Here is a 69059-nt window from a genome sequence, read left to right on the forward strand (position 1 = left end):
GATAATGCATCCCGTCGGAGGAGGAGGAGATCTGCAGGCCGGACAAGTTGTCGCTGCTCTCATCCTCGAAGACCATGGCGCGGCGGCGGTGGCGGACGTGGCGGTCTGCGCGGCGAGCGGCGGCGGCGGCGGCTGGAGAGACGAGGGCGATGAGGCGAGGAGAGGGACAGAGTGCGGCTGGCTCCGGTTGGGTTCGACCGGACCCGGCTACATGGAGCGACCGAGACGGGGGCGATAGTTACCGAGCGGGTGCGCGCGGGTAGGCCACCGTGGCACCTGACAAGTGGGCCCGGTCGGTCAAATACGTGGTCAATACGAGCTTATACGGCTGTCAGACCGTTTTGCAACACTTAGGCTTAGAGTTGGCACTGCATGGCAAAAAAAATGACTACTGGTACTGATTCGTCACAACGTGCCGAAGTGTGGTAGTGCCTTGCAATTAACTCTTTCGTCGGTGCCGATTTTCCTGTTCTTTCTAGAGTCGTCCTGCGTGTTATCAGGCTATAAATAGGCTGCTTCTTCTCTTGTGGTGTTGTCCGTGGTCTCATTGCTATCTTAGTACTTGATGGTTGCTCCTTCATCCAGTCGTGAACTCGTGATGGTCTGCGTCGTCCTGGCCGGCCTCGTGGCTCGCGTGGTCTTGCGGTTGGTCGTCGCGGTGGTTCTGGGCGTCGTGCTGCTTCTGGTGATTCGCCGGACAGGCCTACGTTTCCTCATCGATCGTCGCCCGTTTTGTCGGCTTGGTCGTCCCGCGCGTGGTTCGCCTTCTTGGCGTGCTTGCTCCGTGCCGTCTCCTGTTTCGGTGGATATTGCGATGCAATCTGGTTTGTCTCTTTTTTTTTCGTTCGATTGGTTTTTGCTGTTTTTGTGGATTAATTGTTGTGATTTGTTGTTGCAAGCAGGTATAGTCATGCTTCTGTTGCGTCTCGCAGGGAGGAGATTCGTTTGGGCAAGCGCCCTGTTGATTCTGCTCTTGGTTTGTGTTTTTGGCTCGATGAAATTTTATTTTTGGCTGTTGTTTGTTGCTACTTAATTATGTGGTTTATTTTGTATTTACAGATGTATCTTTCTGCGGGTCGGAGGCGTCTGGACGTGATATTGTTGCTGCTGCTGCCTCTTTGCCTTTTGTAGACTATGGTATTCTCTCGCTTTTCTTAAGTGCGGCTGGAGTTATCCTTTTATTGGGTTGGGATCCGTGCGTGGTTTGCCGATGCGGTTGGTTGCATGGGACATGCATGTTAGCCGAGTGTGTCCTCGTGGTATTGCGTGTGTGGCGCATGTACGAGTGGTGCTGCTATGTGTACTCCATAATGTACACGGGTGGATACGTGCATGGGCCATGCACGTGTGTGTGTTTGCGTTAGTTGTACTTCGTCGTGTAGAAAGTTACAAAAGAAATGCTGTTTGTGTTAGTTGCACCTCGTCGTGTAGAAAGTTAAAAGAATGCCCAACCACCGATGCTAGGCCCATAGTAGCTTACAGAACGTACCCAAATCAAACCCAAAGGGGACTCGGGCGGCTGATCGAGCCCACTAACGGGCCCAGCAACGGGGTCCAACGGGGCACTAGGGAGTAGTAACAGAGGAGTTCAAAATGGGGGGCAGAGGCAGCTATTTAAGTCGCTCCTTGCGCCCCCCCCCCCCCCCCCACACACACACACTTCCGAGGTGGGACTAAACGGTGATGCTGCCCCGCGCGGGCGAGGGGAGGGGGCGTGGGCCGGGGGAAGGGGACGAGTGGCGGCCTGCCTCTATTGGGCCGAACTGGGCCGACCGGTGACATCACTGAATACGGTCTGTTGAGCCCTGCCGAGGCTGGTGCACCCTGTGGCGTACCCTCGTGTTTGCGTGTATGGCGCATGCATGTGCGCCTGGTGCTGTTAGGTGCACCCCGTGGCGTACCCGCGCGTTTGCGTGCATGGCGCATGCATGTGTGTGCGCTGTCGTCGATGGTGTGTTTTCGATACGCGGGGGTTAATTGGACTGTGTTTTTTGATTTTGGTTGTGGCAAATTTTTGTATTTGCAGATAATTTTGTTCCCAGTGCTGAGGAGGCTACTGCTGCGTGTGGTGCTTTCTATTTTTCTGATTGGTTGCGTGGTCCTTCGGTGGTTACTCATCCACGTGTTGTTCCGCTTCGATGTGCGGGGCCTTCTTCTCGATCCGTTCCGTTAGGTTGGTTGCTACGTACGTGTGATTATGTGACAAAATATAATATTTTACTGACTTTTATGTTCTTTTTTTTTTAAGTTTTGCCCACACCGGTCGTCCATGTTGTCGATAGTGATCGTGCGCGACACAAGAGGAAAGTTGTGTCCAGTTGTAGGAAAACATATATGTAGAAAATTCTAGAGTACGATTTAGTCATATGTGAGGGATTGCTTCAGATATACTCCTTGTTTGGAGCACACATCTTTGTGAGGGCTAGGATTGCGTCCGCGTCTGATTTAAATAGTCGGACTTGGTCTCTCGGGTGACGCACCTGAGCGGCGATATGAATGAGAGTACTCACTTAAACCGAAGAAGATGTCATCGGACCGATGTGTTTCATGGGCCCAACGGTTAGTGATGTGGCTGATGTGTCCAGGCATAACCATATCTGCCCCACATATGGGTTAGGCACAGGGAGCCGGTCATCCCGAGCGTTTGGGTTGGGCTTAGCGGGTCCGGTTGGATGACAATTTGTTGTCCGGGCAAGCCGCCCGAACGTTTGTGGTGGATATGGGGGCTTCGATTGTAGATGCTCTAAGGCTGCGTTTGGATTGTCGGTTTGGAGCCCAAACCCCTTGTAAAATACATCTCTGGATTTTCTTTTTGCTCTAGACCGCAAATTGCGCTTGGATGGTCGTGTTGGGACAACAACTAATTGAGGGTGCCTCTTGCAGGAGCCCCTGAAGGGTCACTTTTGGTTGGTTGAGAGCGCGCCATTTGTCGCACTCTCAGCCGGCGCCATGTGTCGTGTGGGAGCGCCCTCAGATTTTTTTTTTCTGTGTGCGTTTCAGGTTTCAGATGGTTTTGTCGGAGTTTTCTTGCCTTTTCGTTTTTCATGGTTTTCCATAGGTTTTGGACAGAAAAAAATATATTAAAAAACATTTTGGGTGGGGGGGTGGGGGGGGGGGGCAAACACGTTTTATTTCCGAGAAAGGCACAACTACACCTCTCTGAAAGGAAAAAAAACAAGGATTTTTTCTTTTGCGAGAGGCACAGATTTGCGTCTCGTGGAGGTTTGCTTCCGTAAGAGACACAGTTATGCCTCACGAAAAGGAGGGAAAACGTGTTTTTTTTCTACAAGAAGCACAGATTTGCTTCTGAGAGACACCGTTATGCCTCACGAAAAGGAGGGAAAACGTGTTTTTTTTCTACGAGAAGCACAGATTTGCTTCCGCGAGAGACACACATGAAAAAAAAATGGGAGGAAAATCATGCTTCTGGCTCGGGGTCTTTTTTCATCCTGTTTTTCCCGGGTGTTTTTGTGAAAAAATATCGTCAAAGTTTATGAATATGGGATTCAGTTTTGAAGATGTTTTTGTGAAAAAAAGTGTGTCGAAGTTTATTAACATGGCATCCCGTTTCAAGATGTTTTCGTGAAAAAAGGTTCGTCGAAGTTAATTAACACGGGATCCGGTTTCAAAGATGCCGACACGAAAAATCTAACGGTGAAAATGATTCGCGATTTGAAACCACGGTTTAAGAGATAAAATATTTTGAATAAACGAATCTAAGAAAAAAAACTTTTACAAGAGGTAGAAGTGAGGATCCTCATTTCAACTCTGACTCCCCCACTCCAGTCGTTGCTTTTCTTTATGTTACTTCGGAAGTAGCTACTTCAGCTTTAGCCACGCGAATTCTCGATATTCCTTTTTATTTCTCATCAAACGAATGGCATCTTCTTCTGGAAATCCTAGCTATTCTTAGCATGATTTTGGGGAATCTCCTTGCTATTACTCAAACAGACCTAAACAACTCACTTTTCGCCCATGAACAGTTTGTGTCGATGGATTCGTATGATCAAAAACTTGAGATAACGGGTATGTGCCAAAAAAGATCTTATAAGTAGTTATTAATAAAATTGAAGTTGAAGTTGGAGCATCGTCTTGGGCTTGAAAAACTATCATTCTGCAGTTTACACCCGGAGAAACGCTACACTACTGGTCGGTCAGGGGCTCCGAAAAAATTGACTAAAAATACGTTTCGGGCCCGCGAGGCCGACACGAGAGGCGCTTGAAAACCCCCTGAAAACACCATGAAAATGTGCGCAGCCGGTCGCCCCACGCACGCAGCATTGCACGTTACGTGCTGATGACTGACCAACTGACAGGTGCAATGCACTTCACCAGCCTCCCCTCTAACCCCAACTTTTCCAGAGCTTGCAAATTCAGACATTGGAGCACATCAGTTGTGCACCATCTGTCGCAAGCTAATTAAGCCAAGCACTGAAGTCCCAAGGAAAGAGAGCCCAAACCATTGTTTTAAATAGCCCGCTATAGCTTCGCTATAGCACACTATAGCGTTTACAAAAGGTCTTGCGCTAAGAGATTTTGGTCCAAACAAATGAACAAACATTTTAAATAGCGCGCTATAGCTCCGCTATAGCATGCTATAGCATTTGGAAGAGGTCGGCCGCTAAGATGCTTAGTGCGCTATTTAAAACTATGGCCCAAACACATCTCTAAAATGTCTACAAGTTCAGCCAAAAGGATTGGAGAAGGCAGGACAACGACTCAATGGCGTGCATGTCCACGAGTGCCACGACATTCTTAATTAGAGAACTACGGTTTTCCTCTTCTGGATCATTCTGAAGAACTGAGTCCAAATACTTGTGTCTGAGAAACCCAACCATAACGGGTAACGTCGCATCGAAATTGTTATGCATACATCTGCTTATTCAGCTTGGAAATGTGATATAACTGCCACTTTCAGAGGACACAAAAGGTGGCTTCAGAACAAGTTTGCTTCCTGTCATGTAGATGTAGTACTACTGTACCCAAGAGATGTCATGTGAGATGCCGGAGATCAAACAGATCATGTGCTAGATAGACCGAGCACGAGCTTTTTGACTCGATGTTCACAAAGAACAAACTGATACGGGTGCATGAACGTCTCGCACATCACAGCTTCAGGTATCTGTTATCAGCAGAAGCGCCTAGCAAGAGTGGAACCAATCAGTGCCCACCGAAATTGTTCAATCCCTCAAGCTGGAACCCGTAACTCTCCCCTTGAATCCTTGCACATTGTCAATAGCCATGTTCTCGACACGCCTCATGTTCGCTACGCGGTACGGTATGGCAGCCACAAATGATGAGAAAGCAACTACAGGCTCTGGCATACACCACAAATCTTGGTCTGCAATTCTGTCAAGGAATGGTCAAGAACATTCAGCAGAGTACCAGAGGCCCCCATGGAGCGATCATTTTGGAAATAGCAGGTCGCGTGGCTGGCTCATAATCTCGCTAAATTTGTATCCATGTTATACATAGGACGCCATGTTTGGTTGGGTAATCCGCATGACCCAAATCTTGTACCTATGAACATTAAAGTGAAGCAATAAAGTTTGGCCAAATTTCTCAAAAAAGAAAGTGTACAGCAGTGTCTGGGCGAGTGGAGAGATCAAATTAGAGTGTGTTGCCATGCATACTGGACAGCTTAATTAGGACGCGTGCTTCATTGGAACCACATTGCTTGTCCACACACTGGCTAGAGATGGCAGTACTCCGTCAGAAACCTCATCACAACGCACGCAGCATTGCACCTTACGTGCTGACTGACCGACTGACTAATCCCAACTCACTTCACCAACCTCCCCTCTAACTCTAATCCAAACTTTTCCAGAGCCTACAAATTCAGACATTGGAACACATACATCAGCTGCACCATCTGTCGCGAGCTAATTAAGCCAAGCAGTCAAATCTCCAGGAAAAAATAGCCCAAAGACATCTCAAGAATGTATACAGGTTCACAGCCAAAAGGATTGGAGAAAGCAGGACTACAACTCAATGGTGTGCATGTCCAGGAGTGCCATGACATTCTTTTAATTAGAAGAACTACGGTTTTACTCTTCTGGATCATTCTGAACTGAGTCCAAATACTTGTGTCTGAGAAACCCAAACTATAACGGGTAACGTCGCATTGAAATTGTTATGCATACATATACACGCATCAGATACATCTGCTTCAGCTTGGAAATCTGATATAACTGCCACTTTCAGAGGACACAAAAGGTGGCTTCAGAACAAGTTTGCTTCCTGTCATGTAGTACTACTGTACCCAAGAGATGTCATGTACTCATGTGAGATGCCGGAGATCAAACAGATCATGTGCTAGATAGACCGAGCACGAGCTTTTTTGACTCGATGTTCACAAAGAACAAACTGATACGGGTGCATGAACGACTCGCACATCACAATTTCAGGTATCTGTCAGAAGAAGCGCCTAGAGAGTGGAACCAATCGGTGTCCACCGAAATTGTTCAATCCCTCAAGCTGGAACCCATCGCTGTCCCCTCGACTCCTTGCACACTGCCAATAGCCATGTTCTCGACACGCCTCATGTTCGCTACGCGGTACGGTATGGCAGCCGCAAATGATGAGAAAGCAACTACAGGCTCTGGCATGCACCAAACATTTTGCCCCATCACAATCTAATCCAAACTAATCATATGCTGCAACACTGCATGTGCTGATCCCATGGTGCCTTGTCCCTTGCCAACTCTTCTCAATGACAGCTCCACTTCACCATGCATCACGATGTCCTTCCCCTCGCCACCTTGTCTATAAATTCAGTAAGCTGCTGGCTCAATATCATCACTTGATCAGCTCATCCGTCAACTGAGAATTGCAACATCCATAGCTCATTCCTTGAAATTCTCACAAGGACCAAGAACCAACCATGGCCGGTGCGAAGAGACTTGCTCAATTGGCAAAGAAGTGGCAGAGGGTGGAAGCACTCGGGAGGAAGAGGCTCACGGTATCAGCCAAAGAAGATCAAGATTGCTGCGCTTCTGTACCAGCCAAGGGCCACTGTGTCATGTACACGGCTGACGGGAGGCGTTTCGAGGTACCCTTGGAGTACCTCAGCAAGACTGTCTTTAGCGAGCTCCTCAGGATGTCCCAGGAGGAGTTTGGCTTTGCAAGCGATGGCAAGATCACACTGCCTTGTGATGCTGCAGTGATGGAGTATGTCATGTGCTTGCTCAGGAGAAACGCCTCCGCCGAGGTCGAGAGTGCATTGCTGAGCTCCATGGTGACGCCTTGCCACCACACTGGCTGTGCGATGCCTACTGTCGGAGCCAGCCAGCAGATTTGCTGTTTGTAGCTTCTCAAGAACATGCATGCAGAGGCCCTGATGATGTCCTCTGTTTTGAGTACTTTGCCTGGGTAGTGTAAGATAGTTAGACAGTAGATAATAGGAGCAGGAAAATTGTATGTATAGCAATCTGATCATCAATGCAACAAAGCAGCATTATGGCCACCAGCAGTATGATATGCATTCTTCTCTTAATTACATTTCCGTTTCATATCTTGCTCCACAGAGAATACACAACAAGTTTCCATGCAATCTACTCAATATAAGCCAGAACATTAAAAAGATAAAAAAGTTACGAATTAGTGAAATGACCAGGTGATACAGGGGCCATTCTAATGATGAATCCTATGGAAAATTATTGCAATGCCATCAATCCAATAAGAAATGAAGTATGACAACAAACACGAAAATGGAATAGAAAGCAGGGTTTACTCCACAGGTTTTAATTTGTACTAGCAAAAATGCCCGTGCGTTGCAACGGGAGAAACAAATTATCACCCCTAGTGCTTCCCTCCTTGTTGCCACTTCTTTTCTTTATTATCATGTCAGTCACGATGTTCACTACACAGCGAACGTTCCACCTGAGCTTGGAACCAATACAAAATTTCATCGCCTGCATGGAAAGACCAGCGAACGGTCGCGTTTGAGATCCCGGCCACATCTGCACAATCTAATGCTTGCACCTTGTGTTTGTGTTATCCGGATTTACATGGTAATAGTTAAGTACCAGTCCGCGAAGGACACAAACAACCACCAAATTTAACTTTAGTTTAAAACGATCAACACCTTTTTTTGCGGGCTAACACGATCAACACAAAAAACTGTGCAGGTTGCAAGTTAGAGGTCAACGATTTTTGCCTCATATCCTAGACGGGATGGCGGGTTTGATTTGTTGGGCCGGGTTGCACGGATAGGTTGGCAGGGCACTATGTTTTCTATTGGTGGAATGCTACACGGACCAACGGGGCAGAGGCCAAGTGGCCCAGGACAGATGATCGGTAGAATAGCCTAGCTCAATATGAAAAATGCCATGGACATACGAAATGGGAGGACCAATAAGATTATACCTCCATTTATATAAATATAAAAAATAGTACAGATGCCCGTGGGTTACAACAGTTGAAACAATTGACATAAATTTAGCGGGGATTGTATGCGCAAATATAATGTTCAATGTGTTATAAATTTGGCGCAAATTTAGTAAGGATTATAAGTGTAAGGAAAACATGTCACACTCTGTTGCAACGAAAGAAAAAATGGCATGAATTTAGTGAGTATCAAGCACGAAAAAGACGCCACATCGTTTTATTCATAAGATATGAATGGGGCACTACACGCCTGCCATTGATATCCGCACCTCCTTCAAAAAAAATCTGTAATTGCCATTTATTTACTTCCTTTCTCTTTTCTTCTTTATTTATCATGCAATTAGTGTCTATTTTATTTATCTTTGTTTCCTTATATCATGCATGTGAGGAATCCAAATTGCCGGCCTATTAATTACTCATGCGACTAATATGGCGCTCACAATAATTACAGTCTATTTCCTTTCTCCTTCCTTTTTTATTTCTCATGCAAAAATATCTATTTCCTTTCTTGCCGACTCTACATAATTACCGTCTATTTCCTTCCTCTCTCTCTTTTCTTTCTTCTTCCTTCTTTATTTCTCATGTAATTAGCAATTAATGTCTATTTCCTTTCTTGCTGGCCTAATTATGCATAATAGCTATTGCTCTCCCCTTCATTTGTTTCGTTAAGGATAATTCTTATTCATGCCATATTCTTTGCTAATTTCCGAAGCAGTAGCCTGCTTCCCAATGTCTGTACCGTCGGCCGCAGCAGTCGGCCGGCCTAGCACGCCCGGGCCCATTGTTTCGGCCCGAGTACGTGTGGTCTTCTATTCTTGAAAGGCCAGATGCCACCAGACGCCAACGTTAGCACACTCACGAGTCTAGCCTGTTCAGTATGATGTGTTTGCACACACCCAGCAGACCAAGGATCGAATCCATGCGTTGGCCAATTGTTTTATCGGTTTTTTTATATTCAAACACACGCACACACAGGATCCGGGTGGGCCAGATCTAAAAAAACGACTCCCAACAAAAGAACTGTTAACTACACATACGAAAAGGCTTATAAATAGTACCACCTCGGATAGCGAAAATAATATAGGGGAAAAACTAAAAGCATATATTCACAAGAAGAAAGCGTATTGTGACGGTGAACCTGACAAAGTCAATCCGTACTTTATTATTAATAACTAGCAAAAAGGCCCGTGCGTTACAACGGGTACAAAATAATAAATGATTAGAAACCTAAACAATATTTATCACTGAAACAAAACCTTGCAAGTAGAAAAACAATATTCAACAAAACCTTGCAAGTAGAAAAACAATATTCCGCAAAACCTTGCAAGTAGAAAAACAATATTCAAAGTACTCAACATATTTAAAATGATATCCATTCTCAAATAGAAAATATATTCTGTATTAAATCTATAATTTACCGCACGCATCTTCAGGCTCTTTTCTCCTCTATACTCCCTATTATTGGTTCTCTAGTACGGCAAAGCATCTGTTCTTGGTTCTCCAGTACAGCGAAGCTCCTGCCGCTGATGATGTGTTGCTCCTAAGCTCATCGAGATGGTTTGTCGACCCTTCTCGCCGATGAAGGTGCATGTCATACGTACATGAAAGGAAAAACATAGTCATTAGCGGGTATAAGGGGAATTGTTGAGATCAACCAAATAGTCTACAAACAAATGCACAACTCGGTCATAACCGGGTTTAGGCGAAATGGTTCCTAGTATATGCATGTCAATTGCGATAAATCAACCTGATGAAAACAAAACATTCTCAAGTACGGAGAATCCGTAAATACGATGGCATGTATCCATGTTATCTCAAAGTGCAGAAAGTTTGTTCTCCTTATTCTTATGTGCCATTTTTTCATCATTAATCTTCCTTTTTTGTGCAAAGATGCTTCATTAAACATTTTTATACCAATGGACTCAAGTAATCTTGATAACACTTGCTGCAATACCTACAGTTATGAAATCATACTTGAGGTCAGAGGACTATATCTTCCTGTGATTTGTTGCAAGATGAAGACATAAGTAAAAAAAATACGGAGTACATGGTATTGAAGGATATCATCTTTACATCTATGTGCTTAGACTAAAATTAGCCTTCTAGAATTATGTTAGCCTCTATACTATGCTAGTATGCCTCCAAGCGAAATCCATACATGGCTAGTCGCCACAAGATACTTGTATAAGCAAGAGTTCGATCATCACTATTCAGAATAACATGCTCAGTTGTATTGCGTGCAGAAATTTTTCTAACATGTGTAGTTGTCAATCGCTATGACACATTAATGATCTCTTGGAAAAAGATGCAGGCATATCACACATCAGGTCACTACAATGTGCCCAGGCTTCTTGGCTTTTCTCCTTTTCCTCACAAGCTCTAGATAATCACTTCAGTAAACCAATTAAGGAGTTAACCTCTAGATAGTTAAACATAACTTTGTGATCTTCAACTCACTGGTTACTTTGTAAGGTGATAACATAATATACATATGACTCTCAGATCAATACTTTGCTACAACAACATAATTGACATAGCAATCCTCATTGCTGCATTCTTCCTCACACACCACTTCCATGAGAAAGACATGCCACGGTTCTGTTTGGTAGATACCACCGTACTGGTTTATTTTTTCGGAATCCACTAAATAGAACACAAATTGAACAAACAATAATATTTCACATTTAATCCGTCCTTAAGTAAGGCAGGAGTACTTTTGATTTACTTCTAAACCAGAAGGCAACGGGCAATCAAGGATGTCCGCCTTCTTCAGCCACCATACGATCCCATGTTTTCAATCTCTCCAAAATATTCTGAGAACGAACACTGAAAGAAGAGTTCCTTCAGCAAAAAGGAGAACATGGTGATACAAAGAGTATGGTTGGGAAATTGCACCGGTGAGGAGCACCAAGGCACGAACCTAACCCGTGCGTTGCAACAGGAGAAAGGAATAATTGATTGATCCTTTTTTCATACATTAATTCGAAAACCGGAGATAGCACTGAGATGGTTGGTGATGGAGATGGTGGTCATTTATCTAATTATCGGATTCCAAAACACTCAAACAAGGTGGGGCTCTAGCCCAACGTTCATGATTCAGAAAAAAAACACCATGATCCATTTTTTGCAATCTAACTAAAAAGTTAAACCTCCCACTTTCAGATTGTTTGTATACAAACGTAGTGCACGTACTTGTAAAATTGATCGATGCAAGTTAGCTACAAATCCTCCTCCAAATATCTTTATTGTAAGTATGTAACAGATAACACATCATTCCTAGAGCCATTGCAACGGATCTAAGTTCAACCAAAGAATCATTGAAGGAACATCCTACGCTGACAGTCGGACACTATGCCAGCCGCGTTTCAGATGCCTGTATTTCTTTGCTTATGAAATATATGTTTATGTATACATTTGGAACATACATCTAATCTATCACCGAATTATTTAGATTGATTATTCTACTGTCTCCATGCCATTAGTAGTTTAGTGCTTGTCCCAGGCATTATTTATTGGAACATATGACATGCATGTGAAACATAAACTTGAAGCAAGAAAGGAGACGGGCTGGACATTAAGGTGAGGAATATCTGCTATATTGTTCTACAACTTGAAATTTCTGCTAATCCCCAATGAAGGGTGAGCCAAAAAAATGTAAAGAAGATGAGAAATATCACCTGCTAGTCGCCAACTCCTTTCTCTCGATGTGCCTTGGCTGGCAGACACGGCATGCGAAATTTCCACAATGAGTAGGAACCATGTTGAACAGGCTCAACTGCAGCCTTGTATTTGCTCTATGACCTGGAGCGTCCCATCGACCATGTTTGACTGTGGCAGAACACTCGCCCTTGCTTCGCTTATTCGCTCCTCCTTGGCATCCATTGATTTGCCGCGTGCTCGGGCGAGACGGCAGGCGCTGGGCGGCGGCTAGGTCAACGGATCCAGCGCCGATTTGTTCTTGACCTGTAGTTGATTAGTTGGGACAGGAGAGCACCCCCGATCCAAGCCTGCAACAGCACGCCTCGGGAGAGCCAAGGCTCGATCCAGAGGAACCAGGCCGCAACGAGGCCCGCCGCCTCACCGCGCGCCACCTCAGGCAGACGGCGGCAAGACGGTACGCTTCTTTTGTGGGGAGCCGATGCAGGATCTCGGAGACGATGCCGTCTTCCAGGTGCGGCACGGCTTGCACCGTCTCACCGCGCGCCACCTCAGGCAGACGGCGGCAAGACGGTACGCTTCTTTGGTGGGGAGCCGATGCAGGATCTCGGAGACGATGCCGTCTTCCAGGTGCGGCACGGCTTGCACCGCCTCACCGCGCGCCACCTCAGGCAGACGGCGGCAAGACGGTACGCTTCTTTGGTGCGGAGCCGATGCAGGATCTCGGAGACGATGCCGTCTTCCAGGTGCGGCACGGCTTGCACCGCCTCACCGCGCGCCACCTCAGGCAGACGGCGGCAAGACGGTACGCTTCTTTGGTGGGGAGCCGATGCAGGATCTCGGAGACGATGCCGTCTTCCAGGTGCGGCACGGCTTGCATCGTGGCGGTGCTGGAGATCGAGCCCGAAGTGATGGCGTCCGCCATATGCACGTGGAGTCGGAATCAACTTGTAATTGGGTCGGGCGTCAAGTGCGTCTGCGTGTATATATAGTATACGCAGATAAAATAGTACCACCTCGGATGTAGAAAATAATATAGGCGAAAAAACTGGAAGCGTAAATTCACGGGAAGAAGCGCATTGTGACGGTGAACCCGACAAAGTCAATCCGTGCTTTATTATTAGGGAGAGATAAGGTTAGATTACCTCGACCCATATTTACTCAGGCTTGTGCAATACTCAAAAAATTTAGTGTACTGTATGACAATCATGAAACCACACCGAACTAGGACCATGGTCCAAAATGTCACTATCATCTATAATCAATTGAACACCGACACTAAAAAGGATAGTGGCTCTAAAATTCTAAAGAAAATTTAGATCCTCTACCAAATCTGTCAAGACTCCCTGAAAATAAACCTCCTCAAAGAAGAAGATGAGAAGGAGAGAAATACACAGTTACAAGCCAAAGCTTGATGACACAGCCAACATTAGATGCTTGCTCAAGGTTTCCAACAGATTTTTCCCAGGAAGAGGAGCTCCCAGAACAAACTCAACAAGCTCAAGCAACGACGGCAGGTCCCTATTACAGCAAGAGGAAAAAAAGAGGAATTGGACAATGAGAAGCAGCAAACAATGTTGTGACACGGTAAGCTTGCAAATAAACCACACTATTTGAAATAATATACCGCAAAGAATGAGAAAATGTGCATGTAGATTCGCTAAAGAAAGACTTTTCAAAAGCACATTTACTCGTGGAGCTATGCAAAAAAGAAATTACCTTCCGAAATGCCACTTATGTTGCCAAAAGCTAAAAAAAGCAGCGAGCAACGGCACTATTGTTATCACAGCATCATATATTCTGCAAATATCTCAAAACATATACGTCCTAGAGTGAATAGAAAAAAAAAACTATGACTGAATGGACCAATTGTTCCAGCACTCGACTCTATATCCCTTGCTGGGTGTTTGTGATCTCTTAATTGGGAGTTTATCTAAATGATTGAATTCTAATCAGGGATCAGGACTGGCTCTACTATCTGCAGGCAAGAATATGATGTTGGCTTGCTAATGTTCAGGGGAAGAGAGTAGCACCTAACGCTAGAACTATGATCGGTTAGCTCCCAAACTTGAGAATCATGTGTGCACTGGCAGCAACAAGAGGATGTTTCAAAGGTATGTTTACTGGGCATGCCTATTGACCATAATGCAAATAAAGTTCTGCTTCATCGCAGTTTGGACTACACAATAAGTGCAGAATGCAGCTCTTTAGTGTTTCTACATGTCTTTAATGGCACTGATTATCTTTCTAGTCATTAGTTTACCAAGTAAAATTTATTATTGACTTACTTTGGCTGATATATTTGACACAACTATCTGGAACTTTTCTGTTGTTCTTGAGCCGGCAACATGACCAGCCTCGGCGACTTTGCTGAAGGCACCATTGAACCAGCTTGTTCCAGCAGACACATATCAACAAGTAGAGGAAATAAGGGCGAAGGATCAGCCATACTGATAAAGGACATCATATGTTACTCCAAAGGTGCAAATATGTTACAAAGGTCTACATTTCATCAAGATACATTAAAACTTGATCACCAAATGATATAAAACACACACACATATTGAGTAATTCAACTGTAGCAAAAGCTTGTAAAAGAAGAGACCCGTTGGTTTTCACAGCAGAGCCTGTATCATTTAGCTTGCGCTCTACAGCTAGCAAATCAGCCATTGTTTTGTCAGAAACATGGAACCTTTAGATTCAGATCGGATAAGTAACAACGACAGTCAACCAAATAACACTTGTAACTAAATTATGCGGACTAACCTGAAACTGCTTTTTAGATGAGCTAACCTGAAACTTTTAAGCGGACCTGAAACTAACCTGAAAGGCAAGAGATATGGGGTGGAGCTGGTGGCGTGGAGGTTGGGCCTGATCCTGCCTTGGAGGGACAAGACGACCGGACGAGCTCTCCTCACTCCGCCGCAGTCGGCGTCGTGCTTCTGCGACTCTGCTCCACGAGCGCGGCGTGGTGTGGCCGATGTAGGAGAGGAGACGGGATGGAGGTGGGGTGAGCTGATGCTTCTTCGATCCAGCGCTCCATGGGAGAGGACAAATTAAAGGAGGACAGAGCTCCGCCTGCCACGCCCATCCTCGAATCCGCCGCCCTGTCCCTCCGCGGGAACGCCGTGCGTGATCCAGGGCTTCGCTCGACAAAGGCCTCCCGTGCGGCGCTCTGGCCGCCTTCAACCAGGAAAACGGCGGCGGCGCCCAATCCTATTTCGCAAGAGAGAGACGTGGGTCGGGAGAGGGCACAAATCCTCGCCGGCGTCGACCGGCAGCCAGTGCAGCACCGGATCGAGCGTCGCCGGGGTCGGTCGCCTCGTGGCGGCTGAGATCGGGAGGAGAGGGAGAGCCCGTGCTTTCCTACAACAAACAGAGCTTTTTTTTTAGCATAACAACAAACACAGCTAGCTCTGGTGGTTGCGCCATTATTTGTTGGGCTGCAAACGGGCATGTGGGCCTGATTTACTGGGCCGAAGCGCACGGGCGGGTATTGTTTGGATCGTTTGATGCACACGACGTGGTTCCCCGAATTAGTACCACCTCGCTTATATATTTTAAATTGGTGAAAGCGTAAATTTACAGAAAGAAAGCGTATTGTGACGGTGAACCCGACAAAGTCAATCCGTGCTTTATTATTAGGGAAAGATTAGGGAGAGATAAGGGACATTTTTATTATTGCGGTAAAAGCAAGTGATGGTAACTGTTACTGAAAAATTGAATGTCCTAACCACAAATTTTACAGAAGGTAGTGTGGGTGCAAGATATAGTCGATGCCTGTTATTCAGTTCACACATGCATCTAACTGAAGGCCGGCCCAAAGGAAAGTGCAGAGAAGGAGCAAAGGTATGGCTTGCACATGCAATGCTACAGGTCAGGTAGGCCATCAACAGGACTGAGTTATGACAATGTTCAGAAAGCTGTGTGTGTTACGTCAATTTACACTGTCCATTCCACACCTAGTAAAAATGTTAAGAACACGCTAAATTACTAATCCAACCAGGTCAGTTTCTCATCTGCTAAACTAAAGGAAGGCTATTGGCAACTGAACATGCTGGCTAGATTTCCCCATCGCAATCAGAAGTCTTGTCTGCCAATATATCATTGCACGATAGCTAAGAAACTGACGCTCATGCATCGAACCCAGTTTGCATGGGGTCCTCGTGCTGCTAATCCACTAAACATGTCAGTGGCGGTGCCTGGTGATGTACCCGGCACGCACCAAACAGTTGGCTCAAATCAATATCCAATCTCAATAACGTTGCCCTGCTCTGCTTGCGACATTGCACGTGCCAGACTCGTGGCGTTGTCCCCTTACCAAATATCAATGACACTTGACAGTGCCCTACTTCTTCTCGGGCTCTAGCTATAAATTCTAGGTTCAGTGGCCCATCCGAAGCCGAAGGGTGCCCAATGGCAGTGGCAGGCAAGGGCCACTGTGTCATGTACACAACTGACGGGAGGTGGTTTGAGGTGCCATTGGCGTACCTTGGCACGGCGATCTTCAGAGAGCTCCTCCATATGTCTCAGGAGAAGTTTGGTTTTGTAAGCGGTGATGGCAGAATCGCATTGCCCTATGATGGCATGGTGATGGAATACATTATGTGCTTGCTTGGAAGAAGGCATTCTTGAGCTCCATGGCAATGCCATGCCACTACACAAGCTGTGTGGCACCAACTCTGGGTGTTAACCAACAAATGGCTGTTTGCCGCTCCTAATTCTTATCAGTTTAGTGCTTGATGTAAATTATTTTGACATAGATAGAAGAACAGTGTAAACTGGGCACTCTCTTCATATTTCAATTGGAGTCTTCCGCATTGTTTTTGTTAACACTTGAAAAAATGATATGTAAAGTCTAGCAGAAACCTTTATAGAAAATGATCTAGCAGAAACCTAGCAACCCAGAATTTACAGCCATAATTTTGTCAGTTTTTTTCATACATTTGGATTTGCATGCAACAGTAATGATGTTCAACTACAAGGCTCATTGAATTTCTGGGCAATGTCTACAGAACAGAACAACAAAAGCATGTAACAGAGGGATGCATTATGTTCTAATTTGTTCAGAGATTCGCTTGCTTTGCTACCTACTCCTAGTTCTAGTCTGGGATTCTCACCAAAGTGTGGCAAGCCAAGGAGGAAAGAGAATTGAACACTTCCAGCGGTGCATTCATTTCCTAGGTGACAAACCGCCATTCCTAGCTGTAAGGTTCTAAGCCTCTGACCAGAACAGTAACTGCTCAACCCGCCTCCATCTAGGACACGCGATCTCAATCCGATGGTTCTGGTTAGAGGTAGGAACAGCAGATTGGTGATTGTTCATCTAAACCTCCCCATCTCCATACCCTCCGCTGCACTGTCACCCAATTCATCCACCGTCTGGCCATTTCTGTCCTCTGCTTTTAGCTGCTGCTTCCTGACCCCACAAATCACGACCATGAAAACTCGTGGTTTCCTTCTACTTTCTTCAGTACTCTATATGAACTATTATAAAGGATGTGTCAAATAATCCAATTTCTACCAGAAAGTTGAGGCCCTTTTGTATCATTTCCTGTGATAATCGATCTTACATAAAACTGTATAGAGCTCCTCTTGATCCTAACCAAGAAACTGTTCCAGAAGCTAAGCTAGTAGCTAAGTACAAAGAGCAAATTGATGGTTGATTCCCACTGATGGAGCCATGCAGCAAGCATTGTAGTTGTGGCAGTGCCCAGAAATGGAGCTCAAGAATGCCTTCTCGACCTCCTCAGAGGCCTCTCTCCTGACAAGGCACAAGACGTACTCCATCACCGTGGAGTCGCAGGGCAGCATGATCCTGCCTCCCTCGCTACCGCTTGCATAGCCAAACTCCTCCTCTGACATCCTCAGAAGCTCGGCGAAGACCGTCGTCCCGAGGTACGCCAGAGGGACCTCGAACCGTGCTCCGTCAGCGGCATACACCACGCAGTAGCCCTCATCAGCGACCACAGATGAAGTTGTGCTGCGGCATTCATCATCGGCCGTGTCTGAAGCCTGCCGGCGACGGGCACCGGCTCCGGCCACCAACATCCGCTGGCACTTCTTGGCCAGCTGAGCAAGCTTCTTTGGATGGATCATGGTTGAGTCTGATGTATTCCTGGCTGGCTAAATTTCACTTAATTTGGCTCTCAAAGTCTGAAGGGGTGTTGTAGACTGTGATGCTGCTTGCAGATGAGATGACGAAGTTTGTGTTGAGCAGACCATGGATTTATAGTAGAACGAACAAAGAAGTGAGGGCTCACACAGTGCATATATGCGTGTAGGTTGTGTGTAACTATCAGCGAGAGCGTTGGGCAGGGGACAATGCCACAAGTGCTCTGTATGCAATGTTGGTGGAAGTAGCTGCAGAAAATGTGATGAATGACTTTGATTAGATTTTCAAGCGCCATGCCACCATCCATGTCTGAAATATGCTTGTGGCTAGAGAGCCCCATGGGGTCCTCGGGCTCGTGCCATTTCCCTAGCAAACCGATCACCATGGCTGTGCAGGCGAGACGTCCGGCGCAAGCTCCGGCAAGTGGCAAACACTTGGCCCCAGCAGACCTGATCTAGATCACATCACGGCACCACCAAAATTGCAGCACCGCACGTACCATACACATGGCATTGTCTCCTGCCCAACAATCACACACTACACCATATGTGGGCGCTCCTTCACCCTTGAGCTATAAATCCATGGCTAGTGACCACCCAACACCACCACTTCATCCACAAAGGCATTCCAACCTCCCACTAGCAGAAGAATTTCTCCAGTTCCAGAAACACAAGAAACTACCATGATGAGTGCCAAGACACTAGCTCGGCTGGCCAAGAAGTGGCAGAGGGTGGCGGCTATCGGGAAGAAGAGGCTCACCTGGTCGCCATCAACATCCACGGAAGAAGCAGGAGGGTCGTGCGCGTCGGTGGCCGGCAAGGGCCACTGCATCGTGTACACTGCCGATGGTGCAAGGTTCGAGGTTCCCCTTGCGTTCCTCGGAACGACCGTCTTCAGCGAGCTCTTGAGGATGTCCCAAGAGGAGTTCGGCTTCGCAGGCGTTGACGGTGGCAGAATCACGCTGCCCTGCGATGCATCGGTGATGGAGTATGCCATGTGCTTGCTCAGGAGAAGCGCCTCCGCGGAGATGGAGGCCGCGTTCCTCAACACCTTTGCGATGCCATGCCACTATCATGTGGCGCAACATCTGGGAGTTGGCCAGCATTTCGGTGTCTGCAGCTCCTGATTACCATCTGCAGAGATATAGGAAAATAGACTAAGGAGAACAGTTTATGTGTAGCATTTTGATCTTGCTAGCAAAAAAGCAATCAAGGAAGATGAACAGTAGTTAGAGACATTGTTCTTTCAGTGTATGCATATACTTTGTTCCGAAGATAAATGATCGATCACAGCTTTTTTAGGACCTAAGCAGTAAACGTCGACAAATTTCTTCTTTGCAATTAAATGGCCTCAAACACAAATTATTACAAAGAAAGATTAGGTTGGGCAGGAAAGTCATTGCAGATGGATTAGGGAGGTTGACCTTTTGGACAAAGGCTACTGCAAGTTGTTCAACCGATGACAAATTCGTCGAAAATTATACTCAAGTCAGGATCAGCAAATCTAATAGTGTTCAGAAATCGGGTCTGTCATGCAGAATAAGCTCATCAAGATTTGTACTACTTGGCAAATAAAGTTTTCATGCTATGTTTGTGACATGGATGTCCATGTGTAAATCATCAAGCAAGGCTGGGTTCATTATCTAAAATAAAGTAACAAATATTCAACTCTTATCACAGGATGCTCACTTCCCCAAAAGAAATACCAACATGGAACTAATGACAAGCGCTTGGATAGATTCAAGGCTGTGAACTAGAAACCCTCAACTGCCCAGCCAAATGCAAGGAAGATACCGGAAAATGACTGACATATGCTATGCTAGAAACCATGCAGACCATGGGTGGGCAATGAGATATGGAGCTGCCCAGCAACTTGTCAGATCTGCAGCAATCAAAGCACTGTTAAACCAACCAGCAAACACCTAACATACAGCTGCAGCTGTAAGGGCAAAGTACACACCCAAAAGCAATGAAGTGAACTCCGCATCTGCCTATGAAGACCATCATGTGCCATGTCCCCTATGATGCTAGCTTTCACCAAAGTGTGGTGAGCTGACGAGAATCCGCGCAGCCAACACATAGCAGTCTCCAGTACATGAGGAATGGAGATCAGGAATAAGCCACTTCCGGCAGTGACATGGTGAAAGCCGCTGTTACTACCTCTAATCAGATCCTATGAACTGCTCAACCCACGTAGTCTCAACTCTCAATCCAACGTTTCTAGTTGGAGGTAGGAACAGCAGTTCTTTTTGTAGTGAAGGAACAGCAGTTTGTTCATTGTCCATCTGATCCTCTCATCCCAAACCCCCTTCGCAGCGCCATTACCGAGTTCAGCCACCGGACCACAAACTTAAGTCCATGGTTTCTTTCTACTCTCTTCACTAGTATATATGAACTATATTCAAGGATGTGTCAAATACTCCAATTTCTCCCAGAAAATTGTCTCTTTATATCATTTACTGTGATCATTGAATCTTACATGAGGCTCTAAAGAGCTCCTCTTAGTCCTAACTAAAAATATTTCAGAAGCTAAGCTAGTAGCTAAGAACAAAGAGCAAATTGATGGCCGAGTCCTACTGATGGTGCCATGCAGCTAGCATTGTAGCTGTGGCAGTGCCCAACAATGGAGCTCAAGAATGCCCTCTCGACCTCCTCAGAAGCCTCTCTCCTGACCAGGCACAAGACATATTCCATCACACTGGCATCACAGGGCAGCATGATCCTGCCTCCGTCACTGCCGCTCGCGAAGCCAAACTCCTCCGCAGACATCCTTAAGAGCTCGGCGAAGACCGTCGTCCCGAGGTACGCCAGAGGGACCTCGAACCGGGTTCCATCGGCGGTGTACATCACGCAATGGCCCTCATCGGCAACCACAGATGACACTGTGCTGCAGCACTCGTCGGCGGCCATGTCTGAAGCATGCCGACGGTGGGCACCGGCTCCGGCTGACAACATCCGCTGGCACTTCTTGGCCAGCTGAGCAAGCTTCTTTGGATGGATCATGGTTGAGTCGGATGTGTTTCCGGCTGGCTAAATTTCACTTTGGCTCTGGAAGTCTGAAGGTGTGTTGTAGATTGTGATGCTGATTGAGATGAGATGAAGTTTGTGCTGAGCAGGCCATGGATTTATAGTAGGAAGGAAGAAAGGACTCAGGGGAGTGCATATGCGTGTGGTTAGTGTGTAGCTATCAGCCAGAGCGTTGGGCCGGGGACAATGCCATGAGTGCTCTGCGTGCAATGTTGTTGCAACTAGCTGCAGACACCAAACGTGATGACTGATTTTGATGAGATTTCCAAGCACCATCCATGTCTGAAATGTGCTTCTGGCTAGAGAAGCCCATGGGGTCCTCATGCTGGTGCCATATTTCCCCAGTAAACCGATCACCACACGGCTGTGCCAAACACTTGGCCCCAGCAGAACCTGATCCAGATTACATCACGGCACCTCCAAAACTGCAGCAGCACACGTATCATACTCATGGCACTGTCTCCTGCCCAACCATCACACACGCCCTGGGCTATAAATTCATGGCTAAATGCCTTCCTAACACTACCACTTCTGCACTTCATCCACAGACAAAGGCATTACAACATCCAACTAGCAGAAGAATTTCTCCAGTTTCAAAACACAAGAAACTACCATGATGAGTGCCAAGACACTCGCTCGGCTTGCCAAGAAGTGGCAGAGGGTGGCGGCTATGGGAAGGAAGAGGCTCACCTGGTCATCATCAACGTCCGCAGAAGAAGCCGGAGGGTCTCGTCAGTGGGTGGCAAGGGTCACTGCATTGTGTACACAGCCGACGGTGTGAGGTTCGAGGTGCCGCTTGTGTTACTCGGCACGAACATCTTCAGTGAGCTCTTGAGGATGTCCCAAGAAGAGTTCGGCTTCGCAGGCGTTGACGGTGGGAGAATCACGCTTCCCTGCGACGCACTGGTGATGGAGTACGCCATGTGCTTGCTCAGGAGAAGCGCCTCCGCAGAGACAGCGGACGCATTCCTCAATACCATGGAGATGTCATGCCACTATCATGTGGCGCCACATCTGGGAGTTAGCCAGCATTTCGGTGTCTGCAGTTCCTGATTACTATCTGCAGAGATATAGGAAAAAAGACCAAGGAAAACAGTTTATGTGTAGCATTTTGATCTTACTAGCAAAGAAGCAATCAAGGAAGATGGACAGTAGTTAGAGACAATGTTCTTTCAATGTATACATATACTTTGCTGCAAATATAAATGATTGATCACAGTTTTTAGGACCTAAGCAGATTGTGTCGACAAATTTTTTCTGTGCAGTTATATGGCCTCAGACTCAAAATATTACGAAGAAAGTTGTTCAACCGACAACCGATGATTAAATATTTGCAGACGGAGATGGGATGTGACCTTTTGGACAAAGGCTACTGCAAGTTGTTGAACCGATGATAAGATCATTGAATTATACTCGAGTCAAGACCAGCAAACGTTCAGAAATGATTGGGTATGTCACACAGAATAAGCTCATCAAGATTTGTGCTTGGTAAAACAATATTCATGCTATGTTTGTGTCATGGATATCCAAGTAAATCATCAGGCAAGGCCAGGTTCGTTATCAAAAATAGATTAACAAATAAGCCTTGCATTGCGATCGCATTACAGCATGCTCACTTACCCAAGAGAAAACCAAAAACAAAACTAATGACAAATCCTTGGATAGATTCAAGGCTATGACCTGCAAACCCTCAACTGCCCGGCTAGATGATACTGGAAAATAGCTGATACATGCTATGCTAGAAACCATACAGACCATGGGTGGACAATGAGATATGGAACTTCCCAGCAACCCTCCAGATCTGAAGCAATCAAAGCACTGTTAAACCAACAAACACCTGACATGCAGCTGCAGCTGTAAGTGCAAAGTACACAGCCAAAAGCAATGAAGTGAACTTCTGCAATGTCCTGGACCATCATGTGCAATGTCCATAAATCCTGGTCCCCGGATGGTTGCAAAATGCATCTACCAAGTTTAGCATCAAGGACTGGACTACTGTACTGTGCATCTGAGTGCCTAGCCAGTAGTCCACTACCTTTGCCTATACAGAAAGCCATGGCCCAGCAAATCTGATCTGAATCTGGATGCCTCCCTTTACAGGCACCATTGCACTCACCAAGCTCATGGTCTTATCCCCTTCCAAATGCAAATTAGTCATATGGTTGTGCCTATATAAGTATATATTCATGGGCTAGCTAGTAGTACACCACCACTTCCATCAACAAACTCACAGATCAAGAATTTCTGAGCTAATACATACCTCAGAACCAAGAACACCCAAGCATGGCCATGATCCATCCCAGGAGACTTGCTCAGTTGGTGAGGAAGTGGCAAAAGGTCAAGCACCCCTCCAGTGATGACAAAGCATGCTGCACAACATCACCGATCGCAGACAAAGGGCACTGCGCCATGTACACAGCCGATGGAAGGCGGTTCGAGGTCCCCTTGACGTACCTCGACACGACGCTCTTCGGCGAGCTGCTAAGGATGTCCCAGGAGGAGTTTGGGTTTGCATGTGACGGCAGGATCACACTGCCCTTCGATGTGGCAGTGATGGAGTATGCCATGTGCTTGCTCAGAAGAAATGCATCGGAGGAAGTAGAGAGCGCGTTCCTGAGCTCTGTAGTGACGCCTTGCCAATATACAAGCTGTACGGCGCCACCTGCATCGCTGCACCAGCAGCTTGCAGTTTGTAGCTCCTGAATATATTCAGATTTTCCCCCTCATTGTTCTCCATTTTGCATCAGAAAATAGTTCAACACCGGGAATGAAAATTAAATATTATCATACCAGCTTGTTGCATTATACGAAGTACTATTAACTTCAACTATATACCATAAGCCCATAGGATGCAGCAAAGCGATTTATTCTAACCTCAGGATTCAGAGTGCAAATGTCTAGCTCCTATTCTATGATAATAAATCACAAAAGTATATTTGGTAATTAAGTAATTATTTCAAGAAAATAACAGCCACTCTTTCGTTGTTTCATGATCTATCATATACACTTCTCTCATCTCATGAATAGATATTGCAGAAGCAATTGTTGCAAGTTTACTAGTCAGACGAGATACATTCATGATTTCAATGATGAACCCCCAGGGTAAAACTCTAGAAGTGCTGATGTATCACAAAATGTGTTAAAATTGCATACAAGAATGACGATGCTTTCAGAGGTACTGGCAAAACTGGCAAGTTACCATCGACCGCAGAGGCAGTACTCTCGTGTCAAAGAACCTTTCAATGCAGTAATAGTGTTTTAATCTAGATTTAGGGTAATGTCTGTGAAACAGAAGATCAAGAGAAGTTTCAGAAAGATTTATCAGTTCCTAGTTTCTTCAGAAACTGGCGACATTGTGCCCAACCCAATTCAGACTGAGATAGAACATAAGGAAGCGTATTTTCGCTTCTCGAGTCACAACAAGCAGGTCATGAACTTGAGAAAATCTGATGCTTCGCTACAGACTAGCACAGGCTATGCATAAAAATCTCACCGGAGTGTGGAGAAGGCGACAAGATGCCACCCAGCCCACGCCTACAGACACTAGCTGCGCATCTGACTAGCAGGCTCCCAGAATGACACCGAGGGCTAAACAGCGCTGGCAAGAAGGAACGAAGATCCGGAAGCAACCACTACTGGTGGCGGGCTGCGGCGGTAGCAGAGGCACCCATTTCCCAGGCAGGTTTCAGTGGAGGCCATGCTCTACAAGAACCTATATATAGACCGTTCAACCCACCGCAATCCGCACCGCTCAGTCATAAATCTACGATTCTCCAAGGATAGGAGTTGCAGTCAGATCATCCACGGCTCAGAAGTTTGTCACTGCTTTCTTCAGTACTCTGTACGAATACGGAAAATAATGTGTTTGGACTTTGGAGCGGCAAATTAGCAGATTTCTCTCATTATGTATCATTTCCTATGATATAGAATCTTACATTGAGCTGTACAAGCTTCTACCAATTCGACCGAAAAAATTCAGATTTTCAGTAGCTAAACTACGTACAAAGAGCAAATTGATGGGCGAGTCCCATCGATGCATCTTGGCCATGGCAGTGCCCAGCAATGGAGCTCAAGAATGCTCTCTCGACCTCCTCGGAGGCGTCTCTTCTGACTAGGCACAAGACATACTCTATAACCGTGGCATCGCAGGGCAGCGTGATCCTGCCTCCCTCGCTGCTCGCGAAGCCAAACTCCTCCCCAGCCATCCTCAGGAGTTCGACGAAGACCGTCGTGCCGAGGTACGCCAGCGGGACCTCGAACCGCACCCCGTCGGCGGAGTACACCACACAATGGCCCTTGTCAGCGACTGCGCTGCAGCACTCACTGGCTTGCTGGCCACCAGCCCCGGCTGCGACCTTCCTCTGCCACTTCTTGGCCAGCTGAGCAAGCTTCTTTGGATGGATCATGGTTGAGTGATGTGTTCCTGACTAGCTAAACTTCGCTTTAGTTCTGAAAGTCTGAAGGTGTGGTGTAAACTATGATGTTGTTTGGATTGGAGATGAGATGAAGAAGTTTGTGATGAGCAGGCCATGGATTTATAGTAGAAAGGAAGAGAGGGCTCAGGGTAGGTCAGATGTGTGGGTTGTGTGTAGCTATCAGCAAGAGCGGTGGGCGGGAGACAATGCCATGAGTGCTCTGCATGCAATGTTGTTGCCGCAAGCTACAGATAATGTGATAAATGATTTTGGGTGAATGATCAGCCATTGTGCCAACTCAGGCAACTTGCAAGCTGCTGTATTTTGCGGTGGGCATTGCAGATAAACAATTAACATGGGGTCCTCGTGCCAGACCGGTCAGTATGGTAGCATAGGCAATCACCAAGCCAAGCTCCGGCACACACCGAACACTTGCCTCAGCACAATTGTGGCTGCTCATGGTCGTCGACGGTGCTGGAGAAAGAAACGAAAGGACCATGTGGCACGTCGTATTCGGCAATGGCTGGCAAGGGCAGACTTTCCCGCTGAAGGTGGCGACCTGATGGTTACCAACTGATCATAGGCCCATTGGAAAATGCAGTGGAGATACCAGGAAATGGCAGTCACATGCTGTGCTAGAAATCTTGCAGACCATGAGATATGGAGCTGTCAGGCAACTTGCTAGATTTGCAGCAATCAAAGCACAGCTAAACCAACCAACAAACACCTAGCATGGAGCTGCAGCTGTAAGTGCAAAGTACACGCCCAAAAGCAGTGAAGCATACTCCATCTACTCTGCAAAGACTCCTGACCATCATATGCAGTGTCCCCTGTGACACTGGCTCTTCACCTCACCTGATTGCAATCACCGGGTTGCTGCAAACGTACAAAGACAGGGTCATCGAACCATTCAGAAATGATTGCTTTTGAACGAGACTAACTAGCTTACCTCCCAATCTCGTGACACCGTAGCAAATGGAACACATCCATAAAACCTGGACCCCAGATGGTTGCATATAATGCCCCTGCCCACTTTAGCATCAAGGACTGTAGCATGCATCTGATTGCTCAGCCCACTAGTCCACTACCTTTGCCTCTACACAGCAAGCCATGGCCCAGCAAAATCTGATCTGAATCTGGCTGCCTCCCTTTACAGCCACCAGCCCACGCACCATGTCCCCTCTCAGCTGCTACTAAGTCCCGCATCTCTGTGCCTATATATTCATGGGCTAAGAATAAGACACCATCACTTCATCAAGAAACTCATACACCAAGCATTTCTGAGCCAAATACCTGAGAACCAAGAACACCCAGCCATGACCATCATCCACCCCAAAAGGTTTGCTCAGTTGGTGAGGAAGTGGCAAAGTGTCAAGGCAGCATCCAGAGCCGACGAAGCATGCTGCACGACATCGCCAGTCGCAGATAAAGGTCACTGTGCCATGTACACGACCGATGGGAGGCGCTTTGAGGTCCCGTTGGCGTATCTTGGCACGACGGTCTTCGGCGAGCTGCTAAGGATGTCCCAGGAAGAGTTTGGGTTCACATGCGACGGCAGGATCACACTGCCCTTCGACGCGGTGGTGATGGACTATGTTATGTGCTTGCTTAGAAGAAATGCATCGGAAGAAGTAGAGAGGGCGTTCCTGAGCTCTGTAGTGATGCCTTGCCAATATCCAAGCTATACAGTGCCACATGTAGCGCTGCACCAGCAGCTTGCAGTTTGTAGCTCCTGAATATATGCAGATTTTTTGTCCCTCATTGTTCTCAATTTTGCATCTCTTATGAAATGTAATTTAAAATAGTTCAACACTGGGGAATAGGAAATTATATACTAGTATACCAGCTTGTTGCATTATACAAAGTACCACTAACTACAACTATATGGCATTAAGCCATAGGGCACAGAAGAGTGATTAACTATAACTTCAGGATTCAGCGTACAAAATGTCTAGCTCGTAGAAGCTAACACCTAACAAGCACCCCTACCAGTAAAACTACCAAAGATGTGATTCTCTTCTATGATTAAAAATTAAAAAAATTGTATTTATTAATGAAGTATTTCAAGAAAGCCAACAGCCACTCTTTCGTTGTTCCATGATCTATCATATACCCTTCTCTCATTAATACATATTGCAGAAGCAATTTTCTGTCAGCTTACTAGTTGGGCAAGATATATCAGCACATGTTTCATGAATGATTTCAATGATGAACCCTCAAGGTAAAACTCTTAAGGGCTGATGTATCACAAAATGTGATAAGCTGCATACAAAAAGGACGTACGCTTTCAAAGGTAGTGGCAATTAGCAAGTTAGGTAGATCGCAGAGGTAGCATTCTCATGTCAAAGACCTCTCAATGTAAAATAGGGTTTATGTAGATTTTGGGTAATGTCTACAGAACAGAACATCCCCACCCTCCTCATGAATTTCATGTCCACAAATTCTAAGCCCACGTTTGTCTCTACTTTCTTCCAATACAGCAAATAAGGTGCTTGGATTTTAGAGTGGCAAAGTATTAGATTTCTCTGAGACAAAGATAAATTTTGTATCATTTCCTATGATAATACAATCTTACATCATACTGCACAAACTTCTTCAAAATCGACCAAAAATATGTCAGATTTTCAGTAGCTAAGCTATGGTTTGTTTCTATATTTTCCCAGTACTCTGTACAAACAACAGCAAATAATGTGCTTGGATTTAGAGTGGCAAAGTATTAGATTTCTCTGAGAGAAAAAGATATATTCGCCATGTTTCATTTCCTATGATACTACAATCTTGTATCGGACTGTACAATTTCTTGAGATCTGACCCAAAAAAATCCAGATTTTCAGTAGCTAAGCTACGTGCAAAGAGCAAATTGATGGGTGGGTCCCATCGATGCATCTTGGCCATGGCAATGGCCAACAATGGAGCTCAAGAACGCTCTCTCGACCTCCTCGGACGCATCTCTCCTAACCAGGCACAAGACATAGTCCATAACCGCGGCATTGCAGGGCAGCGTGATCCTGCCACCCTCGCTGCTCGCGAAGCCAAACTCCTCCCCAGCCATCCTCAAGAGTTCGGCGAAGACTGTTGTGTTGAGGTACGCCAGTGGGACCTCGAACCGCGCCCCATCGGCTGTGTACACCACGCAATGGCCCTTGTCAGCGACTGTGCTGCAGCACTCGTCAGCTTGCTGGCCACCGGCCCTGGCTGCGACCTTCTTCTGCCACTTTTTGGCCAGCTGAGCAAGCTTCTTTGGATGGATCATGTTTGAGTCTGGTGTGCTCCTGGCTAGCTAAATTTCACTTTGGTTCTGAAAGTCTGAAGGTGTGGTGATCTTGCTTGCAGATGAGATGAAGTTTGTGTTGAGCAGGCCATGGTTTTATAGTCGAAAGAAGAGAGGGCTCAGGGCAGTGCATATGTGTGTGGGTCGTGTGTAGCTATCAGCAAGAGCGGTGGGTAGGAGGCAATGCCATGAGTGCTCTGTGAGCAATGTTGGTGGAAGTAGCTGCAGACAATGTGATGAATGATTTTTATGATATCTCCATGGAACCAGATTTGGGGTCATCAGTGAGTGGCTGCTCATGGCCTTGTCGCTACCCCGTTGCAGCCCTGAGATATAAAGCCATGGCTAAGTGTCTCCAAACACCATCGCTCCATCCACAGGACAAAGCATTCCAAGCTCGAGCTGACAGAAGAATCTCTTCAGTTTCCAGAAAGACAAGTAGCTACCATGGTAAGTGCCAGGAGACTTGCTCAGCTAGCCAAGTGGCAGAGGATGGTGGTCCTCGTCAGGATGAGGCTCACCTGATCGGCGGCGGCGCTAGAGAAAGAAACTGAACGATCGTGCACACGCCTCGGCAATGGCTGGCAAGGGCTGATGTGTCGTGTACATGGCGGACATCGTGAGTTTCTAGGCACGGCAGTGTTTGGCGAGCTCCTCGGGTTGTCCCAAGAGGAGTTTGGCTTCACAGGCGGTGACGGCAAGAATCACACTTCCCTTTGATGCAGCAGTGGTGGAGTATGACATGTGCTTGATCAGAAGCACCTCCGTGGAGATGGAGGCAGGGTTCCTCGGCTCCATAACGATGCCATTGCAATGGCACTACGATGCAAGCGGTGTGGCGCCACCCATGGGAGTGGTCCAGCATGCTGCTCTCTGCAGCTCTTGATTACCACCTGCTTTCTACTCAGTTACATGTAGGAAAAAAAGGAAGGCGGGGCGGGGGGGGGGGGGGGGGGGGGGGGTGGGGTGGGGTGGGGAACCAAACAGCCAAGGAAGATAACCAGTACTGGCCACTATTCTTTCAATGAATATACTTTGTTGCAGAGATAAACGATTTGGGCACAGTTAAGCACGACAAATTTGTTCTGCGAGGTTATATGACCTCAGACCCAAAATGTTACAAAGAATGACGTAATCTGCCCAGAAGGAGAAAGGAAACTGACCTTCTAGAGAAAAGGCTGGTGTGTTTTGGTCACCCAAAGATAAACCTGTTGATATTTGTATTGGGATCGGAAAACCGGCGAATGTACAGAAATCAGTTCTATGACACAACATCTCATCAAGACTTGTGTTTAGCAAACAAAATTTGATACTGCTAGCAATGACCCTGTCAATCTGTCATGGACATGTAAGTAAACTATCAGTTAACAAATGAGCTCTGCGTTGCATTTTGCATTATTGCAGTCCTGGTCCCCACCAAAAAATAGTGAAATGAACTAATGACAGCTCCGTAGAAATGGACTCAATGCCATTACCTGAAGCCATGGGCAGACTTTCCCGCCGAAGTTGGCGACCTGATGGTTACTAACTGTTGTAGGCCTTGGAAAATGCAGCGAAGATGCCAGGAAATGGCCGTCACATGCGGTGCTAGAAATCATGCAGACCATGAGATATGGAGCTGTCAGGCAACTTGCTAGATTTGCAGCAATCAAAGCACTGCTGAAGCAACCAACAAACACCCAGCATGCAGCTGCAGCTGTAAGTGCAAAGTACACCCAAAAGCAGTGAAGGATACTCTGCATCTACTCAGCAAAGACTCCTGACCATCATATGCAGTGTCCCCTGTGACACTGGCTCTTCACCTCACCTGATTGAAATCGCCGGGTTGCTGCAAACGTACAAAGATAGGGTCATCAAGCCATTCAGAAATGATTTCTTTTGAATGATACTAACTAGCTTACCTCCCAATCTCATGATGCAGGACACCATACCGAATGGAACACATCCATAAAAGCTGGACCCCAGATGGTTGCATATAATGCCCCTACCCAATTTAGCAGCAGACTGTAGCATGCACTGATTGCCTAGCCATAGCCCACTAGTCCATGACCCGGCAAAATCTGATCTGAATCTGGCTACCTCCCTTTACAGCCACCAGCCCACGCACCTTGTCCCCTCTCACCTGCTAGTAAGTCCCGTATCTCTGTGCCTACATATTCAGGGGCCAAGACATCATCACTTCATCAACAAACTCACAGACCAAACATTTCTCAGCCAAAAACCTGAGAACCAAGAACACCCAGCAATGGCCATGATCCATCCCAAGAGGCTTGCTCAGTTGGTGAGGAAGTGGCAAAGGGCCAAGACGGTGGCCAGGGATGACGAAGCATGCTGCACGACATCGCCGGTCGCAGATAAAGGTCACTGTGCCATGTACACGGCCGACGGGAGGCGGTTCGAGGTCCCGTTGGCATACCTCGGCACGACAGTCTTCGGCGAGCTGCTAAGGATGTCCCGGGAAGAGTTTGGGTTCACATGCGACAGCAGGATCACACTGCCCTTCGATGCAGTCGTGATGGAGTATGTCATGTGCTTGCTCAGAAGAAATGCTTCAGAGGAAGTAGAGAGGGCATTCCTGAGCTCTGTAGTGATGCCTTGCCAATATCCAAGCTGTACAGTACCACATGTAGCGCTGCACCAGCAGCTTGCAGTTTGTAGCTCCTGAATATATGCAGAGTTTTTGCCTCATTATATCCATTTTGCATGTCTTGTCCAATATGATGGAAAATAGTTGAACACTAGAGAATGGAAATTACATATTAGCATACCAAGCGTGTTGCATCTTACGGAGTCCCCTTAACAACAACTATATAAAATTGGACCATACTCCAACCTCAGGCTTCAGACCACCAATGTCTAACACCTGACAAGCAACACTACCATTAAGAGAAGCAAATATGTGATCCAATTATATGCTAAATAAACCAAAGAATTATATTTATTGAAGAAATAATTTCAAGAAAATTAACAGCAACTCAAACTCTTTCACTGTTCTATGATCTATAATATATGCAGCTCTCCCAGATAATACATACTCCCTCCATCCCAAAATAAGTGACTAGTACAAAGTTGAGTCACTTATTTTGGGACGGAGGGAGTATTACAGAAGCAATTTTCTGCAATTACTGAGGGTGTTCTTATTTAAAATACATTAAAAGATGTTCACCAGCCAGGCAGGACATATCAGCTGTTATATCATAATTTTTGCATAAAATCCAAAAGTGGAAGAGCAAATTTTCATTTAGCAGTACAAACTACAGAGCTATTTTTTGAGTAAGTAATTGGTCATGTCTAACTGTTACATATAAATTGAACAGCCTTGAAAGAATAAAATAAGACTTTACAGAAGGCACTAGGCTTGAAAATTCTCAAAGGGAAGTGTGCAACATAAGACTAGTCCATACCTGTCAAACATGACTTCCAGCTAAATTTACGGGACCCATGTTTTCCAAGCTTGCAGCTGGTTGTAGACCCGCAGGAAAGTGCGGAGAAGGCGCTGAGAAATGGATTATGAGTTATGAAACTGTTCAGCAACTTGCCACAGCCGTGTAGAAGTCAGGTAGGCCATTGATTATGAGTTATGAAACTGTTCAGCAACTTGCCCGTGTTGCATCAGTTAATGTAGTCCCCATCAAACCTAATCAAAATGTTAATGATTTGCATCAAAGCGCAAACCATGCTAGCCAGCTAGCTAGCCCCATGAGGCCATGACACTGGCCCTCCAACTGATTGCAATCTCAGTGTTGATGAATTGCAAAGTACAAGACTAGGATCCCCTGATCATTATGAAATCATTACTCTTGCAACTAAACATAAGTACCAAATCCTTGACAGTTTCACTCTCATAACAGAAGATTCCAAATAAGATGTAGCCCATCCATCAAAAGGCTGGACCCAAGATGCCTGCACAAGGCTTGTCTGCCAATATCTCATTGCACAATGCTGGAACCTTGTTTGCATGGGGTCCTCGTGCCACTTATCCACCAGACGTGCCACTATGGCAGTACCCATCATGCACCAAACATTTGGCCCCATAGAAATACATAATCCCAATAACATTTCCTTGATCTGCTTGAGGCATTGCACAAATGAACCTTATGGCCTTGTCCCCTTACCCAATCATCAACGGCACTTGACAGGGCTTGTATCTTGAGCTATAAATTCTTGGTCCAGTGGCCTCAAAACAGCATCACTTCATCCACAAACAAAGCATTTGCAACTCAACTAGAGTTTCCAACTCCCAGCAAAAAAGAACCAACCATGATCAACGCCAGGAGAATTGCTCAACTAGCAAAGAGGTGGCAGAGGGTAGCAGCTCTCGGGAGGAAGCGGCTTACCATGACGGCAACAACAGAAGTTGAAGAGTGCTCAACAGCAGTGGCAGGAGAGGGCCACTGTGTCATGTACACCACTGATGGAAGAAGGTTTGAGGTGCCATTGGCATACCTCAGCACGGTGGTCTTCAGTGAGCTCCTGCGGATGTCCGAAGAGGTGTTTGGTTTCGCAGGCAGTGAAGGAGGGATCAAGCTGCCCTGCGACGCCATGGTGATGGAGTACGCCATGTCCTTGCTCAGGAGAAGTGCCTCTGCTGAGATGGAGGCAGCATTCCTTAGCTCGATGGTGATGCCATGCTACTATGCAGCTCCACCTGTTGGAGTTAACCAGCATGTTATTGTCTGCAGTAGCTAATTGTCATCCTGTTTTGTGCTTTTGCATGTAAAGTAGTTCAATGTAGGAAATAGGAAAGAGAATGTTCTATGCAAAGAATTTTAGTTCTGCAACTGATTAAGCAATCGAAAAACGGTTACAAACATCGTTCCTCCAGTGTATATATTTCTGCGGACATAAATGACTGGTCGCTTTTAGGACTTGAACAGAACAAGTCAAAGAATTCCTCTGCTCAGTTACGTGGCATCAGACCAAAAATTTACAAAGAAACATTCAAGTGGGCAGGAGAAATGTTCCTGAATGAGCTTAAAAAACTGCCAAACAATATATCCCCTAATCTGATAAATCCGTCCAAATGGGTTTACTAACAGAATGCCCGATCCAGTACAAAATTGAGCTTTTCATTAGGATTTTATGAGTAGTAGCTGGGACTAAGAAATCATGCAGACCGTATGAACTGTCCAGCAAGTTGCTAGACTCGCAACCACCAAAGCGCTGCTTAACAAAACAATACCTAACTAGCATTGCAGATGTAGACCACAATTCTCAGTTGAGACTCACAGCAATCGTATCTCTTTTTCCAATATATCAGGAGAGCTGCCAAGTTCATTACTCAGAGCAGGAATTTACAACAAGATCAGACGAAAGACAAGCAAATGGAACAAAAGAAAGGAGGTTCATACAGTGGTTGGTTCCAGTTCAAGTTCATCTTTTTGACACTATTATGTAATCGAGGTTAGCCCTCTGTTTTATCTTCTTTCATCAGTGCTTGAGAATTTGGTAAATATAGGTGTAGCTTCAAATTCTTCGTTGACTATTTTTTCAAGTTTTGCAAACATCTTCCAAAATTCATCAACAAAACCAATTGACTGACTGGCAGGATGACTTCTTTTTTACAAGAAAGCTTGCTAATCTTATCAAGAACATTTAGCAAGTAGCAACGCAAAAGATGCAGATGTGAATAATCACAGGAAACTGACATTTTCAGAAAATTCACACTGGTCTGCTAAGATGAGAAAATAGGTATCTTTGTTGCATTTCCTATTGTCCTGAAAACTGACATATCTAACTGAACAAAAACATGTACCACTAGCTACAAACAGAAAATTGCTGATAAAATCCAGCTGATGGCGGCAAACAACTCATACTGTAGCAAGGCCTCGCTATGGAGCTCAGGAACGCCTTCTCGACCTCTTCAGAGGCCTCTCTCCTAATCAAACACATCACATACTCCATCACAGAGGCATCACAGGGCAATGTGATCTTGCCATCGCAGGTGAAGCCAAACTCCTCTTGAGACATCCGTAGGAGCTCTCTGAAGACCACTGTGCCAAGGTAAGCCAATGGGACCTCGAACCGTGATCCATCAGCGGTGTACACGACACAATGGCCCTTGTCTGCAACAGAAGCAATGCTGCAGCATCCGTCGGTGTCTGCAGTCTCCTGGCCACCGGCTGCCACCAGCCTCTGCAACTTCTTAGCCAGTTGAGCCAGCTTCTTTGGATGAATCATGGTTATGTAGTGTTCTTGCTAAAATGCTCTCTCTATGCTTAGATTGCTATCTTGCTTGTGGATGAAGTGGCTGTGTTAAGCAAGCTATGTATTTATAGTTGAAGGAAGAGAGAACGGCAGAAGGGTGAGGTGTAACTATGAGCTCAAGTGTGGACAGGACCACAGGAGACAAGGCTATAAACATGGCATGTGCAATGCTGAAGAGACAGTGTGATTTGATAAGATTTTATGAGACCAGCTGTATGACATGTGATGCAGCAACCAATACTGGTTGGATGAAAATGTACTGTGGTACTGGCGCGTGCAATGGTTAGAAAAGCTAAGATATTTTTCATGGACCAGCCCTCCATATCACCATGTCTCAAATGTGTTGCCGCGTGAGAAGACTGATACAGCCCATGGTTTACTTCTGGCCCTGAGCATGCCGGTCACACGATTGCTTCGTTCAAGCCATGTTTTCTGGTTTTTTATTTTCCTGTGGATATTGCGTCTTGTTTCAACTTTAAAACAAGACTGCTGGATCCTCACCATCATACGAGGGCACCTAAATAGACCCAAATTCTAGTGCATCTATTTGGTATTCTTAGAACAAACCCCTCTGATATATAGAGAATAAAAGAAAAAAAATCTAAGACACTTTAGAGTCTTTCTATTATATTATCTTTGAATATACATAGAATAGATTAGTAGACTCAAATAGTAAGTAGTCATGTCTCAAAAAAAATTAGTAATTAGTCTAATTCAAAAACAAATCATTGCATCCACTTAATTTCAATAAAGTCATAACTTGGGTGCCATCATGATGTATGATGTTAAAATGTTGGATATCATTCAGCTGTGTGTGCAGGATCGGATCCTCTGAAACAGTACACAAGAAGGACAATCCATATCAAAACACAATCACAACTACATCCTACTTTGAGACATTGTATTCCAGGATAGCCTATAGAAAAAACAGAGTCTGAAATCAAGTGATACATGCGGAAACATGCTTCAGAGGTAATGGCAGCTTACAAGCAGTGCGAGAGTAACTTCTGGCCCTCGACGGATCTTGGAAATGTCGAATCCCCATGTCAAAAAACCAGCAGGCAATAGTTATACAAAATTTAGCCATCTGGTCATAATTCATAGTTTGCATTCAGTTTGTGCAAGGATCTGTCACATGATCACTAACAATGTATACTCTCTTGTGATTGTGCATCATGATACAAATTATTTGAGTGTTTGAGTACATCCTGATAAAATACATAGGGTGGACCCTGAGATGGAGATATATAATCTGACAGTTGGTTATGCCCATAATGAGTTGTTGCTGAACCACCAGATTCAAGGTCTTCAGTGGTCCAAACAACTTGCTCAATAATCTCCACCACCTCTTCAGTTGATGGTCTGTTTGATTAGCAGCATCTCATATGTGAACTCCAGTTCGCTTGTTGTTCTTACAGTTTCCTGTAAGCTTTTATCAGGATTTCTTAGCCTTCTTTTTTTTTAGTTTTGACCGCCTAGAATAAGGTTGGTGATCTGCAAGAGGTTCTAACAGTTATTGCAATATATAACTTTACATGACCATGATTCCATGCCATCTTGCTAAAGTAGTACCAAGTTCTGTTCAATTTTTGGTGTGCTTGCACAAATCAGCTTGCCAGACTCATCAACTTTAGTCTGAACTTCCTTGTCTTAAACAATAGACCTTTTATCTTAGTTCGGCGCAGAAAGAAGAGTTATTGAACTAAGCAGTCAGGAGTCAGGATGAGAGTCAAATGGTCAACTTGCCATATGATTCTTTCATTTCCTATCTCCTACATAGAACTATTTACATCATCCAAAAAGATGGACAGCAAAAAGAAGGTAAAACGAACACTGAATCCTCAGAAGCCAGAAACAGCTACTTGCTGGCTAACTCCCATAGATGGCTCCAAACCATTTCCATAGTTACAAGGTCTCACCACAGAGCTCAAGAAAGCTCTCTCTACCTCTTCTGATGCGTTCCTTCTGAGCAAGCACATGACATAGTCCATCACACCTGCATCACAAGGCAGGGTTATCCTTCCATTGCTTGTGAAGCCAAACTCATCCTGAGACATCCTCAAGAGCTCCCCGAGGATCGTCGTGCCGAGGTACGCCAATGGCACCTCAAACCGCCTCCCGTCAGCAGTGTACATGGCGCAGTGGCCCTTCACTGCCACAGACGTGCAGCACTCATCGACTTCTTTTGCTGAAGTCCACATGAGCCTCTTCCTCCCGATGGCCGCCACTCTTTGCCACTTCCTTATCATTTGAGAAAGTCTCTTGGCACTGACCATGGTTGTATCACCTTCTTTCTTGGCAGAAAGCTCAGAGTTTTGTGTCGAGTGCTAAGCTAGTGGTAGTGCTTTGCTTGTGGATGGAACTGGCGGTTCAGAGCTGATGTATTTATAGGTGCGGAGAGATATGCATGCAGCTTAAGTGCAGCTATCAAAACGAGCTGGCAGGGGACAAGGCCATGAGCTTCGAACATGCAATGTTTGGCTACCCCTTTGCTCTTTGGCACCTGTTGGAGCCAGTAGTGGTAGTGTTTGGGTGATTGGTTATCACAATGTGCCGCCATACTGGCCTGCTCAAGACCAGGGGCATGCTTCATGAGGACTACATGTAAGTTGGGTCCAACATGTGAACAGTGAGAGGCAGTTCTGTGGGAAATGAGATATCAATTATTCAAAGATCTGGATATAGCCTGAGATTGAGATACATAGTCTGACGGTTTTCCACGCCCATTGTTTCTGAACAACCAATTGTAATGTGTTAGTGGTCCAAAGTCCAAACAAGTGAACAACTTGCCTGGTAATTTCAAAAAATCTTTTGCTGGTTGTCTGTTTGATTAGTAGCATCTCATGTGAACTCCACCTCGTCGCTGCTTCTTACACTCCCCAATAGACCTACTGGACTAAAACTTACTTACTGTCATTTTATTTTTGGACTGAAAACTTATTGTCATTATTGAGTGGTAAGCAGTTCTACGGGATAATATTTCTCAGTTGAGACTTGAAGCAGTCGTATCTCTTTCTGGAAAATAGCAGGAAAGCTGCTAAATTCATTGATCAAAGCAGAAACTTACACAACAACAAAAGAAAGACAAAACAAACAAAACAGAAGACGAGAGGTCCGTACTTCTTTCTGGACACTTGCTTAACAATGCCTAATCATCTAACTTTGACCTTATGCAAACATCTTTCAAAGTTCAGCAATGAAGTCGGTCAGTCTACTGGCTGCCTGAGTCCTATCTAGAACATTTAGCGAGTACCAACACCAAAGATGTGGATGTAAATAATCATGAGGAATTCAAGATTTTCAGCGAAATTATCACACTGATCTGCTAAGATGAGAAAATCTATATCTTCCTTGCATTCCTACAATTCTTATAATTTACATTCAACTGAACAAAACATTTATCACTAGCTACAAACAGCAAATTGCTGATTAAGTTTCACTGAAGCCACACAACTCACACTGTGGCAAGGCCTTGCTATGGAGCTCAGGAACGCCTTCTCAACCTCTTCAGAGGCCTCCCTCCTAATCAAACACATCACATACGCCATCACAGAGGCATCAAAAGGTAATGTGATCTTGCCATCGCTAGAGAAGCCAAATTCCTCTTGAGACATCCTCAGGAGCTCACCTAAGACCATTGTGCCAAGGTACACCAAAGGGACCTCGAACCATGATCCATCAACAGTGTACATGACACCGTGACCCCGGTCTGCAACAGAAGCAGTGCTGCAGCATCCGTCGGTGTCTGCAGTCTGCTGGCCACCAGCCTCTGGCACTTCTTGGAAAGCTGAGCAAGCTTCTTTGAATGGATCATGGTTGCTATGTGTTCTTGGCTAAAATGCACTTCGGCTCTGATGGTGTGATACACTTTTGCACAGATTGCTGTGTCATTTGGAGATGTAGAAGTAGTGTTGGGCGGGTCATGGATTTATAGTTGAAGGAATGGATCATGTGTAGCTATCAGAAAAGATGGTGGGCAGGTCCGCAGGAGACAAGGCCATGAGTGCTCTGCTTGCAATGTTGCAGCTGCAGACAATGCGATAAATGATTTGATCAGATATTTTGGGGGATCAGATTTTTGGTTATCAGTGAGATGGAGAAAATACTTCTGGTTGTGTGATTGCTGCTCTACTGTGGTACTGATTCCTTCAACTGTTAGAGGCATTAAGCTATCCATACCACCCTGTCTCAAGTGTGTTCTCGCATGAGAAGGCTGATGCCTGATGGAGACCATGGCTTGTGGGCATGCCTTATCCTTGGGGCCCTGATCAAGTTGGTATTCAACTCAGGCAACTTGCTGCAATATCAAGAGGTATATTCTAGTTTGCATTTGCAGCACACCATGTGATCACTTCATTCAACCAGCATTTCCTGGTCTGTATTTTGCTGTGGGCAGTACCTGGTTCCAACTTTCAACTGTGGCAGCTGATTCTGACCCATCCGGTTCGACCCCTAAATGGACTAAAATTCTAGGGGCAGCTATACGATTGAAATTTAACCAGGGCTATATCATGATGTTGAAATTTTGTCCCATTGTGCATATATATTTCAGCTTAGGTTGCAGGACCAGACCTTCTAAAGCAGTGCTCGAGAAAACATCCCTTAACTAAAATAAAATCGCAAGTACGTTCTTCTTTGGGACATACTGGGTCAGATTATCATTCTAATGAAGAGGCACATTCAGAAATTAATGAATAAGCGCGTAAACATGAAAGCATTCTGAGGTAATGGGAACTTACAAGTATTACAGAAATGACTTCCAGCCCTCGGCAGATCTCTCAAATGCTGTTCTCGTGCCAAATAATCTGCAGCCAATAGCTATACCAGGTTTAGTAATTTGAGTGAATTTACAAAACTGTCGAGCAATAATATCCCCCAATCTGATAAATCCGTCCAAATGGGATTACTAATATAATGCCCCGATCCAGTACAAAATTGTGCTTTTCATTAGGATCCTATAAGGAAGTAGCAGGGACTAAGAACTCATGCAGACCGTATGAACTGTCCAGCAAGTTGCTAGTCTCGCAACAACCAAAGCGCTGCTTAACAAAACAACACCTAGCTAGCATTGCAGATGTAGACCACATTTCTCAGTTGAGACTCAAGGCAATCGTATCTCTTTTTCCAATATAGCAGGAGAGCTGCCAAGTTCATTACTCAGATCAGGAATTTACAACACGATCAGACGAGAAACAAGCAAATGGAACAAAAGAAAGGAGGTTCATGTCGTGGTTGGTTCCAGTTCAAGTTCATCTTTTTGACACTTATGTAATCAAGGTTTAAGCCCTTAGTTTTTTCTTCTTTCATCATCGCTTGACAATTTGGCAAACGTAAGTGCAGCTTCAAATTCTTCGTTGACTATTTTTTCAAGTTATTCAAACGTCTTACAAAATTCATCAACGAAACTAATTGACTGACTAGCAGGCTGACTTCTTTTTCACAAGAAAGCTTGCTGAATCTTATCAAGAGCGAGTAGTAACACAAAAGATGCTGATGGAATAATCACAGGAAACTGACATTTCCAGAAAATTCACAGCAGTCCACTAAGATGAGAAAATAGGTATCTTTGTTGTATTTCCTATTGTCCTGACAATTGACATCTAATTGAACAAAAACATGTACTACTAGCTACAAACAGAAAGTTGCTGATAAAATCCAGCTGATGGCGCCAAACAACTCGCACTGTATACCATCATAGAGGCATCACAGGGCAATGTGATCTTGCCATTGCAGGTGAAGCCAAACTCCTCCCGAGACATCCGTAGGAGCTCTCTGAAGACAATTGTGCTAACGTAAGCCAATGGGACCTCAAACCGCGATCCATCGGTGGTGTACACAACACAATGGCCCCTGTCTGCAACGGAACCGGTGCTGCAGCATCCGTCAGTGTCTGCAGTCTCCTGGCCACCAACTGCCACCAGCCTCTGCAACTTCTTAGCCAGTTGAGCCAGCTTCTTTGGAAATCATGGTTCTGTGGTGTTCTTCCTAAAATGCTCTTTTTCTTAGGAAGGTGTGATGCTTAGATTGCTATCTTGTTCGTGGATGAAGTGGTTGTGTGAGCAAACTGTGAATTTATATTTGAAGGAAGAGAGCAGTAGAAGGGTTAGGTGTAGCTATGAACACAAGTGTGGACAGGACCACAGGAGACAAGGCTATAAACATGGCATGTGCAATGCTGAAGAGACAGTCTGATTTGATAAGATTTTGATGAGGCCAGCTGTATGGCATGTGATGCAGCAACCAATACTGGTTAAATCAAAGTGTACTGTAGTACTGGCGCGCGCAATGGTTAAAAAAGCTAAGATATTTTTCATGGATCAGCCCTCCATATCACCATGTCTCGAATGTGTTGCAGCGTGAGAAGACTGGTAGAACTCATGGTTCATGTGTACCACCTATGCTTCTGGCCCTGAACATGTCAGCATTCAATATATAATTTGCATTCGCAGTGGGGTCACGCGATTGCTTCGTTCAAGCCATGTTTCCTGGTTTTCATTTTCCTCTGGATATTGTGTCTTGTTTCAACTTTAAAACAAGACTGCTGGATCTATAGGGGCACCTAAATAGACCAAAATTCTAGTGCATCTATTTGATATTCTTCGAACAAACCCCTCCGATATAGAGAATAAAAGAAATTACATATAATTTTTCTACGGCACCTTAGAGTTTTTCTATTATATTATTTTTGCATATACACAGAATATATTAGTAGACTGAAATAGTAAGTAGTCTAATTTAACTTATTTTTTTTATTGTATCCACTTAATTTCAATCAAGTCATAACCTGGGTGCCATCATGATGTATGATGTTAAAATGTTGGATATCATTCAGCTGTGTATGCAGGATTGGATCCTCTGAAACAGTACACAAGCAGGACAATCCATAAAACGCAATCACAACTACATCCTACTTTGAGACCTTGTTTTCAGTATAGTCTATAGAAAAAGCAGAGTCTGAAATCAACTTATGCATGTGAAAAAATGAAAACATTCAGAGGTAATGGGAGCTTACAAGCATTGTGAGAGTAACTTCTGGCCCTTGGCGGATCTTGGAAATGCTGCATCCCCATGTCAAATAACCTGCAGGCAATAGTTATACAAGATTTAGCCATATCTATTCATAATTTCTTAGTTTGCATTCAGTTTGTGCAAGGATCTGTCACATGATCACTGACAATGTATACTCTCTTGTGATTGTGCATCATGATACAAATTATTTGACTGCTTGCTTATATCCTGGTTACATATATAGGGTGGCCCCTGAGGTGTGAGTTATAGTCTCAAAGTTGGCTATGACCATAAAGAGTTGTTGCTGAACCACCAGATTCAAGGTCTTCAGTGGTCCAAATAACTTGCTCAATAATCTCACATCACTTCTTTAATTAGTTGATGGTCTGTTTGATTAGCAGCATCTCATATGTGAACTCCACTTCACATTTTGTTCTTACAGTTTCCTATGAACAGGATTTTCTTGCCTTCTTTTTTAGTTTTGACCGCCTAGAATAAAATTGGTGATCAAGAGGTTGTAACTTGTAACAGTTATTGCAAAAGATAACTTTACATGGCCATGATTGCATACCATTTTGCTAAACTAGTACCAAGCTCTGTTCAAAGTTTGGTGTGCTTGCATCAACTTTAGTCTGAACTTTGCTGCCTTACGCAATAGAGCCTTATCTTAATTCGTCAGACAAACAGAGTTGAGGAACTAAGCAGACAGAAGTCAAGACAAGAGTCAAATGGTCAACTTGCCATATGATTCTTTCATTTCCTATCTCCTACATAGAACTATTTACATCATCCAAAAGGATGGACAGACAAAAGAAGGTAAAACGAACACTGAATCCTCAGAAGCCAGAAACAGCTACTTGCTGGCTAACTCCAATAGATGGCTCCAAACCATTTCCATAGTGGCAAGGTCTCACCACAGAGCTCAAGAAAGCTCTCTCTACCTCTTCTGATGCGTTCCTTCTGAGCAAGCACATGACATAGTCCATCACAGCTGCATCACAAGGCAGGGTTATCCTTCCATCGCTTGTGAAGCCAAACTCATCCTGAGACATCCTCAGGAGCTCCCCGATGATCGTTGTGCTGAGGTACGCCAATGGCACCTCAAACCGCCTCCCATCAGCAGTGTACATGGCGCAGTGGCCCTTCACTGACACTGACATGCAGCGCTCATCGACTTCTTTTGCTGAAGTCCACATGAGCTTCTTCCTCCCGATGGCTGCCACTCTTTGCCACTTCCTTATCATTTGAGAAAGTCTCTTGGCACTGACCATGGTTGTATCACCTTCTTTCTTGGCAGAAAGCTCAAAGTTTTGTGTCGAGTGCTAAGCTAGTGGTAGTGCTTTGCTTGTGGATGGAACCGGTGGTTCAGAGCTGATGTATTTATAGGTGGGCGGAAGATAGGCATGCAGCTTAAGTGGAGCTATCAAAGCAAGCTGGCAAGGGACAAGGCCATGAGCTTCAAACATGCAATGTTTAGAGGCCCCTTTGGCACTTGTTACAGACAGCAGTGGTAGTGTTTGGGCAATTGGATATCACAATGTGCCGCCATACTGACCTGCTTAATGGATCAGGGGCATGCTTCTGAGTCATGAGGGCTACATGTAAGTTGGGTCCAACATGTGAACAGTGAGGAACAGTTCTGTGGGAGATGAGATATAAATTATTTAAATATAATACATAGTCTGACGGTTTCCATGCCCATTGTTTCTGAACAGCCAGTTTTAACGCGTTTCGTGGTTCAAATAAGTGAACAGCTTGCCCGGCAATTTCATAAAATATTTTGCCGGTTGTCTGTTTGATTAGTAGCATCTCATGTGAGCTCCATTTCGTCGCTGCTTCTTACACTCTCCTATATGGTCCTACAGGACTACAACTAGCTTATTATCATTGGTGAGTGGTAAGCAGTTCTACTGGACCATATATCTCGGTTAAGACCTGAAGCAATCATATCTCTTTGATGGAAAATAGCAGGAAAGCTGCTAAATTCATTGATCAAAAAAGGAACTTACACAACAAAAGAAATACAAACAAACAAAACAGAAAGCGAGAGGTTCATATTTCTTTCTGAACAACTCTTGCTTAACAATGTCTAACCATCTAATTTTCAACTCATGCAAACGTCTTTTAAAGTTCAGCAATGAAGTCGGTCAGTCTACTAGCTGAATGAGTCCTATCTAGAACATTTGGCGAGTACCAACACCAAAGATGTGGGTATAAATAATAATGAGGAAATCAAAATTTTCAGTGAAATTATCAACTGGTCTGCTAAGACGAGACAAAATCTGTATATTCCTTTCATTCCCTACAATTCTTCAATTTACATTCAACTGAACATAAACATTTATCACTAGCTACAAACAGCAAATTGCTGATTAAGTCTCACTGAAGCTACACAACTCGCACTGTGGCAAGGCCTTGCTATGGAGCTCAGGAACGCCTTCTCAACCTCTTCAGAGGCATCTCTCCTAATCAAACACATCACATACTCCATCACAGAAGCATCAAAAGGTAATGTGATCTTGCCATCGCTGGAGAAGCCAAATTCCTCTTGAGACATCCTCAGGAGCTCACGGAAGACCATTGTGCCAAGGTACACCAACGGAACCTCAAACCGAGACCCATCAGCAGTGTACATGACACAATGGCCCCTGTCTGCAACAGAGGTGGTGCTGCAGCATCCGTCGGCGGCTGCAGTCTGCTGGCCACCGACTGCCACCATCCTCTGCCACTTCTTGGCAAGTTGAGCAAGCTTCTTTGAATGTATCATGGCTGTTATGTGTTCTTGGCTAAATTGCACTTCTGCTCTGATGGTGTGTGATGGAGCTTTTCACAGACTGCGGTGTTGTTTGCAGATGAAGAAGTTGTGTTGAGCAGGTCATGGATTTATAGTTCAAGGGATGGGTTATGTGTAGCTACCAGAAAAGGTGGTGGGCAGGACTACAGGAGACAAGGCCATGAGTGCTCTCCATGCAGCCGCAGACAATGTGATAAATCATTTGATCAGATTTTTTTGGGACCAGATTTTTGGTTATCAGTAAGAGGTGGGGTGGAGCCAATGCTTCCAGCTCCATGATTGCTGATGTACTGTAGACTGATTACTTCACCTGTTAGAGGCATTAAGCTAAAAAAATTATATGACGAGCCATCCATACCAGCATGTCTCAAATGTGTTTTGGCATGAAAGGGCTGATGGCTGATGGAACCCATGGTTTCTGGGCATGCCTTATCCTTGGGGCCCTGATCAAGTTGGAATTCTAGTTTGCATTTGCAGCACACCATGTGATCACTTAATTCAACCCGCGTTTCCTCGTCTGCATTTTGCTGTGGGTGGTACCTGGTTCAATTTTCAACTGGGGCAGCTGATTCTGACCCATCCGATTTGACCCCTAAATGGACTAAAATTGTAGGGGCGGCTATATGATTGGAATTTAACCAGAAATCATCATGATGTATGATGCTGAAATTTTGTCCTGTTGTGTGTATATAATTCAGCTTAGTTTGCAGGACCAGACCTTCTAAAGCAGTATATAGATAAAAACATTCCCTATTAAAATGCAATCACAAGTAGTACATTCTTCTTCGGGACATACTGGGTAAGATCATTCTAATGAAGAAGCCCATTCAAAAATCAACGGAAAGGTGCATCAACATGAAAGCATTCTGAGGTAATGGCAACTTACAAGTATTTCAGAAATGACCTCCAGCCCATAGCAGATCTCCGAAATGCTTCGTCCTTGTGCCAAATAATCTGCAGCCAATAGTTATACCAGGTTTAGCAATTTGAGCAAAGCTCTGTACCAAGATCTGTCAACTGATGGCTTACTAAGCATTCTGCTTTGCTACCAGTGTATCATTATATGACTGTAAATCTTAATTTCTAGTGAGCAGAAGAGCAAAGGCGGAGGTCAGAAGCAATCCTCCACATTGATTTGAGAAACTGGGCAGTGTATTCCCAAGTAAACATCAAATAGCTGTATGTCGTACTCCTCATAAGCGAGTAACTGAAAAAAAATGTTTGCATTGCTATCTACTGCTAATGAGAGGGCCTGGCAGATTTGAAACCCTCACCAGTGTGCAGTGGAGAAGGTGGCCAGGCCACCGTGCAGTGCACGTACGATGCATAGACCAGAAACGCGCCCAACGCCACCGCCAATCGGCCAGCGGTGGGCCCATTGACATATGCAGCGGAATAGGTAGCTCAGACGCAGCGTCGGCGGCGGCGCCAGTCTTCCAGGCAGAGGCGAGAGATCTAATATGAATGCATATTCTACTGCACATGAGAAATACCAACCAGTTCCTCACCAATTCCCTATACCACCCATGGTCATTCCCAATACTTAATCTTGTTATATCACTAATTAAGATTGCATCAGACACCCCAGTGAAACCTTCTTTTTACCCAAATTGATCAATCTAACCATGTTTCTCTTGTGACCAGAACTCAGACTTTCCTACTGCTTTGGAATCTGGATGTTTTTTTTTCTCTCAGTAGCAATCTGGATGGTATGGTAAAGGACAGTGAGGAGTCGAGAAACCGGCATATATAGTGGTGCCAACTGAGAAGTCCTGTAAGGTTTTATTGTAGCACTGAAGTGTACTCCTCAGTGACTAATAGCTGTTTGACTGCACTATATAGTCTATCAAAGTATTTTCCTCTAATAGTGGATGGAGATGACACATATGACTTCAGTCGCATGGCTCGAAAAGGAACATCACTACCTAGTGATCAAAGGTCAACTGCCGAGAGACAGCTACAATAGACCATATGTCCATATCGATGATTACATCATCCAGTTGAACTGATTCAAGAGGACATATGCAATTATCTAATTTTCCAACTTATAAATGACACATTACATTGAACAACTGAACTGGAATAAAAACACTACTAACTACTAAGAAGTCATAACGCAAAATATCCAGGCACAAATCTCTGATCAATTCATATTTGCTTTTCCCCAAATCAACGCAAAAGGAGAATGTAAAACATAAGTGGACAAGTTTCATGCTATTGTTGCCCGAAATAGCTTATCCACACACAGAGTGCTGAAGAATATCACTAGTCAGCATCAATAAGATACTGACACCTACTTCCTTCAGAAAAGATGGCAAAGACACTAGGATACAACACCATAATACATATGAAACCTTACACTAAAATTGCAAAATTATCCATTCGTGACCTATATACTCCCTATCAGACTATCACAAACAACAAACCAACAACTACAAATCCAACAGATTTCTGCTTCCAAATGCTAGTCAACAACACAGAAAAAGGCTAGCAGTAGCAAACGATCAATTTGCAATCTACATACTTTACTTTCCAACTACAATCAGGATAACTGGAACAATGTCACCTTGAAGTCCACACCAGGCTATGCCTAGGCCGGCAAAGGGAACCTCATTCCAACCGAAATGTGCATGCACATTGTGAGGCATAAGGTGAAGATGGCCATGGACTTGGCGCTCAGGTACTTGACCGCGACAAGACCCCTTTCGGTGATTTCGTCCCGGGCAACGACAATGCTCTTTCGTGCACCAGCAGACACCCGCTGAGTCGAGAACTCGAGGAATGACCGGACCATCTCGGCGGTGACCCTGCCCATGACATCCAGCACAAACCTCCGGTTGCTTGGCATGGCCAAGGTGGTCGATACTCTCTCCATTACACAGCTAGGACCTGAATTGGAGAGCTCTCGCGCCGCCACGGCTGCTTCAGCTCGAGAAATGGAGGCCTCCTTTGTGACCTGCCGGGAGGTCCTGACGAACGTCTCGACGGCGCCGTTGCAGACGGACACGAGCAGGTCCTTGAGCTTGGCGTCGTGCTTGGGGTCAGTGACGCCGGCGAGCACCTGGTCGGAGGAGCGCACGGCCGCGGTCCTGTCGAGGTAGGCGGCCACGGCGGTGCTGACGAACACCCGGACGAGCTCCGCGGCGGCCTCCTTGCCCCTGTCGCTGCACAGCGCAGCGAGCCAGTCCGGCTGGCCGGGGGCGCGGGGCCGGGCATCGGGATCACGGCAGGAGAGCACGAGGTTCCTGGCGAAGCTCCCGAGGACGGCGGAGGCGAACCCGGCGCCGGCGGGGGAGAGGAGGCGGTCCAAGATCCGGTCTTGCAGCGGCGGGGAGGAGGGATCCGTGCCCCGGGCGGCCCGGTGGGAGGAGAAGGCGCGGAGGGCCCCCGAGGCGAGCGACTCGGAGAGCGCGGAGGCGGCGGAGGAGACGTGGTCGGAGGCGGCGAGCTTGGAGAGCTGGCGCAGGCTGCGGGGCACCTGGTCGGAGTCGGAGCGGAGGAAGTCGGCCAGGTCGGAGCCGGCCTGCGAGAGCGCGTCGGCGAGGGAGAGCGCCGCGGCGATGCGGCGGCGGTGGTGGAGGTAGAGGCGGTAGAGGCCGTAGCAGGCGGTGGCGGCGGCCGCGCCGGCGAGGAGGCGGCGGCGGGTGTGGGCGGGCGCGAGAGCGTCCATGGGCTGCGGCGAGGGGCGGCGCGGGGAGGGGAGAGTGCGGAGGCGTGCGCTATCTCGCCGGCCCGCTCTCGGCCCGCGCCGTCGCCATCGGCTGATCTAGTCTAGCAGTAGGAACAGGAGGGAGAGACGAGACTTGACCGAGCTCGACCCAGTCGTGCTCGCCACTAACCAACCTCCTCGTTGTTAACGTCCCGAAACCTGCTCCAAAAATACCCTGGCAGCATGTTTGGTAACACTTAGGCAGAGGAATGGGAGTTTGTATAAGGGTGTTTATGACAGCCTGTTTGGTAAACACTTAGGCAGGGAAATGGGAGTTTGCATAAGGGTGTTTATGAAGGGATTAGTCATGGGAAGTAGATTTTTACTCCCATTCCCTTGTTTGGTATATGATGGGAATTAGCGTGGGATAAAACTCTGCTCACGAATTAACAGGGTACCCCCTGACAGCCTGTTTGGTAAACACTTAGGCAGGGAAATGGGAGTTTGCACAAGGGTGTTTATGAAGGGATTAGTCATGGGAAGTAGATTTTTACTCCCATTCCCTTGTTTGGTATATGATGGGAATTAGCGTGGGATAAAACTCTGCTCACGAATTAACAGGGTACCCCCTGGGAAGAAATAGGTGGGAATTGGCTTCCTCAACTCCCATTCCCCTTCCTACTTAAACTCCCATTCCCTCTAATCAAACAGTGGACTTTTAATCTCCTCACCCCTCAACTCCCATTCCCCATCTCGAATTCCCGCGAACCAAACACGCTGTGAGAAGAAATAGGTGGGAATTGGCTTCCTCAACTCCCATTCCCCTTCCTACTTAAACTCCTATTCCCTCTAATCAAACAGTGGACTTTTAATCTCCTCACCCCTCAACTCCCATTCCCCATCTCGAATTCCCCCGAACCAAACACGCTGTCAGGGATTAGTCATGGAAAATAGATTTTTACTCCCATTCTCTTGTTTGGTATATGATGGAAATTAGCGTGGGATAAAACTCTGCTCACGAATTAACAGGGTACCACCTGGAAAGAAATATGTGGGAATTGGCTTCCTCAACTCCCATTCCCCTTCCTACTTAAACTCCCATTCCCTCTAATCAAACAGTGGATTTTTAATCTCCTCACCCCTCAACTCCCATTCCCCATCTCGAATTCCCCCGAACCAAACACGCTGTCAGGGATTAGTCATGGAAAATAGATTTTTACTCCCATTCTCTTGTTTGGTATATGATGGAAATTAGCGTGGGATAAAACTCTGCTCACGAATTAACAGGGTACCCCCTGAAAAGAAATAGGTGGGAATTGGCTTCCTCAACTCCCATTCCCCTTCCTACTTAAACTCCCATTCCCTCTAATCAAACAGTGGACTTTTAATCTCCTCACCTCTCAACTCCCATTCCCCATCTCGAATTCCCCCGAACCAAACACGCTGTGGGTGTTGACTTTTGAGAGGATACTGCATTCTAATCCAACCCCAAAACTATCCCAAAATGAAAATTCGAATTGCATTTCTCCTCTGGCAGCATCCTCGCATCCGCCATCTCCTCACAGCTGGGGTAAATGGAGGTAAAGCTCGTCGGTGCAGCGGATCCACAACAGTTGGCACTAGGTGCATCGTGAGTTGCCGCCCCCACCACGGGAGATGAGTCGGTACCAATATGAGGCTTCTCATTGTGGTCTTCTACCGTGATTGAGCTGGGTATGGTTGAAGACAAGCGTATTCTTTTTTTTTAGAAAAGGAGGATGATCATCGGCCTCTGCATTTGGGAGATGCATGCAGCCACAGCAGCGTATTCTTATGAAACATAAAATTGTTTTCTATAAAATATTATTTGGACTCGTAGAAAGGACTAGCTTTGATGCTAACTTTTAGTTTAATCATGATATAAACAACATCATTGCAGATGAACTTTCTCTCGAAGAAATTAAAGTCATTTTCTTTTTGTGGATCCCTGATGGATTCTAATTGAGTTCTATCCCTTATGGAATCATTTCTCTTATCCGAAAACTACATGGTGCTAATAAGATCCTTTAGTTTAGCCCTATATGTTCCGCAAAAAAAATAGCCCTATATGTCTCCTCATTTCTAGTTCCAGGCTACTTACTAAATATGTTAATAATAGAATAAATGTTTGTGCTGAGGAGATCATCGATCTATCACGGACTACTTTTCATGATAGGTGGAAATATCATGGATGGCATTCTCACCTTGCATGAAGTTGTACACCATGTGGCTATTAATAAAAAATATGGGGTGTTTTTTATATAAGTTGACTTTGAGAAAGCATATGAATATTGAGTGGGCTTTCCTTTGTAGATTATGAAGCTTATAAAGGGCTCTAATTCAGTTATTGACATGATTGTGGGTGTTATAGTCAACGGTAAGGTGTGTGATCCATAATAATGAGTTGGGGCCTACTTCAAACCTTGAAAGTTGTGAGACAAGAGGACTCACTCCTCCCACGCCCCACCTTTTAACATTGTATTCACGCTCCTTCTTACCTTATCCACAAAGGAATAAATGGTTGTTTGATCAAAGGGATGGCCTCTAACCATTAGGAAGGAAAATGGGCATACAATCTTGCACATATGCATATGACACCTATTTTTGTTGGACGATAGAGAAGTTAATGTTAGAAATATGTGATTCATTTTGTGTTTATTTGATCGGCCTTTTGATTTGAAAATAAACTTCCACAAAAGTGAAGCCTTCTGCTTTGGGCAGTTTGTTCAAAAACAAAATCATTATGAGAATACTTTTACTTGCCAGGTTGGTCAACTTCCTATTAAACTAGAGGATAGCCCGCATATTGTTGCAGGAATTGGTTGATGAAATTTTGGGTTGATAACATGGGAACCAAAAAATTTACATATGACTTATTATATTTGATTATGCATGCACGGTTGAATGTTGTGGTGTGTCTTTTTACATGCATGACTGCATGTTGAGGTGGGCATTATCTTTTTATAATTGTATGGTGAGGTGGCATGGTGGTGAGGATGAAATCTCTTAGGGATACTTGGGCATTGAAAAAGGATTGGAAACCTATTGGAAACAATATGGAGAAGAGGGTTTGGAGTGATGGCAAAGGAAATTGTTATCCATGGGTGGCAGATCGGCATTGCCTAACTCCTATTTGAATAGTAAACCCTTGTATGTGCTCTCCTCCTACGATTTTACCAAAAGGTGTGAAAAAAGAGTTGATTGTGTTTGGAGAAAGGTTACTTTGGCAAGAAGATCTAGGATGTAAGGAGTGCCAACTATTTAACTGGGAGACAAATTGTTCCCTAAAGACATGGGGGGCTTGTGTGGTCTAAATCCAGAGTTTTATGACTATTTCCTTGGTAGGAAAATGGTTTTGGCATCTTGAAAATGAAGTGAGGGTTTGGTAGGAATTGTTGCATAACACATATTTGAGCAAGCAAACTCTCTCAGAAGCTAATAAGAAAGTTGGACAGTGTCAATTCTGGAATTCTTTGACGGAAATCAAAAGGATTTTCTGTTCTTTTTGTAGGAAAGAAGTACATTATGGGAAAATCACTAGATTTTGAGAGGATTTATAGATTAGTGATCAACCTCTTTCTCTCAAACTTAATGCTTATACTCTATTACCTTCTCCCAAAACATCACCGTGGTGATTTTGAGTAATTGTCATCGTCTTGATTCAGGGGGGGGGGCTCTTTGGGGGGGGGGGGGTACTTGGAGAAATGTTTGCTTTGAGAGATCTATTCTCAATTTTTATCTTTTTTTTGGACGCTCAGTGCATATGTTTGTCTAGGGTCAAGGTTATCCGGTCTGCCTTTTCATTTGCTTGTAATCTCTTTTAACCTAAACCAACGTGTTGCATTGTTTGAACGATTTTCTCCTAGTTACCGGAGAACACTGGCGCTGGAGTGGCCTCAGTAACATGGGCCAATTTGGAAGGCACGCAAGAAACTGTGTTTTCAGAGGAATTTCGAGCGTGATTTATCTTCCATCATTCACCTAACATGTCCTTATATTGATAACTTGACCGGTTTGTACAAGGAAAAAGAGAACAACAACTCCCCCATTCATAGTTTAAATAATCAGACCGGTGACTAAACTGGTGAGCCCCTCGGTTCAAGTTTTCACCGTTCGTACTGCCAATTCACTGTTCATTAATTTTCTATTTTTATCATAAAAAATATATTGTGTAATAATATATGCTAGTATAAAATTAAAAGAAGCAATATTAATCCTAATAGACATCAAATGAGAACAACTGAGGTGCTCATTGGGCCAAGGTCTGGCTACGCCAAACACCCAAGCGAGCTAGGTTTCAATCCCACCTCCCCCAATATACTTTTATCGAAAAAGGCTTATGCCCCGCTTTATAGATAAAGCACGACCACACAATCTAGCACATACACCTCAAAGCCACACCACACGCACCCAAGGCAAGACACAACGGTGTAAAAGAACGGCTACAACACTCCAAACCACTCCAAGCAACGATAAGAGTCACGCTAGGAAGTCGGAGTCCTCCACCATGACCTAACATCACAAAGAGACGAAGCCGCGCTCGACGGGCTGAGGACTCCAAGACGAAGCCTTCAACAAGGGAACGACACCAGAGTGTCACTGCCTCCTGATCAAAAGGATCAAGTACTTCACCCAGAGCCACTCAAAGGACGGAGAGAAGTCACGATGACGCCTTCAAGAAGGGTACGATGCCCACGAACGCGGCCGCCGTCAGCCTGGCAAAAGCTAGGCAAGGAATGATCCCCGACAAGAATTCTCCGCCTTCAGAATGTGGTACGACCAGCCGACACCTGTTGCACCACCCTCACCGAACGTCAAGCATCGGCCACCACACTGCCCACATGGCCATGGCAACCAGCCCGCACCAGAGCCGCGAGCTCCGCCCGCGAGCCCCGCAGCTCCCACCTCCAGGGTCGCCGCCCCGGCATCCAAGACCACTCCACCTCCACCACCACAGCACATGGAAATCGTCGACCGGTAAAGGGCAAAAGGCGGCTCCTTTTGCCCCAAACCGCACCCGTTGGTAGGAAGGATGGCCGAGCCGGCCAGAATTTGATAGGGGAAGGTTGTCGGCAGCCCCCCCCCCCCCCCGGCAGCAACCGCACTGCACAAGATGGTCGCTCATGAGAAAGGCAAGCACATCACAACACGTTATGAAAGTGTTCTTCTACTCACGATCAGGTGCACCCACGATGGATAGTAGAAAAATGGCAACAAACACCGCCGATCTACATATGTGAAAATTTTCGTGAAGAAAAATATCCTGATGTTTTAGAAAAAACAGTGCTCCAAAATGCTATGAAACCGGGACTAAAGGGGGGCATTGGTCCCGGTTCGAGCCACCAACCGGGACCAATAGCCTGGCACAGCGGTGTGGTGGGAGTTTAGTCCCACCTCGCTAGTTGAGAGAGCGCAGCACCGGTTTATAAGGCGCGCTGCGGCTGAGCTATCGAGCTCCTCTCCAATGAAGGCAGTACTTGCCTACCCTTGTCACTGCCATGTTGGGCCTATTGGGCCCGCGGGCCTACATCCTGGCCCATGTACAGATGGGTTTCTAGTCGTTTGCAGGCCATGGTGGCCCAGTAGGCGGCATTTTTTATTTTTTATGTCATTTTAGTTTCCTATTAAAGTTTCTAACATAAAATACTTTATGAAAATCCTCTTTGTTATTAAAGTCTTTAACAAAAAATACTTTGATAATTTTAGTTGCATAAATTTTATATAATTTTAACTTAATATTATTTTGATAATATTTTTTATTTTTTATGTCATTTTAGTTTGCTATTAAAGTTTTGAACATAAAATATTTGATGAAAATTCTTTTTGCTATTAAAGTTTTTAACAAAAAATACTTTGATAATTTTAGTTGCATAAACTTTATATAATTTTAAGTTAATATTATTTTGATAATAACTAGAGGTTTATAAAAGCTTTTTTGTTGATTTTTTTGCTACTGAAGAATATTATAGTTTTGTTTTAGTTGATCATAACAAAATATTTTCATGCATTTTCAACCCTTTTTACTTCATTTGGTATTTTTGAACCCTTTCTGACTTCATTTGGTATTTTTCATGCATTTATTGATTTTTTTAGCTAAATGACCCTGAAATTAAAAAGCACTACAAATGAACTCTGAAAAGGTTGAAAGTTGGCATGGTATCATCATTTCACCCACATATCATGTGCTAAAAAGTTGAGAGGGTTACAGCAAAAGCTGGATGCACTTCATGTACAAAATGGACAATCTGTTTCGAAGTATCACGGTTTCGGACGAAAACTCATCCGTTACAAGAGATTTCATTTTTTTGAACTTATTTCAACTCCGAACTTTTTGTGCATTCAACATGCACCATTCAAAGCCATATCATCAATTTTGAACCCTTTTTGACTTCATTTGGTATTTTTCATGCATTTACTAATTTTAAGCTAAATGACCCTGAAATTGAAAATCACTATAAATGAACTCTGAAAAGGTTGAAAGTTGGCATGGTATCATCATTTCACCCACATAGCTTGTGCTAAAAATTTGAGAGGGTTACGCCAAAAGATGGGTGCACTTCGTGTACAAAATGGACAATCTCTTTCGAAGTATCACGGTTTCGGACAAAAACTCATCTGTTACAAAAGGGATTTCGTTTTTTCTTTGCGTAATCAGAGCCATCATCGTATCCTCCTTCACTTTTTCTTCGCTTGTGTCCCTTGCTTATTGTGCCGTAACCATGGATAATCTTCATCGTTTAACAGGGTGCTTGGGTCAGCCTTCACTTTGACGGGAGGAATTTCATGAAACTTTTCATAATCTTCAGACATGTCTGTCTTGCCATCCACTCCCACGGTGTCTCTTTTCCCTGAAAGAACTATGTGGTGCTTTGGCTCATCGTATGATGTATTCGCTTCCTTATCTTTTTTTCTCGGTTTGGTAGACATGTCCTTCACATAGAAAATATGCGCCACATCATTGGCTAGGACGAATGGTTCGTCTGTGTACCCAAGATTGTTCAGATCCACTGTTGTCATTCCGTACTGCGGGTCTACATGTACCCCGCCTCCTGACAGATTGACCCATTTGCACCTAAACAAAGGGACCTTAAAATCATGTCCATAGTCAAGTTCCCATATGTCCACTATGTAACCATAATATGTGTCCTTTCCCCTCTTGGTTGTTGCATCAAAGCGGACACCACTATTTTGGTTGGTGCTCTTTTGATCTTGGGCGATCGTGTGAAATGTATTCCCATTTATCTCGTACCCTTTGTAAGTCAATATAGTCGAAGATGGTCCCTTGGCCAACGAGTACAACTCATCTGCAACAGTGGTGTTACCCATGAGATGTGTTTGCAACCAACTGCCGAAAGTCCTGATGTGTTCACATGTAATCCAGTCATCACAGTGCTCCAGGTGTTTGGAGCGCAGAATATTCTTGTGTTCATTGACATACGGGGTCACCAAGGTAGAATTCTATAGAACTGTGTAGTGTGCTTGAGACCAAGAATGCCCGTCCCTATAATTATTGAGTCCTCTCCTAGCGTGCCTTTCCAGTCAGTCTTCCCTCATACCGCAGAGGGAGACCAATGGCTTAAGGTCAGGAATGAAGTCAACACAAAACCCAATGACCTCCTCTGTTTGATGGCCCGTGGAGATGCTTCCTTCTGGCCTAGGACGGTTACAAACATATTTCTTTAAGACTCCCATGAACCTCTCAAGGGGGAACATATTATGTAGAAATACAGGGCCCGGAATGGCAATCTCGTCGACTAGATGAACTAGGACATGCGTCATGATATTGAAGAAGGATCACTGGTACGCGTCGGTGCTACACAAACGGTTTTTAACCCCTTTCCGCGACGGCATTTGGAACCGTCGCCAAGTGAATGTGGGCGATAGGGGGGTCCTTCCCACACGACCCAGAAACCGTCGGGGATAGGGAGCCTTGATGCATATAGTTGTCCCTATATAACCGTTTCCGATATCTCGAATATCCCAAACGCTTCATACTTGCTACTCGTTTGTGCTCGCATTGCCATCGCAGTCGGAGTTTTGTGGTTTTACCTAAAACCAGGCAGATTCCAAGCCCGGGAGCTTTCCAGGCAGATTCTAGGCACGGGAGTTTTACGACGCCTAGCACATCACAAACAGTCATGATTATAAACCGTGTACGGTAGGTAGACAATCACACACATTTAGTTTTCCCGCACCGTATGTGATAGTGTCTGACATCACACACGCTTTGCAAACGGCAACTGTGTGCTTGCTTGCACAAGTTTCCTCTCTGTGAACCATCTCGGATTATGGTGTATATCGCAAACGTTTGTGTTTTACCAACCGTGTGTGCCGTAATGACCTGCACACCGTAATTTCGCCCTAATTTAATTGATGCTATTTAAAATTGTACCTAATTTAAACTTGAAAGTAGGGTATAGCTTTATTCATATCCATCAGGTTCAGACAACCAATGCATTATTCGATTCACAGGTATATATGTTTAAGAATTACATAAGCACCTAATAAAGAATGATGAACCAGGGTTCTATACTTGTACTATTACAGATGGTAAAGAAAGAGGCGACAGACATTCCGGTTGCTGAACAAGGTGAAGCGGAATGGCCCTATTGTGCTCTCCTGGATGTAGAGGGCATGCAGGACTCTAGTCCAACCCCTTGTGATGGCTGGCCGCCAATCATGTAGTTTGAGAGGTAATCTTGAGTAAACTGCTTCAGGATCCACTACAAAAGAAAAAAGATTCAGACATTGTCATCTAACACAACTCATTATGGGCAGTAAAAAGAAGGCTACAGGGTTCTTACTTACCATCCTGCAGTTCACTATTGTCTTGCATAAAGTGTAAACAAATAGTTCGATTGACATCTTTTGACCCATTTTAATAACAATCTTTATCAGTTTCCTCACTTGATGCTGGTTCATGAATATCTCATTGCCCCATACGCAGAAAGGGTCGAAGTGTGGATGTTTGGCAATGATATATGTACCTAAAAGCATCAAGTTAATATTAGAAGCTAAACAACAATTGAAAAATGATGTAGTACAACACTCCCTCCATCCCATTATATAAGATTTTATTACATGTATATTTGGACATCATCAGAATATTAAGGTAACACTCTTTCTTGTTGCTATGTAGTCTGGGATTGCATATTTAGTCATTCGGTACAATGCATGTTGCTATGTAGCCTCGGATATATTAAATATGGCCCTAGTTAACCTACTGATAAATGGGTTACAAATATATTCAGTGAAATGTCCGATTCGACGATTAATCCCTTATCAGCCCCCAGGCTATATGGTACCAGCTATCGATATCCTGAAAAGTGAGTACATATAAGCAATGAGATGAAACTAACTTCGATGGAAAACAACACTGTTCTCAATATTGTCCTGCATGAGTACATATAAAGGCATGTTAAGCACAACAGGCTAAACATCAATCAAATATATCTATGGTAGACAACATAATCTACAAATGATAGCTTCGGTGTGCAGGCTTAAGCACGCTAGTTAAGCAAAACAAGAAGTGGAAAGGTGTGTTAACTGCATGAGGCATAACATTTAAAACCAAGCAAATAGTCATTCAAACTGGTATTGTGCAGGTCTACAGTACACTAGTTATTGTTAAAAAAACGAAAAGGCATGTTAACTGCAATATCCTTAACAGCAACCAAATATCGTAATTCATAGTGGTATTGTTGAAACTGTTATTGATGAAATTGAACTGCACGGTAAATAGTTGCACATATAGAGCATCACATTGTGAAGAACTGAAATAAACAAGTCATAATGACATCTCTAGCCGATCCTTAAAAAGTTAAAGGACTAAAACCCTTAGTGGTTATATATATATATACTCCAGCAATTTTTGGCCTTTTCTAGTCGTCGATCCCCTAAACTTAAGGTTGTAAACTTCAATTTGATCAAGTTCAAAGCAGGTTCAACCGAAAGTAGCATGCATTCAAACATAAACATAGATAGTTTTGCATAACCGAACATAAAACATAAATTTAAACTAAGCTAAACTACTTTCGGTCGAACTAGAGGTCGAGCCAATCCTTCCTCGTCATGTACGGTGTGCCGCGAGCCGGGTCTGGGCCGGTACCGTCGTCGGGGTCGTTGGGGAAGGCAGTCCTCCACTCATCGACGTCGATCTCCTCGTCCTCGGGGCCCACTTTGACGCCCTCCGCGCCGTCGTCGCCGCCGCCTTCGACCTCATCATCGGAGGAGAGCGCGATAACCTCGCCGCCCTCCGCGCCGCCGTCCTCACCGCCTTCGACCTTGTCATCGGAGGAGAGCGCGATAACCTCGCCGCCCTCCGCGCCTGCAAAGATCACCCGCTCCGCCTCCACGAGCTCCGGGTGCTGCCGGCAGAGCTCTTGCATGTAGGCCTCGTCGGCGGCCTCGGCCTCGAGGCGCTCCCATGCCTCACGGTCCTCCCGCGCCATAGCCGAGCTCACCACCCCTGGCTCCAGCGGAACGAGGTTGACCGGACGTGTGCCGAAGGGGAAATTGAGCCTAGCCGCCGCGCCGTGGTAGCGGACCTGCCAGCGATCGTACTCCATGGCCGCGAGCTCGGCCGTGTGGAAGCTACCGAGCCACCGACGGGTGTGGGTCTCCTGATTTGTAATCTTGGCGACCCACGTCCCCCACCGCCGCTGCCGGACCCCGAGGTAGGACCTCGTCGGCTGCCGGGTCTAAGGAAGGACAGGGAAGTCCTTGAACTGGCGTAGGGGCACGGTGGCGGGCGGATCAGGGGACCGGCGATGGCGGATCGAGCCCGCGGAGGACGACGGGGACACCTCGGCGGCCACCTCGCTGGTGTCAGGCGAAAAGGCCGCGATAAACCTCTTTTTGGCCATTGGCTCCTCGAGCTCCCCGGCACATAGGCAGAGGTTGAGGATGGAGGCGCCGGCGATGGCAGCGACTGATAACCCACAAGTATAGGGGATCGCAACAGTTTTCGAGGGTAGAGTATTCAACCCAAATTTATTGATACGACACAAGGGGAGCCAAAGAATATTCTCAAGTATTAGGAGTTGAGTTGTTAATTCAACACACCTGGATAACTTAATATCTGCAGCAAAGTATTTAGTAGCAAAGTAATATGGAAGTAACGGTAACAGTGGCAAAAGTAACAGTAGCAATTTTGTAGTAATTGTAACAGTGGCAACGGTAAAGTAACTAGGCAAAGGACAGTATGTGAAAAGCTCGTAGGCATTGGATCGGTGATGGATAATTATGTCGGATGCGGTTCATCATGTAACAGTTATAACATAGGGTGACACAGAACTAGCTCCAATTCATCAATGTAATGTAGGCATGTATTTCGAATATAGTCATACGTGCTTATGGAAAAGAACTTGCATGACATATTTTGTCCTACCCTCCCGTGGCAGCGGGGTCCTATTGGAAACTAAGGGATATTAAGGCCTCCTTTTAATAGAGTAGCGGACCAAAGCATTAACACATAGTGAATACATGAACTCCTCAAACTACGGTCATCACCGAGAGTGGTCCCGATTATTGTCACTTCGGGGTTGTCGGATCATAACACATAGTAGGTGACTATTGACTTGCAAGATAGGATTAAGAACACAAATATATTCATGAAAACATAATAGGTTCAGATCTGAAATCATGGCACTCGTGCCCTAGTGACAAGCATTAAGCATAGCAAAGTCATAGCAACATCAACCTGAGAACATAACGGATACTAGGGATCAAACCCTAACAAAACTAACTCGATTACATGATAAATCTCATCCAACCCATCACCGTCCAGCAATCCTACGATGGAATTACTCACGCATGGCGGTGAGTGATGTCTACTACGCAACCTTCTTCTTGTAGATGTTGTTGGGCCTCCAAGTGCAGAGGTTTGTAGGACAGTAGCAATTTTCCCTCAAGTGGATGATCTAAGGTTTATCAATCCGTGGGAGGCATAGGATGAAGATGGTCTCTCTCAAACAACCCTGCAACCAAATAACAAAGAGTCTCTTGTGTCCCCAACACACCCAATACAATGGTAAATTGTATAGGTGCACTAGTTCGGCGAAGAGATGGTGATACAAGTGCAATATGGATAGTAGATATAGGTTTTTGTAATCTGAAAATATAAAAACAGCAAGGTAACTAATGATAAAAGTGAGAGTAAACGGTAATGCAATGCTAGGAAGCAAGACCTAGGGTTCATACTTTCACTAGTGCAAGTTCTCTCAACAATAATAACATAATTGGATCATATAACTATCCCTCAACATGCAACAAAGAGTCACTCCAAAGTCACTAATAACGGAGAACAAACGAAGAGATTATGGTAGGGTACGAAACCACCTCAAAGTTATTCTTTCGGATCGATCTATTCAAGAGTCCATAATAAAATAACACGAAGCTATTCTTTCCGTTCGATCTATCATAGAGTTCGTACTAGAATAACACCTTAAGACACAAATCAACCAAAACCCTAATGTCACCTAGATACTCCAATGTCACCTCAAGTATCCCTGGGTATGATTATACGATATGCATCACACAATCTCAGATTCATCTATTCAAACCAACACAAAGAACTTCAAAGAGTGCCCCAAAGTTTCTACCGGAGAGTCAAGACAAAAACGTGTGCCAACCCCTATGCATAGGTTCATGGGCGGAACCCGCAAGTTGATCATCAAAACATACATCAAGTGGATCAATAGAATACCCCATTGTCACCACGGGTATCCCACGCAAGACATACATCAAGTGTTCTCAAATCCTTAAAGACTCAATCCGATAAGATAACTTCAAAGGGAAAACTCAATCCATTACAAGAGAGTAGAGGGGGAGAAACATCATAAGATCCAACTATAATAGCAAAGCTCGCGATACATTAAGATCGTATCACCTCAAGAACACGAGAGAGAGAGAGAGATCAAACACATAGCTACTGGTACATACCCTCGGCCCCGAGGGTGAACTACTCCCTCCTTGTCATGGAGAGCGCCGGGATGATGAAGATGGCCACCGGTGAGGGATCCCCCCTCCGGCAGGGTGCCGGAACAGGGTCCCGATTGGTTTTTCGTGGCTACAGAGGCTTGCGGCGGCGGAACTCCCGATCTATTATGTTCCCCGATGTTTTTAGAGTATATGGATATATATAGGCGAAAGAAGTCGGTAAGGGGAGCCACAAGGGGCCCACGAGGGTGGAGGGCACGCCCAGGGGGGTGGGCGCGCCCCCTGCCTCATGCCTTCCTTGTTGCTTCCCTTACGTACGCTCCAAGTCTTCTGGATTGCTTCCACTCCAAAAATAACTCTCCCAAAGGTTTCATTCCGTCTGGACTCCGTTTGATATTCCTTTTCTGCGAAACACTGAAACAAGGAGAAAAACAGAAATTGGCAGTGGGCTCGGGGTTAATAAGTTAGTCCCAAAAATAATATAAAAGTGCATAGTAAAGCCCATTAAACATCCAAGATGGATAATATAATAGCATGAATACTTCATAAATTATAGATACGTTGGAGACGTATCAGTGAGCATCATGAAATTGGTGATGGAGGATGGTTGATGATGACGACGGCGACAGATTCCCCTCTCCGGAGTCCCGAACGGACTCCAGACCAGCCCTCCCGAGAGAGTTTAGGGCTTGGCGGCGGCTCCGTATCGTAAAACACGATGAATCCTTCTCTCTGATTTTTTTTCTCCCCGAACGTGAATATATGGAGTTGGAGTTGAGGTCGGTGGAGCTCCAGGGGGCCTACGAGGCAGGGGGCGCACCTCCCACCCTCGTGGACAGGGTGTGGGCCCCCTGGTCTTGATTCTTTCACCAGTATTTTTTATTATTTCCAAAAATATTCTCCATGAAGTTTCAGGTCATTTCGAGAACTTCTATTTTTGCACAAAAATAACACCATGGCAATTCTGTTGAAAACAGCGTCAGTCCGGGTTAGTTCCATTCAAATCATGTAAGTTAGAGTCCAAAACAAGGGCAAAAGTGTTTGGAAAAGTAGATACGACGGAGACATATCAGCGACCTACCAATGGTTTCGAGGGTTGTGTGTGTCTATGTGAGCGGAGGTTTTGGGGGTGTGTGAAGGGGGCGGGGGGGGGGGCAGGCGGTGTTTGAGGAAATACTGCGGCAACTGAAAATTTTACTAGGCTGGAGTAACAAGGCGGGGCTACTACAAATTTGGATCAAGGGCGAGCAGATATTTTTGAGATTGCGAGGGATGCAGAGGCGGGAGTAAAATGCCGGGGCTACTGAAAATTTGAATCAAGGGACTGAAGCAAAGCGGGAGTAACAGACATCGCACACGGTCCGCACATACTAATCGTGTGCTATCAAACATTAAAACCTTCCAGTCGGTAGATATTTTCGAGATTACGAGGCAGTAATATTTTTGAGATTGCGAGGGATGCAGAGGCGGGAGTATTTGAGGAGCGAGCTAGTGTGCTTGACACGCCGGCTGTGGACTATAGCCGACGCACCTTCTCGCGTAAGCCAAAGGCGTACTATACACCGATGGTGCTCCATGATATTTTGTGCTGCATCTCACATGGTTGGTGATAATAAACTGTGTGAGATCTACTTGATTTTTCATCTTGATTTGAATTACATAATGGGGTCACAGCGGCAATGGACGGTGTTTGAATTGCTAGACCTTTTATCTGCAGTGAACATGCAACTATATGTGTGTCGTAAAAGAATTGGAATTATTCAGGGTTCGTTTGAACATTTTATACAATAAATTGGTTTTCTAGCCATTTCAGGTGCACAATTCAAAATTAAACTACATGCACCTGCTCCGGTGCACCAACATGGGTTGTAAAATCATATAAGTGTCCATGGGTTTATGCTTATGTCCCATGCAAGAAATGGGGATGAAATTCGAACACCAAGGCACCGTGGCTCTCCGGCAAACGTCGACGTACTTGCTTTTGTAATTCTAGTAAATCCAAAATTCATCCGAAATTCATGAAACTTGGCATGCTATCATGGAGCGGCATCAACATGCCGTGTTAAATTTTTTGTCCCATTTGGGGCAGGTTTGGGTATAAGCTTCTCATAAACCAGAGCTTCTCACAACAAGTGTGATGGTTTCGGCAGGGAAGGTTTCACCTTTCTCGACGAAACGATATCCGTCACCTCTTCTCGATTTCAAATTTTTTCCTAGTGTCAACATAGAACAACAGGAGTGTTGTGTCAATTTTTGGGATTTTTCGGGGTTCTCTTGGACATTTTTATACATTAACTAAGTTTTCAATGCATTCATGTGCATAATTCAAATTTGAACTACATGCACATGCTCTGATGCATATAAATTGGTTGAAAATTCAAATCTATGTCCTTGGTTGCATGCTTAGGTCCCATGCAAGAAATGGGAATGAATGTCAAACACCCTGCCACGGTTACTCGGCCGCAAACATTGAGATACCTTATTTTTAAATTCTAGTAAATCCAAAGCTCATATGAAATTCATGAAACTTGGCATGCTATCTTGGAGCGGAATCAACATGCCGTGGTAAATTTTTGTCCCATTTGGGGTAGGTTTGGGGATATGCTTCTCACAAACCAGAGCTTCTCACAACAAGCCTGATGGTTTCGGTAGGAACGTCCCACCTTTGGGGGACGAAATGATATCCATTGCTTCTTATTGCTTTCAAAAAATTTCTCGTGTCAACATAGAACGACAGGAGTGTTGTGTCATTTTTGGGATTTTTCGGGGTTCGTTTGGACATTTTTATGCATTAACTGAGTTTTCAATGCATTTATGTGCATAATTCAAATTTGAACTACATGCACATGCTCTAATGCATATGAATTGGTTGAAAATTCAAATCTGTGTCCTTGGTTGCATGCTTAGGTCCCATGCAAGAAATGGGAATGAATGTCAAACACCCTGCCACGGTTACTCGGCCGCAAACATTGAGATACCTAGTTTTTAAATTCTAGTAATCCAAAGCTCGTCTGAAATTCATGAAACTTGGCATGCTATCATGGAGCGGCATGGACATGTCGTGGTAAATTTTTTGTCCCATTTGGGGCAGGTTTGGGGGTATGCTTCTCACAAACCAGAGCTTCTCACAACAAGCCTAATGGTTTCGGTAGGGAACGTCCCACCTTTGGGGACGAAACGATATCCATTGCCTCTTATTGCTTTCAAAAATTTTCTCGTGTCAACATAGAACAACAGGAGTGTTGTGTCAAATTTTGGGATTTTTCGGGGCACGTTTGGACATTTCTATGCATTAACTGAGTTTTCAATGCATTTATGTGCATAATTCAAATTTGAACTACATGCACATGCTCTAATGCATATAAATTGGTTGAAAATTCAAGTCTCTGTCCTTGGTTGCATGCTTAGGTCCCATGCAAGAAATGGGAATGAATGTCAAACACCCTGCCACGGTTACTCGGCCGCAAACATTGAGATACCTGGTTTTTAAATTCTAGTAAATCCAAAGCTCGTCTGAAATTCATGAAACTTGGCATGCTATCATGGAGTGGCATCAACATGCCGTGGTAAATTTTTTGTCCCATTTGGGGCAAGTTTGGGTATATGCTTCTCACAAACCAGAGCTTCTCACAACAAGCATGATGGTTTCGGTAGGGAACGTCCCACCTTTGGGGACGAAACGATATTCATTGCTTCTTATTGCTTTCAAAAAAATTCTCGTGTCAAAATAGAACAGGAGTGTCGTGTCAATTTTTGTGATTTTTTAGGGTTTGTTTGGACATTTTTATGCATTAACTGAGTTTTCCATACATTTATGTGCATAATTCAAATTTGAACTACATGCACATGCTCCAGTGCATATAAATTGGTTGAAAAATCAAATATGTGTCCTTGGGTGCATGCTTAGGTCCCATGCAAGAAATGGGAATGAATTTCAAACACCAGGGCACCGTTGATTGCTGGCAAAACGTTGAGATACTTTATTTTTAAATTCTAGTAAATCCAAAACTTGTCTGAAATTCATGAAACTTGGCATGCTATCATGGAATGGCACCCGAAATGCTGTAGCATTTTTCGTGTCCATTTTGAGAGAAGGCGCACTCAAACAATGACATCCAACAAAGGCATTTTGAAAAAATAGCTGCCACTTTAATATCTCAAACGTTTGTATAATTCAAACCGTGTGCGTTCTGTTAACCATTCACGTGACGCCACGTGTCTTGGTTTTAATGGCTGTAGGAGGTGCCGTGCGGACAGCTGCTTGACCTTGACTGAACGGGAGGCGTGCGAGCGCAGTCTGGTGCGCAGGCTGACCGAGAGGTGTGCAAGCTGTCCTCGAATGCGCAGGCTCACCGGGAAGCGTCCGAGCTGTACGCTGCGCAGGCTCACTGGGAAGCGAGCCCTTTGACTTCCATGGCCGCCCGCCTTCCTCTCCATTAATGGCGCCCGAGCCGCTTTATAATACGGGCGGACTTACTGTTTGCCTCCCATTCCCCTCCCTCCCGCAGACCTCCACCAACACCATGGCGCAGAATGATCATCTGCCACTAGTCTTCAAGTTTGGTGAAATCGACTCCGAGCCGGAGGAGATAGAAAATAAGGAGGAATGGGGCCTCATGGACATGGCCCAGAACGAACTGGCCGCGGCGGTTGCTGCCCCCGCTCCCGTCCCAGCTCCCATCCCGCACCCACGCCAGCGACCACCCCCGTAGCATTGATGGGCTGGTCGCCGAGCACTATCGCAGAGCTGGAAGCCGCGGGCGTCAGTGAGGTCTCCGCAGACCCGCGCGAGCTCGTGTACATGCCAGCGCCCGTGCCCGTGCGCGCCACTCCACCCACCGTGGCGCCGGCCCTTGTGCGTTTGGCTACACCCGCCGCGCCCGTGCCCCTGCCCGTGCGTGCCCCTCCACCCACCGTGGCGCCAGTTCCCGTGCGTTTGGCTGCACCCGCCACGCCCGTGCCCGTGCATGCGCCCCCCTCAGCGGCATGGGACGCTGCCGCCGACCGCTACCTCTCAGCGGCACCAGTTGCCGTCCTCCCGCGCCCCGCCCGTCGATCGCGCGACGGCATGCTGTTTGATTTACAAGTGAAGAACATATTGTGCTGCCTTGAAGACTTCAACAACGGCGTCCCGAAGGACGACAACGACAATGACGGCGCGGCACGCCGCCTCCGCCGCCGCCGGAAATAGTTTTTTTGGGTTTAATATTGTATCTCGAATTCTCGATCATATGAATATAAATTCGCAGTGTGACTAAATGAAAGACATGGTTTGAACGAACTAGCGTTTTTCTCTCTTAATGTACAAACTTATCAAACGATTTTCTTTTGAAAAAAACTTCAATGGTATTTAAATATAAAACACTCATCGCAAACGTTTTAGTTAGAACACCCATATGCAAACCGACAGCTTCCCCGGGAAGCCAAGGGAAAATGTGCCGAGCAGGATTTCTGCAGCTCTTGATCGCAAACGTTTTAGATAGAACACCCGTATGCAAAGTGAGAGCTATGGTCTTCCCTCGCAGTGCAGGATTTGTGCATCCCTTCAACGCAAACGGTTGTTTTGCATGACCCGTGTGCAACCACATACAAACAATTGGGTAAGATTTGCATCTGTCATTTTGGGTATGTTGCCATTTGTCAAACTGGAAAGATTGACATTTGTTTATCTAGCGACACTGCCATTTGTTAACCTTGTAACACTGCGATTTGTCAAAATATGCAGCTAAAAATCACTAGCACTATCTCATTTTTGCAACTAAAATCACTAGCACTCTTCATATGGACACCACTAGCAGGCGTGAGATGATGGACGCATATGCAAATGTACCATTGATTGCATACAACAAGTCACCAACCCACAACGACAATGAGGATACACGTTGGATTATAGATCATTTCCAACAAAACATTCTAGTAAAGTAAAGTTTTTCTCACACAACAAATAACAAAGCGATGAAATGAACTTCATCTCAACCACTCGTCGGCGTTGGAAACGCTTGCTTTGAACCAGCAGTGATTCTCTGGGAAGGGCCAGCTACTGTCAACCTCGAGACCAACGCAGGACTGATCATCCAGGCTGAAGCGGGCTATGTCAGGACCCATATTGTGATGGTAGGGAAGCATAGCAATGACTGAGGTATAGATACAATTGCTTCTCATAAATGGTAGTAAGGTTGTGTCAACAGCAGCTGGATCGCCTTTCACCATCATTGGATAGTTTTGTCCAAGGAAGAGTGAGTTTACCCCAAGACTTTCAATACTGAACCAGGGAGAAGGTGTTGGCGCTAGTACACTAGTATCCATCCCGAATACCCTGCAACGAATGTTGGAATAGGTCTGGAGAGTGCGACCATGCGAGACAACAACTGCTTCCTTAGTAACATCAACAGTGCCCTGTATACAGACAAGAAGAGGTGATCCATCAAAATAAGTTGCCAGGCGCCACTAAGTATATGGGTCCTGCTCGTCCTCATGCTCGTGATCATCAGCATCGTCATCTCCCCCTTGGTTATAAATTTTTTCAAGTATAGGTGGTGGAATGTTCACAGGACCTTGGAAACACAAGAAGGTTAATTAGTAAAGGGAAACTAGCTAACCCGCATGCATGTGGATGAAACAATTATAATTACGGTGGAAGACAAACGTACCGAAAGCATGGTGATTCCATGCAAAAATAGTGCCACGAGTGGTGGCAGCAAACACAAGACCCTCGTATTGAATTGCATCACAGTACTCATTCGTGTACAGAAATTGATTTTTGAGCAATATCCATCGAGGCGTGGAAGTAAGGAAGGCAACAAGCTTGTCGAAGATAGCAACAACTTCATAGTTCGTGTAATCCCAAGAGCGGTTGGGAACTCGACAAATTGCTATCTTCCGTAGACGACAGTCACCATGATCGTATTTGAACTCACGTAGATCGTCAGTGTGCTCAACCTCTAGGCAGTCTGAGATTTTTGGAAGTGGAACCCGGTGACGAGTGTACACATTCACAAGTTCCCACTCGCAGTTGTACCCAATATAAACAACCCAATCTTCATTTGTGCCTGCCCAAGCCTTGTCCTCAAGCGATGGCATCTTAACATCACACGTATCATTATCAAGCGGCATCAACTTGCACAAGGCGAGGCTTCCGTCGTCCCCGCGCCAGTCAGCAGGGTCACGGCGAAGAAGATAGGGGAGGTCAAACTACTCCTGGACCGTTGGGTTCCTTGTAATGATGTTATTAGTTGAGTCGAGAATGGTCTTGAATGAACCTGCCATGCTAGCCGAGGTGATGACGTCGCACCGATCAATGAGTTCCTCCACCACGTCATCTTTCAGATCGGGGCAAGAATAACGGGGTCGTCTCCGGCCTGTTCCCTCCATGGAGAAGATGATTGAACAATGGCAGAAGGAAGGGTGAAGGCAAATGGAGGGAGGAAGAGCGTGTGACAGCAGTTCCAAATCAAGAGGGAAAGGCGAAGAGGCGGTGGACGGTTGCCATGGTACAAGAAGAGGCTAGTGGGGAGCGAACGGTTGCCACAGAGGTCACACACTGACGGCAAGGCCGAGTGAACCGCATGCCGT

The 69059-nt window shown here is 45.3% G+C and overlaps 16 protein-coding genes, 1 long non-coding RNA gene and 1 pseudogene across 17 annotated transcripts in view; 7 read left to right on the forward strand and 11 right to left on the reverse strand.

Annotated features, from left to right (window-relative positions):
* LOC109759110 (uncharacterized) overlaps positions 1–76 on the reverse strand; it is a 1468-nt gene extending 1392 nt beyond the window's left edge. Inside the window, exon 1 of the mRNA XM_073499282.1 lies at positions 1–76. This exon is cut by the window's left edge and continues 2 nt beyond it. Within this exon, the coding sequence (XP_073355383.1) occupies positions 1–76 (76 nt within the window).
* Positions 77–6132: 6056 nt separating this feature from the next.
* Positions 6133–7694, forward strand: LOC109759118 (auxin-responsive protein SAUR36-like). The gene has a single exon (XM_020317951.4). It carries the CDS (start codon positions 6884–6886, stop codon positions 7307–7309), a length of 426 nt encoding a protein of 141 aa, XP_020173540.1. The 5' UTR covers positions 6133–6883; the 3' UTR covers positions 7310–7694.
* Positions 7695–9556: 1862 nt separating this feature from the next.
* On the reverse strand, positions 9557–14787 carry LOC123494200 (uncharacterized). Its single transcript, XR_012183034.1, has 3 exons — positions 14334–14787; positions 12066–13566; positions 9557–11214 (listed from the first exon to the last, which is right to left on the reverse strand). It is a non-coding gene; the product is annotated as an uncharacterized lncRNA (long non-coding RNA).
* A 2775-nt stretch (positions 14788–17562) lies between these two features.
* On the reverse strand, positions 17563–18439 carry LOC109759120 (auxin-responsive protein SAUR36). Its single transcript, XM_020317954.4, has one exon. It carries the CDS (start codon positions 18142–18144, stop codon positions 17683–17685), a length of 462 nt encoding a protein of 153 aa, XP_020173543.1. The 5' UTR covers positions 18145–18439; the 3' UTR covers positions 17563–17682.
* A 138-nt stretch (positions 18440–18577) lies between these two features.
* On the forward strand, positions 18578–19460 carry LOC109759122 (auxin-responsive protein SAUR36). The gene has a single exon (XM_020317956.4). The coding sequence runs from the start codon at positions 18843–18845 to the stop codon at positions 19284–19286; it is 444 nt and encodes a 147-aa protein (XP_020173545.1). The 5' UTR covers positions 18578–18842; the 3' UTR covers positions 19287–19460.
* A 1124-nt stretch (positions 19461–20584) lies between these two features.
* Positions 20585–21162, reverse strand: LOC109759121 (auxin-responsive protein SAUR36). Its single transcript, XM_020317955.4, has one exon. It carries the CDS (start codon positions 21160–21162, stop codon positions 20701–20703), a length of 462 nt encoding a protein of 153 aa, XP_020173544.1. The 3' UTR covers positions 20585–20700.
* A 637-nt stretch (positions 21163–21799) lies between these two features.
* On the forward strand, positions 21800–22528 carry LOC109759123 (auxin-responsive protein SAUR36-like; annotated as a pseudogene).
* Positions 22529–23457: 929 nt separating this feature from the next.
* On the forward strand, positions 23458–25185 carry LOC109759119 (auxin-responsive protein SAUR36-like). The gene has a single exon (XM_073498103.1). It carries the CDS (start codon positions 23470–23472, stop codon positions 23887–23889), a length of 420 nt encoding a protein of 139 aa, XP_073354204.1. The 5' UTR covers positions 23458–23469; the 3' UTR covers positions 23890–25185.
* Positions 25182–25592, reverse strand: LOC109759111 (auxin-responsive protein SAUR36-like). Its single transcript, XM_073499283.1, has one exon. The coding sequence runs from the start codon at positions 25590–25592 to the stop codon at positions 25182–25184; it is 411 nt and encodes a 136-aa protein (XP_073355384.1).
* A 1240-nt stretch (positions 25593–26832) lies between these two features.
* Positions 26833–28444, forward strand: LOC109759125 (auxin-responsive protein SAUR36-like). The gene has a single exon (XM_040390780.3). It carries the CDS (start codon positions 26918–26920, stop codon positions 27335–27337), a length of 420 nt encoding a protein of 139 aa, XP_040246714.1. The 5' UTR covers positions 26833–26917; the 3' UTR covers positions 27338–28444.
* On the reverse strand, positions 28444–28854 carry LOC109759114 (auxin-responsive protein SAUR36-like). The gene has a single exon (XM_073499284.1). The coding sequence runs from the start codon at positions 28852–28854 to the stop codon at positions 28444–28446; it is 411 nt and encodes a 136-aa protein (XP_073355385.1).
* Positions 28855–30779: 1925 nt separating this feature from the next.
* On the forward strand, positions 30780–31597 carry LOC109759100 (auxin-responsive protein SAUR36). The gene has a single exon (XM_020317936.4). The coding sequence runs from the start codon at positions 31118–31120 to the stop codon at positions 31535–31537; it is 420 nt and encodes a 139-aa protein (XP_020173525.1). The 5' UTR covers positions 30780–31117; the 3' UTR covers positions 31538–31597.
* A 1535-nt stretch (positions 31598–33132) lies between these two features.
* LOC109759098 (auxin-responsive protein SAUR36-like) lies at positions 33133–33561 on the forward strand. The gene has a single exon (XM_073499285.1). It carries the CDS (start codon positions 33133–33135, stop codon positions 33559–33561), a length of 429 nt encoding a protein of 142 aa, XP_073355386.1.
* Positions 33562–33567: 6 nt separating this feature from the next.
* Positions 33568–35200, reverse strand: LOC109759099 (auxin-responsive protein SAUR36). Its single transcript, XM_020317934.4, has one exon. The coding sequence runs from the start codon at positions 35050–35052 to the stop codon at positions 34630–34632; it is 423 nt and encodes a 140-aa protein (XP_020173523.1). The 5' UTR covers positions 35053–35200; the 3' UTR covers positions 33568–34629.
* Positions 35201–36530: 1330 nt separating this feature from the next.
* On the reverse strand, positions 36531–38487 carry LOC109759095 (auxin-responsive protein SAUR36). The gene has a single exon (XM_020317931.4). The coding sequence runs from the start codon at positions 37353–37355 to the stop codon at positions 36921–36923; it is 435 nt and encodes a 144-aa protein (XP_020173520.1). The 5' UTR covers positions 37356–38487; the 3' UTR covers positions 36531–36920.
* Positions 38488–42734: 4247 nt separating this feature from the next.
* Positions 42735–43448, reverse strand: LOC109759097 (auxin-responsive protein SAUR36). The gene has a single exon (XM_020317932.4). The coding sequence runs from the start codon at positions 43356–43358 to the stop codon at positions 42924–42926; it is 435 nt and encodes a 144-aa protein (XP_020173521.1). The 5' UTR covers positions 43359–43448; the 3' UTR covers positions 42735–42923.
* Positions 43449–44360: 912 nt separating this feature from the next.
* On the reverse strand, positions 44361–45749 carry LOC109759101 (auxin-responsive protein SAUR36-like). Its single transcript, XM_020317937.3, has one exon. The coding sequence runs from the start codon at positions 44852–44854 to the stop codon at positions 44435–44437; it is 420 nt and encodes a 139-aa protein (XP_020173526.1). The 5' UTR covers positions 44855–45749; the 3' UTR covers positions 44361–44434.
* A 1256-nt stretch (positions 45750–47005) lies between these two features.
* LOC109759103 (protein PHLOEM PROTEIN 2-LIKE A10) lies at positions 47006–48715 on the reverse strand. Its single transcript, XM_020317938.3, has one exon. It carries the CDS (start codon positions 48549–48551, stop codon positions 47472–47474), a length of 1080 nt encoding a protein of 359 aa, XP_020173527.1. The 5' UTR covers positions 48552–48715; the 3' UTR covers positions 47006–47471.
* Positions 48716–69059: the final 20344 nt, after the last annotated feature.

This window comes from Aegilops tauschii, chromosome 5 (genome assembly GCF_002575655.3).
Source record: "Aegilops tauschii subsp. strangulata cultivar AL8/78 chromosome 5, Aet v6.0, whole genome shotgun sequence".
NCBI lineage: Eukaryota > Viridiplantae > Streptophyta > Magnoliopsida > Poales > Poaceae > Aegilops > Aegilops tauschii.

Coding starts and splice junctions, on each gene's coding strand:
- LOC109759118 (XM_020317951.4), top strand. CDS start 6,884: ATGGCCGGTGCGAAGAGACTTGCTCAATTGGCAAAGAAGTGGCAGAGG.
- LOC109759120 (XM_020317954.4), bottom strand. CDS start 18,144: ATGATCCATCCAAAGAAGCTTGCTCAGCTGGCCAAGAAGTGCCAGCGG.
- LOC109759122 (XM_020317956.4), top strand. CDS start 18,843: ATGATGAGTGCCAAGACACTAGCTCGGCTGGCCAAGAAGTGGCAGAGG.
- LOC109759121 (XM_020317955.4), bottom strand. CDS start 21,162: ATGATCCATCCAAAGAAGCTTGCTCAGCTGGCCAAGAAGTGCCAGCGG.
- LOC109759119 (XM_073498103.1), top strand. CDS start 23,470: ATGGCCATGATCCATCCCAGGAGACTTGCTCAGTTGGTGAGGAAGTGG.
- LOC109759111 (XM_073499283.1), bottom strand. CDS start 25,592: ATGATCCATCCAAAGAAGCTTGCTCAGCTGGCCAAGAAGTGGCAGAGG.
- LOC109759125 (XM_040390780.3), top strand. CDS start 26,918: ATGACCATCATCCACCCCAAAAGGTTTGCTCAGTTGGTGAGGAAGTGG.
- LOC109759114 (XM_073499284.1), bottom strand. CDS start 28,854: ATGATCCATCCAAAGAAGCTTGCTCAGCTGGCCAAAAAGTGGCAGAAG.
- LOC109759100 (XM_020317936.4), top strand. CDS start 31,118: ATGGCCATGATCCATCCCAAGAGGCTTGCTCAGTTGGTGAGGAAGTGG.
- LOC109759098 (XM_073499285.1), top strand. CDS start 33,133: ATGATCAACGCCAGGAGAATTGCTCAACTAGCAAAGAGGTGGCAGAGG.
- LOC109759099 (XM_020317934.4), bottom strand. CDS start 35,052: ATGATTCATCCAAAGAAGCTGGCTCAACTGGCTAAGAAGTTGCAGAGG.
- LOC109759095 (XM_020317931.4), bottom strand. CDS start 37,355: ATGGTCAGTGCCAAGAGACTTTCTCAAATGATAAGGAAGTGGCAAAGA.
- LOC109759097 (XM_020317932.4), bottom strand. CDS start 43,358: ATGGTCAGTGCCAAGAGACTTTCTCAAATGATAAGGAAGTGGCAAAGA.
- LOC109759101 (XM_020317937.3), bottom strand. CDS start 44,854: ATGATACATTCAAAGAAGCTTGCTCAACTTGCCAAGAAGTGGCAGAGG.
- LOC109759103 (XM_020317938.3), bottom strand. CDS start 48,551: ATGGACGCTCTCGCGCCCGCCCACACCCGCCGCCGCCTCCTCGCCGGC.